This window comes from Rhinopithecus bieti, unplaced genomic scaffold (assembly GCF_001698545.2).
Source record: "Rhinopithecus bieti isolate Rb0 unplaced genomic scaffold, ASM169854v2 scaffold_1101, whole genome shotgun sequence".
Classification (NCBI taxonomy): Eukaryota; Metazoa; Chordata; class Mammalia; order Primates; family Cercopithecidae; genus Rhinopithecus; species Rhinopithecus bieti.
In genome coordinates this window covers 1,942,781-2,005,496 of record NW_016803441.1, presented here as the reverse complement: position 1 = coordinate 2,005,496, position 62,716 = coordinate 1,942,781, and the positions used below count along the sequence as shown (strand labels likewise).

The 62,716-nt window shown below is 35.0% G+C and overlaps 1 protein-coding gene across 1 annotated transcript; it reads right to left on the bottom strand.

The window, feature by feature from the left end:
- Positions 1-2,981: 2,981 nt before the first annotated feature.
- On the bottom strand, positions 2,982-43,758 carry LOC108536891 (desmocollin-2-like). The gene is made up of 5 exons (XM_017883979.1): positions 43,642-43,758; positions 35,071-35,176; positions 34,094-34,315; positions 33,484-33,629; positions 2,982-3,141 (listed from the first exon to the last, which is right to left on the bottom strand). Exons 1-5 carry the CDS (start codon positions 43,660-43,662, stop codon positions 3,130-3,132), a joined length of 507 nt encoding a protein of 168 aa, XP_017739468.1. The 5' UTR covers positions 43,663-43,758; the 3' UTR covers positions 2,982-3,129.
- Positions 43,759-62,716: the final 18,958 nt, after the last annotated feature.

Genomic DNA, 62,716 nt, shown 5'->3' with positions numbered 1-62,716 from the left:
ATATTTATTTATTTATTTATTTATTTTTGTCATGGGATTCCAGTAATCCTCAGACTGTGTCCTACCCACTATCAGCTCACATTCCCCACCTAGCAGCTTCCAAACAACTCCAGGAAATGACTTCCACTGGTAGTTTGACCTACAACCTCAGGCATGGTCTCAGAGCAGCATTGGTGGACTACTTTCCTGGCGATGCCAGCTGTGTCTTCAAGGTACTCTGTCTGTTTCTAAAGATCAGTTCGGGCCAGAACCTTCTGGCAGTTTTCTTTACCATGAAGAGGCTGCATGTTCTTGTAGTAGCTACACCCTCCTCCAGAGGTAATATTCTCAGCCTTAGAGAGGGAAGCCTTCTCCTAATCTTTTAGTGCTTTCACTGTCCTTTCTTCCTGAGCCTAGAGTTAGTAGCTATTCTTTTATACTTGCTATTTTTGAAACACTTAGTGTTTTCTTATAGCACCTTTGTAATTAACTACCATTTATTAGTTAAAACATTTTTATATTGAATTTTAAACTGTATATTATTTTATGGTCTGCATTTTTAAATTGGCAAGTTGCATTTATTTACATTCATTGTGGTTCTCGATATATTTGAATTGACTTGTATAATCTTACTTGTACTTTTTATGTAAAATTCTTTATATTAAATTTTGCCTGTTCAAATGAGTAAGGTTTTTATCTATTTAATGGATTCATTCTGACTGGTTCAAGAAAATTTTCAGGGTGGCCACTAACTGAAAAAAATATAATGTATTATTTTTAAACCAGTAGAGGGAAAAAAAAAACAGAAAAGAATTCAGTGTACCAAAAGGGGGAAAAAAATAAGAAAAGGAACAAAAGACGAAGATTTTAGAAAGTACAACTAAGATTGTAAAAGTCAAATTCGGATATATCAACAACTACAATAAATGTAAATGCACTCAGTTGCCAATGAAAAAAATACAGACCACAATATTGAGTTTAAAAATTATACTACAGGGGCCGGGCGCGGTGGCTCAAGCCTGTAATCCCAGCAACTTTGGGAGGCCGAGACGGGCGGATCACGAGGTCAGGAGATCAAGACCATTTCCTGGCTAACACAGTGGAAACCCGTCTCTACTAAAAAATACAAAAAACTAGCCGGCAAGGTGGCGGGTGTCCTGTAGTCCCCAGCTACTGGGAGGCTGATGTCAGAGAGAATGGCGTAAACCTGGGGAGCGGAGCTTGCAGTGAGCTGAGATCAGGCCACTGCACTCCGGCCTGGGCGACAGAACAAGACTCCGGTCTCAAAAGAAAAAAAAAAAAAAAAAAAAATTATACTACAGAGTAACACCAAAGACTACAGAGTTACACAAAGAGCTTTTACATAGCAAAATATGAGGACATAGAGAGGTTGAAAGTTAAATGAAGAAGGAAAAAATTATACTACAGAGTTACACAAAGAGCTTTTACATAGCAAAATATGAGGACATAGAGAGGTTGAAAGTTAAATGAAGAAGGACAGATAGGTTGATAAATACAAATGGCAGGTCAGTATTAGGTATAAACAGCATTCATATATTAAAGAATAAAAGAAATGTGGTCATTTAAGCAAATAAGCATAGTTTAAGCAAATAAGCATAGGAAGAGATGCTCAACATTTTATTAGTCACTAAGGAAATGCAAATTAAAACCATAATGAGATACCACTACACATTTATCAGAATGACTAAAATAAAAATAGTGACAACACCAAATGCAGGTGAGGATGTTATGGAACTGAATCACTCACACTTTGTTGATGGGTACGTAAAATGGTCACACTTTGTTGATGGGTACGTAAAATGGTCTAGCAGATGGACCAAGCTTGACAGTCTTCTTATTTTTAGTTTGTTTTTGGTTTTCTAGTTTTTTGACATAGTAATTTAGATCATTAATTTGAAACTTTACTCATTTTTAGCATTTACTGATATAAATTTAATTTTATGTACTGTTTTAGTTGTATTCCATACTCTGATACTTAATGTGTATTTATACATTGAAGTATATTGATGACAAATGTTTTAAAATCCTCCTCAGACAATTTCAAAATCTGATTCAACTCAGTGCTGAAGTCAATTGATTGCTTTTTCTCATTCCATTTGTGATTTTCTAACTTGTTTGTATTACAGGTGATTTTCTATTGTGTCTTGAATATTTTGTCTCTTATATAAAAAGATTCTGGGTCCTAGTTAAATTGTTTTGTAGCAACAGCTGTCATGTTTAGGTTTAACACACAGGGCATTGCTCACTTTCGTGAGCTGTGTTCCCAATGACTAGTTTAATTATCAGATGCTTTGCAATGTTATTTCAGTCTACTTTGTATATCTGGTGCCACTGGGACTTTTGCTGCTCACTTTTGGTTCTTTCTGAGGTAGTAAAAAGGATTTTCCCAATCCAGCCCACTGGGTATCGCTCCATCAAGAGGTGGATCTGAAGCCCACAGGGACAAAGTGTCTTCCAAGTCTGATGCCTCTGCCTGCATCTTCCTAGTTACTCCCACTTGCCCCAGTGTTTGCTGGTGGAAGAGAGGAGTCACAGGCATACATGAAGATGCTTCTTTGGCACTTTTTATGTTGAAAAGCATTGCTTTTGCCTTTAGGAGACATAGACCATTTTCTGGGCCAGGTTCTTGTTGTACTAAGAATTCCCCCTTGCAGTGTCTTCTGCTGTCCCAGTGTCCCTAGGTGGGGGAAGAGAGTCTCAGGCCTATGAGGTTGAAAGGTGTCCCAGGGCTTGCCACTTATAGTGGTTGGGTGTCTTTTGCTGGTTCAGTTTACCTACGTTGGTGTCTGTAAGAGATCTAGTCTCAAGAGAGCACTTCTAACAGCTGCTTGTTGTTGGTGAAAATCCTGATTAATCCTCGATTTTTTTTGGACATCCCTGGCATTGTCAGAAAGATTCCCATTCCCTCCTGAGGAGAAATGAGTTTAAGTAGGCTGTCTTCTACTCCTAGGTTTGAGCTCAGGAAATAAAGTCTGGTTTACCTTCTCCTGTTGGGTGGGAAGACGTGAGATGCTATGCCAATTATTTTGGAACAATTATTGTTCCTCAAATCCTGGGGTTCCAAAAAAGAATATATTCTTCCTGTCTTTCAAAGTTCTTCCTAGTTGCTTCCTGTGTTATTTCCAGGGTTCACAGTTTCGTCTGGCAGGGAAGCAGGGAGAAAATGGACTATGTGATCTTGACTGGAAGTTAACCTGCTTTTATTGAAAAGGTATTTAATAATTAGTCTATTCCTAAAAACTCCAAGACCAGGGAGAAGGCAGAGGTCACAGAACATTCTGGACCTTAGGGAGAGAATATTAATTTACAATTGGTTCCAGGGTTCTTTTTATCCATTTAACTATCTTACCTTTTACAGACATTCACCAAATATTAAATAATCTTTCCTTTCTCTGGAGAAAAGGGAATTAAAAAATCCTTGTTAATTATATTTTTCTTTAAAGTCACAATAAGATTTTCCTTCAAAAAGTTTAATTATCCATTATTGTGACAAATGGCGTATGCTGTGGTTACGAAATTTTTGTGAGACATCTTTATCTCAATATTGTCAGTTTATTTTTGTATGATACCATAAAATATCTGCTCTAACCAGTGTATCTGTCTCAAATGAAATAATGGAGCTATGAATTAATCTCATCATTATTGGTTATTTCTGTCATAGGGAACCTATAAAAGGGACATTAATGCCTCCCGAGCTTGAAGCAGACACTTTCGTGTGCAATCCCACAAATGGTATATACTCCTGAACTGCTTGGGGCTGCAAAGTAAAAAGAACTTCCACAGAGGGCTGAAAGCAGTGTGGTAATATTTAAATTTTATATAATGTTGCTTGAGTTGAAACTAAGGAGGTTACGAAACACTGCTCAAAGAAATCGGAGAGAACACAAACAAATGAAAAAAAAATTCCATGCTCATGGATAGGAAGAATAATACTATTAAAATGCAAAAGCAATTTAAAGATTCAGTGCTATTCCTATTAAACTACCAATGACATTCTTCACAAAACTAGAAAAAAACTATTTAAAAATGTATATGGGACCAAAATAGAGCCCAAATAGCCAAGAAAACTAAGTAACACATGTCATCACTTATGAGTGAAAGCTGAACAATGAGAACACAATAATACTGGGAGAAGAAGAACAGACACTGGGGCTTACTTGAGGATGGAGTGTAGGAAGAGGGAGATGATCAGGAAAAAAATAAGCCATCAGGTACTATGCTTATTACTTGGGTGACAAAATTGTATGTGTGCCAAACCCCCATGACACACAGTTTACCTATTATAACAAATTTGCTCATATACCCTTAACCTAAAATAAAAGGTTAAAAAAACAAAAGAGAAAAGAAAGAAGTTTGAAAATAGTGTATGCCTAATTATGAGGTTTGTCCTGCCCCCATTGTTTCATTCTTCTACCTGCCTTCAAGATATCATTATCATACCCTAAAATCCTTGACTTACATACACTGCATAAATTTGTACAAATTTAAAATACCATCATCAAATACAACCTTCATCCTGAAACTAGTATTCAATATTGTCTTGCTTTGTTTTAACTTTATAACTTTACAAAGTGTGTATAATGATGTTTGCAATCTTTTGGTGCTTGAATTATTAACCTAATCTTCCCCTTTAATTAAGTCATTAAAAAAAAAACGAATAGCATATTGCTAGGTTCCATGCATATTGCTGGGTGTTACTACTGATCATTTCACCATAATTTCTTCATTTTGACAACTGCATTGCTGTTTACCATTGTTTTTACACAACATCAAGGTCTTGGGTATTATTTTGTATGGCAAGTACTAATTTTTAATAAAAATGACTTATCTAATGAAAGAAGGCCATAGCATAACAATGATGACAGTGAGTCATGAATGTCCAATTTTGTGTACTTGAAGTCAATTTTATGAATTAAATGAAAATGTCCTTTCGGGCTTTCGTTTCCAAAAATCCGACAGAAGCCTCTTTACATTATTCAGAATTTTACAGAGAAACAGAACCAATAGGAGATGGGTGGGTGGATGAATGGATGGATGGATAGATAGATAGATAGATAGATAGATAGATAGATAGATAGGGAATTGGCTCACATAATTTTGAGAGGGTGAAAAGTCCTACCATCTGTTGCCTGTAAGCTAGAGAACTAGGAAAACCAGTGATACAAGTCAGCCCCCAACCAAAGGCATGAGAACCAGGGTTGAGGGGGTGGGGTGGAAATCTGCTGGTACAAGTCTCAGAGTCTGAACGTCTAAGAATCAGGAGATGTGATGTCCAAGGTCAAGAGAAGATGGATGTCCCAGCTCAAGAAAAGAACAAGATTTACCCTTTCTCTACCTTTTTTTCTGCTCAGGCCCTCAGTGAATTAGATGACATTCACCCACATCAACAAAGGCAGACCTTTACTCAATCTACAGATTCAAATGCTAATCTATCCCAGAAACACCTTCACAAACATACCCAGAAATAATATTTTACCAGCTATCTGGGCATCTCTTAGACCAGTTAAGTTGACAGATAAAATTAATTATCACAATCTTCTATTACAAAATACCTGAAATGATAAATCTGAGCATATGGAATTGAATTTATAGGTTAGAAGGGGAAGCTTATAGATGTCACCCATGGAGAAGAAACTAAAAGCCAGAGCAAACTCACTTTGCATGGACACTGGAGGCTCAATTTGGGCAGCTTTGCACATGGTCCAAATGGTAAAAAGGCTTGGCATTTATGGTTTGCTCAGGGATCATGGGACACTAGGCACTGAGACTATGTGAGACAAGAAGTTAAAACTGGAAAGTCTGTGCAGAGTCAAAACTCATGAAAGCTGGTACTCTCACTGGGACTAGAACTACATACCTTCCACAGCAAGAAAGATTTCTCAGCCCAGAGATCTACTAAGGAAAATCAAAAGTTCATTTAGATAAATTAAAGTCACAAACCTGTGTTTATTTTGGTACAGAGTTCAAATTTACCTTATTTTCATACTGTGGGAATCCTGATGAAAAGATTAATACAAAATCTGATTCAGAGTACGTGGTATTCACAGAGTACAAGACAGAAATAAAGGCAAATGTGTTCTAGAGGGATAATTTTATGAGCTAAAACAATGGGCTTTTATTTGTAAAATCCCTGCAAAAGGTAAGTGCACAAAATGGTAAAATGCAAATAATTTTCCAGGAAATAATAGGACTACCTAAAATAGACAATAAATATAAGTATATTTGAATTACACTTATTTTATATTAAGTAAAATTTAAATATTATAAACCATAAGCAAAGCGTAAGGCCATATGAAAAATATAAGATTTGATCAAATGTCATTATTCCTGCCTTATAATTTGGAAATTACAGTAAACACCATGTAACAAATATTTTATGTAAGGACAGACTTTATGCTAATTATAGTTTATGATCTCACCATTGAACTCTATTCTGCCTTAATAATTATAAACAAATGCAATAAGTAATTTCCCAAATACAGACAACATGGCCTCTCAAGTATCCCTACATAGTAGGAAGCTCTCTACAACTTAGGCAAGATAAATTTGCACCATTCAGCAGCTCTATTTGAAGGAAAACAAACACTAATCTGAACTACCATATAATACAGGAAACCAATGAAAGTAATGATCTTTCTCTCTGTTTTGAAAACGGATTTAGTTTGCAAGTAACAAGTCAGGGTAGCCATTTGTACAAAGGTTTGCTAAGAAAACCAGAAATGGTACTTGAATTATTACTCAAATCCTCCCTTTTAATTTGGTTGTACTTTTTGGAAATTAGGTTGAAAGACTGGAATATATCCCTTAACTGGCATAATGGGATTTAAAAATCATTCCTTTATTATGTTTTCTTCTTAGTTTATGGGATCAATTTTCCATATGGTATTTGTAGTACTTACAGGAAAGTTTGTATTTTGGCTTTCTCCCTTGTAAAACATATGTTCTTGAATTCTTGGAATCTGATTGAGCATCCTCTGTCTCAGAGGATGCCCAAAGGCTGTTTTTATGCTATCTCTGGGGTTTATACATACACAGCCTCCAGCTCGACTCTAATTACGTTAACTTAGGAGGGCTTTCCAGTTGAGGAACTGTGGGTGGGCATCGACATAATTTCCCTTTTGTCTCTTTTTGCCCCTCATACAGACTCTTTTAAAATAAAATAAAATAAAATAAAATAACAACAAAGTAATAATAATGCTTCCCACCCTTGCTTTCATCCTGGCTTCTAAGATTTGCTGCATTAGAAAAACACAAGTAAAGTAGTAAGGATTAAGCAACATCATTAAAATGGAAGCAAATTCATATTCAGGTTCAAACAAATCACAAAATAAATCTAACATCCCTCTGGCTTTATTTCTACATTTTCTTGTTTGGGCCAAAGAAGAAAAGAGAAAACTGAGAAAGAAAACTTTCATGTGTATGTGTATCCAATGTTGTTGTCATCCTAATGTTCAGAATCTCATGAGAAATCTGTTTCCCTTGCAAGTGCAATTTGATGTCTGACACACACCACTAATATATTAAGATGGTATGAATGTTGACAGAAAGCAAAATGGCACTGAAGCTAACACAAAAGTCTCTGCTAAATCATAATCTGGAATTTCCTTTGTTATAGTCTGGCAAATTTCCCATTATTAAACTGGAGTAAAAATATAATATTACTGGGGATTATCCAGTATTAATTTGTCCAAATCTTTTCCATGCCCCTTAAGTTTCCAATACAATTTATTTATATTCAGCACATGGCCTTGTATACTTTAATGAATTAATACAGGGCATTCCAGATTAAATCCCTTAATTTTTATCCCCTAAAATAAAATTTCAATGACCGTTTGTCCATTTTTAACGAAAATACACCACATGTCTATCATACTTTACCTTTTACAGGCACAGTTTCTCCAGTAAGCCTCATAATAGCTCGAGAAGTTAGATGGGAAACAAAACATTGCTCCTATTTGATGAGTAAGGGAACAGAGACTCTGAATAGTAAATGGCTTGGCTAAGTCACCAGCCTGGTGAATGAGCAAACAGCTGCCAGCCACAGGCTTCTGCCTACCAGCCTACACATTCTTGAGTCAGAATTTGGGGTTCAAACTTTGTCTCCATGGCAGTTCCTAGACAAGGAAATCCCAGTTACTTTCTTGTAAAATAGAAATGAAACCTTTTTATCTTTTATATTTTTGTAAGAATTAAAGGACATGTTCTATACAAAGTATTTAGAACAGCAACTAGATGGTGTGTTGTTAATAATTGTTTTATTTTTTCCTAAGAAATAATGTTTTTCATCCCTTTGTAACCTTAGTACCCCTACTTATATTCTTTTTCTCATTATAGTCTATAAATATCCTTCCTCCTTTAAATATTCTAACTTACTCTCTACCTCAGATCTTTTCCACCTACCAACATTTTCAGGATTCTTTCTTATACATGCAAAAATGAACATTATTACTCTAAGTATGATTTTTTTTTTTTTTTTTTTTAATCCTCTACTTACTCAATTTTTTTCTCTCAAAGAACCATGCATGAATCATGTAACTTTCCAGCTGGAAATGACCTTCCAATTCATCACCTTTGTTTCACTGATTAGGCACATAGATCACAGAGAAGTTACCTTTTTTCTCTGTGCAAGAAAAAAGGCACCACCTAAGAAGTAGAATGAAGCCTTGAAACCCAGGCAGGTCCCCTGATGGGAGGGAACAGTGCACTCTTTCACACTCCCACACTCGTTCCGNTACTCAATTTTTTTCTCTCAAAGAACCATGCATGAATCATGTAACTTTCCAGCTGGAAATGACCTTCCAATTCATCACCTTTGTTTCACTGATTAGGCACATAGATCACAGAGAAGTTACCTTTTTTCTCTGTGCAAGAAAAAAGGCACCACCTAAGAAGTAGAATGAAGCCTTGAAACCCAGGCAGGTCCCCTGATGGGAGGGAACAGTGCACTCTTTCACACTCCCACACTCGTTCTGCTTCCACTTATACACCAATTATCCATCAGTTTGTGCCTTTTGACTTTTAGCTTCACTACTCTTCTACAAAAAAAAAAAAAAAAAAAAAAAGTAACTTTTGGCTCACTCTCTTCAGAATACAAAACCCTTGACTCCCTTTTACACCTCCAGTTTGCAATAGAACACACAAAGTTGAATTTACCTTTTAGTTCTGGTATGCACAGGAGGCAAGAGGGTGGGGTCCCTGGTGAGGGCTCCACCCTCAAGCCTGGAAACCCATGGCCCTAAATAAGAATAGGCATTCCTGTTTTCACGTCCAAATGCTGCCTTTTCCAACACCACTCTGGCCCGCCACACCCCTATCCTGTACCCATATAAACGCCAAGTTCCACTGGCAGAGCAGCAGAGCGGCACAGCAGAGAAGGAGAGGAAAGGCAAACAACTGAAAGTGGAGAGAAGAGGCAAATGAGCGTCAGAGACTACGGATAGATGTGGCTTAACTTCAGACAGCATGATTTTGGACAGAAGCCCAGCCAGAGGCAACCAGGCTTCAGGAGAAGATTATCTTCCCACTCCATCCCCTTTCCTGCTCCCCATCCCACTGAGAACCACCTCCATCACTCAATAAAACCTCAGCATTCACTTTCCTTCAAGTCCGAGTGACCTGATTCATCCTGGATTGTGGACAAGGACCCAGGTACCAAGGGGGTAGGGTGAAAAAGGCTGTCACCTTGACTTTCCACTGAGCTGGTTAACACTTAGCTGTCCACGGACGGCAAATGCTAAAAGAGCACTGTATCACCCCTAGACACTGACATGGGGCTGGAGCCCAAAAGTGCTTGCCCTGGCTCCTGCACCTGCTGACCTGCGTGCTCTCCCTCCCATAAGGGGTTTGAATTAGAAGCAGCTGAGCAAATGAGCCACACGCCAGTCACAAGTCCCACGAGGTGGTTAGGGAACTCTTCCATTTCATTTCTTCTGTTAAAATATGCCAAATTTTTTATTCTTATCTTACCTACCAGAAATGCTCTACCAAACTCTCATTTCACCCTCTTTTCTCAAATGCACTTCCACCTTTGGTGACTAAGTTCTCTCATTTGGCTTCAATCATAACATCACTGTAAATCACTTTATAAAACTGATTAATCAATTTAACATACATTTCTGGACTCCAACTATGTGACAGGCCCTATGCCACAATAGAAACTTTAAAGGCTAGTGGGATTGATTCACTGGTGTGTTCGTACTTAACAACTGACTCAACCCCTCTCCAAAGAAAAGAAGTCTCTAATTCATAGAGTTTGCCAAATTTCATGATGTAAATATTTGAAAAATATTTAAGCTACCAATGTGTTACTAAATGAAACGTTGGGAAGAGACACTAGTAACAAACACAATCCAATATGAGCTCATTCCAACATGTCAGTGAACTTGTGAATATTCAATGGAAAAATTCAAATAAACATATATTTATAAACTTCATAAATGCTAAGTCTAACTTTGACTTTTCACAAGTATTTGCAAAGAACCTACGTTAATTTTCCATTACAGACCCCCAAATCCTCACAATATTCATCATACATTTGTTTTTTCCCTTTGCAGAAAAAAACGCACTAAAAGTGTTACAGCAGATATTACTGAAAAGAAGCCATTCTTTGATCTGTGTGCACCTTTAAAAAAATTATTAAACTTCATTCTTTAGAAAAGTTTTGGGTTCATTGAGCAGAAAGTAGAGAGTTACCATATACTTCCTCTTCCATACATGCACAACCTCCCCATTACAGATATACTGCACCACAATAGTACATTTGTTGTAATCAATGAACTACATTGACACATCATTACCAACTAAAGTCTATAATTTACATTAGGGTTTACTCTTGGTGTTGTATATTGTATGGTTTTGGGCAAAAATATGACATGTATCCACCACTGTAGTATCATACAAAATCCGCTGCCTAAAAAATCCCCTGTGTTCTCCCAAGCTAAATCATTCCTTCTTCTCTCAAACTCCAGAAACCACTGATATTTTTACTACATTTATAGTTTTGAATTTTTCAGAACATGATATAATTGGAATCATATAGTATGTGGCCTTTTCAGACAGGCTCTTTTCACTTAATAATATGCTTTTAGGTTTTATCCTTGTCTTTTCATGACTTGACAACTCATTTTCTTTCAGCACTGAATAAAATTCCAGTGTCTAGATGTACCACAGTATATTTATATGTTCACCTACTTAAGGCCATTTTGGCTGTTTCCTCCTGTTGGCAGTTATGAATAAAGTGGAGCAAACATTTGTATACAGATGTTGTATTGACATACATTTTAAATACCAAGGAACACGATTGCCAGATCATACAGTAAGAGCATGTAAGAAACTACTGCACTCTTCCAAAGTGGCTGCATTGGTTTGCATTTCCAGAGCAATGAATAAGGGTTCCTGCTGCTCCACATACTCACTAGCATTTGATGTTGTCAGTGTATTAGAATACTTTCCATCATTCTAATAGGTTTGTCATATTTTATTATTGCTTCAACTTGTAATTCCCTAAAGATACATGATATTGAACATCTTTGCATATGGTTACTTGCCATCTGTCTATCTTCTTTGGTGAATTATCTGTTCAGTCCTTTCCTCATTTTTTAATCTGGTTGCTTGTTTTCTTATTGTTGATTTTTAAAAGTTCTTTATTTATTTTGAATAACAGTCTTTTGTCAGGCATGTCTTTTAGAAATATTATCTCTCAGTGTGAGTTTTCTTCACATACTCTTGATGTTGTAATTCCTAATAAAGGGAGATTTGATTTTAATGAAGTCCAGATGATCAATTCTTTATTTTCATGTATCATGCCTTTCATGTTGTATAATATCTAAAATGTCATTCCCATCCCAAAGTCCTCTACTTCTATGTTATCTTCTAGGAGTTTTACAGTTTTGCATTATATATTTAGAGCTATGATCCATTCTTAGTTAATTCTTTGAGGAAAGGCATGAGGTCATCGTCTAGGTTCATTCCTTTGCATGTGAATTTCTGGTTGTTCCAGCATCATTTGTTAAAAAGGCTATCTTTGCATGACTTTTGTCAAACATCAGTTGACTATATTATGTGGGTCTATTTCTGGACTCTGTTCTGTTATTCTGTTTTATATTCTTTCACCAGTACCACACTGTCCTGATTACTGTAGATTTATAGTAAATTTTGAAGTCCCATAGTAGTATCAGTTTTTTTTCTCCTCCAATAGTGTGTTGACAATTCTGGGCCTTTTTCCTCTCCAAATAAACTGTAGAAACAGTTTGTCAATATCCACAAGATAAATTGCTGGGCTTTTAACTGAGATAACATTGAATCTATAGATCAAGTTGAGAAGAATTGGCATCTTAAAAAATTGAGCTTTCTATCAATGAACATGGAATAACTCTCCATTTATTTAGTTTTTCTTTGATTTTTTAGAGTCAGTTTTGTAGTTTTCCTCAAATATATCTTATACATATTTTGATAGATTTATACCTAAGTATTTCATTTTTAAGGGTGCCAATGTAAATGGTATTGTAGTTTTAATGTCAATTTCTACCTGTTTGCTGCTGATACATAAAATAAAGCAATTGACTGTAATATATTAAACTAGTATCCTGCAATCTTGCTATAACGGTTTATTAGTTCCAAAAGTTTTTTGTCTATTCTTTGGGTTTTTTTTACATAGAAAATCATGCTATCTGCAAACAAAGAGAGTTTTATTTCTTATTTCCCAATCAGTATACTTTTTAATTCTCTTTCTTGTCCTATTGCATTATCAATGATGTTGAAAGCAGTAGTATAAGAACAAATCCTTGCTTTGTTCCTGATCTTAGCAGGAAATCCTAGTTTTCCACCATTAAATATGATATTATTTGTAGTTTTTTGTAGATTTTAAAAATCAGTTCAAAGAAGCACTCCTCTATTCCTGGTTTGCTTAGAGATTTTATCATGAATTAGGGTGGATTTTATCAAATGCTTTTACTGCATCTATTGATACGCTCCTGGTATTTTTCTACTTCAGCCTGGGATATGATGGATTACATTCATTGATTTATATATTTTGAACTAGTGTTGTATACTTTGGATAAACACCAGGTCATGATGTATAATTATTTCTATAGATTTTTGGATTTGATTTGTGAATTTTTTTGAGGATATCTGCATCTACATTCATAAGAAATATTGGTCTGTAGTTTTCTGAATAGTGTCTTAGTCTAGTTTTGATATTAGACTAATTCTGGCCACATAACACCTTTTTAAAATAAATAGATAATTGTGCTTTTTCACAAATAGAACACAAAATTCTTACAAAGTACTTCTGATAACTTTGTCTAGAAATGGAACCAGCTTGTACTGTTTGTAGTTAAAAACAAGAGAGGTGACTGCATATTAACATGACTAAAAATAAGCAATACGTTTATGGTTCTATAGAATTACTGCCAATTATTTTTGCCACAGTGAGGTTTCAGCAAGGGTCAGAAAACTTCTGTTTACAAGGAGGCATATGGTTGTGAGTACAATACTTTGGGACTATATCTTCAAAGTTTGACAAAAATTAGTTCTTATCATAAAAGAAAAAAACTTTGTCATTTATTTTATCAGTAGATTCTGAATGTTTCATAATATTGTTTTGGGTAGAAAACAAAGAAATGCAAAGCAATCATTTGTTGTCTTTATTTTTTCCTCTTCTTTTTTGGTGGGGGGATAATTAAAATTTGGGGTGTTAAAAGTAAGACCACGTTCCTTACTTTAAAAGATCTTAATGTTAGTCCTGTATTAACAAGACATTCATCCTGATTTTGGTACCAAATTCATAAAGATCCAACCTATTTCTATTTCCTTTTATCTGTCTTCAAATGGGTTCCCTTTCAGTACTTGAAGCCTGAATCATAATTTCACCTAGGTCCTATTTGTACCTAGAATTTCAGTCTCTCTATGAAACCATTCAACGTCGAGTAAAACTCAACTAGTGATTGTAACAGCTAAAACAATAATAAATACTAAAATGTATTCACTATGTCTCTGGCACTGTGAGGGATTCACATTTTTATTTAATCATCTGCCAAACCCTTTGAGCAAGTATTGTTAGCAGATGTCACTTGTGAGTAAACTGAGGCCCACAGAGTTAAGTAACTTTCTTAAGATATCCAGTCCATAAGGAAAAAAATGGGAATGTCTGCCAGGTTTACCTAATGCCAGAATCCATGCTTCTAACCATTATTTTAAACTTGCTTTCCAAAATAGAAATTGACTAAGATGACATACGTGATTGCTATGATTTGAATTGCCCTTCAAAAATATATGTTCGAGTTTTATCCCTTGATACCTATGAATTTAATATTTTTTGGAAATACATTATTTGTGTATGTAATCAAGTTAAGATGAATCATATTAGAGTAGTGTGTACTCTTAACCCAATACAATATCCTTATAAGAAGGGGAGAATCAACATAGAAAGAGATACACAGGGAGGGCATCATATGACAACAAAGGCAGAGATGACAACAAAGACAGAGATGGTAGTAATGTGTCTGCAAGCTAAGGAATGCCAAGTCCTTCTAGCAACAGCAGATGCTAAGAGGGAGGCATGGAACAGATTACTCCCTAGAGTGTTCAGAGAGAACATGGCTCTGCTGACACCTTAATTTTAGACTTCTAGCTTGCAGAACTAGAAGGGAATACATTTCTGCTGTTGTAAGCCACTCCTAGTTTGTGTTACTTTGTTATAGCAGCCCTAGGAAACAAATAACAATAATCAAGTACACTCAGCATTTAAAGCTAATAGGATGCACATATTTCTCATATTTTCAGAAATGTTTATAGATCATTAGGAAAGTATTGTTATAGAATATAAATCCCATCCCCAAGATTATAATGCCACGTAAGTAATTAAAATTATTTTCAAGTTCACGCATCTAAAATAATAACAATAATACTATGTGAATTATTGTTTGGGAAATAAATATACATGTTTTTATTTAACAATGTGTTATATATGCTTACTTTTTACTAATTTTGCTAAAATTTAAATTAAATAAAAGATTCTGTATTTAGAATAAATAATATATTATGGAGAATAAGTCCTGTGATTTATTTTTTTCCCCACTTAATAATGGAATAACTTACAGAAGAATTTGAAATTGTCAAAACAGGAAATGCCATTTTATGCCCATTTTTGTGTCTTGGTTTTGTTTAATTTCAAATTCTCTCTCTGTATATACATATATGTATATTATATATATAAATATGCACACATGCAGATACAAACATATATCTATATGTGAGTATATATTTGTGTGTGTTTTCCAAGAAATACACCGGTTTCTTGTAATGATATATAATACCCTCATATAACATTAAGTCATTAGCCCCAGGACAGTTGTATTCCAGTAAAAATAAAAGATGAGGACAAATCAGAGACAATGTTCATCTCAAGTAGTTGATTTAATAAATCACTTAATACTGGAATAAAAATGCCAATACAGATAAATTTCAGATTGCACAGATATTTCAATACCATTTTCTGTGATTTTCAAAACACAGTATTATCTTTTATTATTGTCAAAGCTGAAATAAATATTTGTTAAAATAAGTAAGTATTAAACTTTACCAAGAAGCCTCTGGGTTTCCTTATATTTTATCATTTACCAATACTGTAAAAAATATCAAACAATTAGAAAAGCACATCGTTTCAAAGAATATTAGCTGGTAAAATTGAAACCTATAATTTTTCCCCAAACCAGTTGCTTATATAATTTTTTACAAACTCTTATAACCTAAATAAAACCATGAGAGCATAAAACAAGTGTCTTGATACTAGAAAAAGATTGCTGTTGCCAGGTGTGGTGGCTCATGCCTATGATGCCAGCACTTTGGGAGGACAAGGCGGGCAGATCACAAGGTCAGGAGTTAGAAACCAGCCTCACCAATATGAAATCCCGTCTCTACTAAAAAAAATTAGCCAGGCATGGTGGTTTGTGCCTGTAATCCCAGCTACTCGGGAGGTTGAGGCAGGACAATTTGTTGAACCCGGGAGATGGAGGTTGCAGATCATACCACTGCACTCTAACCTGGGCAACAGAGCAAGACTTTGTCTCAGAAAAAAAAAAAAAAAGATTGTTGTTCGCTATAAAAGCATGCAACATAAAGATGGGAAACTTGTGGAAATTCCAACTATTTGGGAAAATCTGACTATCCAGGAAATTCTGCATTAGGCAAAATAGATTATACCATGTTGCAGTAACAACTAAAACATGAAATCTGATTCACTTAACTTGGAACAAGGTTAATTCTTCCCTATCACAATAAGACATGTTAAGAAGCTCACCTTGGAAAATTTTTCTCAAGGAGTGACTTAGAGATCCAAGTTCCTTTCATCTCGTAATGTTTCTGTCTTTAAAAGATGACCTAAAATCACCTTGCAAAGGCAAAGTGGACTTTACACTTGGGTTTTTATTGCAGGCTTGGGAAAGAGCATCTGCTATATCTGAGTCACATGGCCCCAATCTCACTGAAAAGAAGTCAGAAAATGTAGTATCCCTCTGTCCCCATAAAATAAAGCAGGATCTGATGAGCACAAAATAATTTATCTGTCATTAATTCAACTACATGACTGCAAAGCTGCACGTTTGAGAAACCATCAGTAGTCACATTGCTTTTGAAAATCAGTAAGGCAAGTCTAAGTTTCTTGTGTGTAAAATGATAGAGAAATATACGTTTCTCTTAGGTTTTCTCCAGCTCTAGAATTCTCATACTCAGTGACAATAAGTACTTAGGCCATAATGCATTTTTTTCTGCTCAGAGTCCCTAGGAAATTTATAGATAGATAGACAGATGGATAGATTTACAGACAGTAATTATGTACTTAATTATTTACTGAATATATACATATATATATGAAAGAAAGTCTATGCTTATTTCATAGAGGTAAAAGATAATAAGAAAGAATCCTGCCTTCAAGGGCTGAACTACTTCATAAAATAATGTTTATTATTATATAAGCCAGAAAGATTTCTGTGACAAAATATAGATATAAAAAAATTGCTGGGACACTGAAAAAGAACAATTAATTTCCAATTTAAATATCTACTAGAACTGTGATGGGTTTTTCCTTCTTCTTTTGTTTCCTTCAGCTTGCATTTTTAAAAATTTTTTTCTCAAAGTGTGATCTCATATCTTATAAATAAAATCTGTAGAAGGTTAGTTCTTTACGCTATATTTTAAAATTTTAAGTTATGCCATATTTAGTGCATGCAAGAAATTGACTTACAGTTTCAGTTTTATATTAATATAAACAAGCTAAGAAACATTATGCTTTTAAAAAATATCCAAGCTTAGTGATTTTTTATGCTGAGCCTTTTATTCCATAATCTCAAAAAAAAATAGAACATTTTGAAGCGTTTATCAGTCACACTTAAGTGGTTTCTAGTTTTGTTTTGATGAGGCAATGACAAAATCCAATCTTAACTATGTACACACAAAATAACAATTTTCATCACTTTCTTCTCCAGTTATGGAAATGTTTCTAGTTTATTCATTTGTAGAACACTTGTATAGTGCTTATTACTAGGAGCCACTCAGTACTTTATAAATATTTGCTTTTAAAAACCTCATATCTACCTTCAGAGGTAGGCACTATTATTATCACCATTTTACAATGAGGAATCAAGTTAAGAAAGGTTCAATAACTTGCCTACCTTCACAAAAACCGTAAGTGGTGAACCTGGGATTCTTAACCAAGCATTCTGGCTGAAGAATCTGTGCTCTAAACATCATGCAATGGTACAAAAGAAATGTTGCAATGTCATTGTCACTAAATACATATGCATATAGTTAATAGCTCTTGTGGTTAGTAGGCATCCAGGTTAAAGATAAATAGATTCAGTATCCATTTATTTTATTTTTTTTGCCACAAAAGCTTTCCAAGAGAAAATAGCCACAGACAGACATTCAGCTCTTGGTAATGCCTTCAGGCTTCAGATGGTCATTTCTGAATTTTCTAACATCTCTCTGTTAGAAAGCAAAATTTTTAAAATTTCTTTTCCAAAGAGGCAATTTTCTTATAAAACTAGATAAATTTATTGTGGATGTTGCCATGTACTTTCAGACTAGTTCCTTAAAACAGTAGTCAGTTTTAAGACTTTGACTATTCATAAACACATTCAAAGAAAGACAAACAATAATTTATGTCATTGACTCTATTAGTATTTTTAGAGGTAAAGGAAATAGCTTATATTTGTACGTGTCCAGTTTAAAGCACTATACTCCAGTTCACAAATAAATAGCATGTGTTTGGTAACAATTTCTTTAAAAGAATCACTGAAGAGACAGTGAGTATTTAGAAAATACGTTCTAAGGAAATTTGTCATGCTCTTTGCAGGAGACAAAAGAACCTTCAAATTTTTTTATCCAAATTCTTGTCAGCAAGTACATGATGGGGTAATAGACAATATATGATCATGCTATTTTTTATATATCAGTAAAGATATTCTTAATTTTTCTTCAGATCTAGGCAGGAGCATTATTGGTGAATATTGATTTACTTACCTTGTGTGTTATAGATACAAAACTTTTGTCTCTGATCAGATAAATGTACATTTCCTTGTAGTTATCTGCTTTATTTCACAAGAAAGGCCTCCTTCTATGTGGTTTCCCTAATTTCCATAAGGTGCAACACTAATAGCCAAGAGAAGCCACCAAGGTCACACCCATTTAAAAGGACAAGTTTTCGTAACTTTGTAAAAACTTGTTTCAGATATCAGGACTCAACTCATAAATTATGATTGGATAAGAAAATCTGTTGAAACTTCTTCAGCTTATCTGGTCTCAGAACTATTTTTCAATTTTCCAGTAAATTGTTTTCTTCGCTTTTATGAATGACGTGAGGCTCCTTGTCTTGAAACAATGCAACTTGGCTGGATGCTTCTAGTACAACTTCTCAACCGACACAATACTAAATGACCTACAGCTTATTTTATTACAATAAATAGTGCCCTTCTAAACATTAGGACCACATCTGATTTTCACTAATGAGCACTTTGTTGAAATATTCAGAATGCCTTGATGATTTGAAATTAGGTACGATGTAAACATTGTAGTCATTAATTTCTAACCATTGTCATTGCAAAAATGATCTATTAAAAAATAGTTATTTTTCCATATTTCTTTTACAAAAGGTATACTGAAATATGCCAATACTACCTAGAGCTGCTGTGCAGATTTTTGTGAAGTAAACACTATAACATATGTTGATAATTAGCATCTCAATAACAATTAGCAGCTCACTAATATAAAATAAAGCCACAACACTGTCATATCATCATCTATGCTGAAGTCAGAAACAAATCCCACAACAGGAGGAAGTAAACAATTCCTTTTCATGAAGTCAGCTTACAAAAGTACACCAGCCTGTGCATTGCACTCAGGTTTAAAACCACTTATCCTCAGGCGTTTCGGGTTACAGCCAGTGAAATGGGCATGAAATAGCTGTGCACTGGTCTATAGGTTATGGCTGTTTTCTAAGAGTTTCGTAATTTTAGATTCTGAGCCCATATTCAGCCAAATATTTTTCTTTAGGAATTTTGTGCAGCTTAGGTGGATGTTAGGCCTCTCTAGGGAAGTTTTGCGTTTGTTTCTGCCAGGAATTCCTCAAAATAAAACACCAAGACCCCTTTTCTTCTAATGTCTTGTCTGGGTTTTCCAATACTTTGTAGTGTGCATAATTCAAACCCAATATATTTCCCTTACATTTTGGAGGATGCTTTTTCTGCTTAATTCAGAGCCTAGTCCTAGATGGGCAAACTTTCTTATTGTCTTCCCAGGCTAGCATGTGAAGGTGTCCTTTCCAGGTTTTCATCCTAAAGGACCTCTTTATGAGGTTCCAACTGCCTGCCCTTATTGCTCCCAAAGTTTTACTTCCTGTTTCCAAGTGGCTGTGAAAACCTAAGTCTCTTCTTTACAGAGAAGATGCTCTCAGGGCACATGGCAGCTTTGAGGAGGCTGTTTTTGGCCTCTGAAATGTGCCCTAATTATTTTTTAGGTCAAATTTCCACATTAAAGGATCGTTATATTCCATCATACATTTCTAAGTGTTTTCTGCCAGGAAATTCTTTGGAATATTTACCTTCTACGTGAAAATGGAAATAAATTGTAAATTTTAATACTGCTGATTACGGTGCTCCTGGTGAGGCAGGAAAATAGGGTCTGGAGGCAGGGAACATAAGACCAATTCACGCTTCAGCTATGACAGGAAATATCCTCTCCATATAGCGAAGGCCAAGTAAATGACTTTGTAACTTTACTTCATCCTCTTCATTTACATAGGGCATACCCCAAGTAGAGGGTACTTAAACTCTCCAAAATTCTGTAACAAGGCCTTTGAGCCCCTATGCTCAGGCCCTCTCCCACACTGTGGAGTGNAATGTGCCCTAATTATTTTTTAGGTCAAATTTCCACATTAAAGGATCGTTATATTCCATCATACATTTCTAAGTGTTTTCTGCCAGGAAATTCTTTGGAATATTTACCTTCTACGTGAAAATGGAAATAAATTGTAAATTTTAATACTGCTGATTACGGTGCTCCTGGTGAGGCAGGAAAATAGGGTCTGGAGGCAGGGAACATAAGACCAATTCACGCTTCAGCTATGACAGGAAATATCCTCTCCATATAGCGAAGGCCAAGTAAATGACTTTGTAACTTTACTTCATCCTCTTCATTTACATAGGGCATACCCCAAGTAGAGGGTACTTAAACTCTCCAAAATTCTGTAACAAGGCCTTTGAGCCCCTATGCTCAGGCCCTCTCCCACACTGTGGAGTGTACTTTTTTTTTTTTTTTTTTTTTTGAGAGGGAGTCTCACTTTGTCGCCAGGCTAGAGTGCTGTAGTGCAATCTCGGCTCACTGCAACCTCCAACTACCTGGTTCAAGGGATTCTCCTACCTCTGCCTCCCGAGTAGCTGGGATTACAGGCATGTGCCACCATGCCTGGCTAATTTTTGTATTTTTAGTAGAGATGGGATTTCACTATGTTGGCCAGGATGGTCTCGATCTCCTGACCTTATGATCGGCCCGTGCTGGGATTACAGGCTTGAGCCACCACGCCCGGCCTGGAGTATACTTTCATTGTCAATAAAACCTTTCATTCCTTCCTTGCTCTGTTTGTGCATTCTGTTCAATTCTTTGCTCAAGAAACCAGGAATCTGGACACCCTCCACTGTTAAGTTATTTTGGAGAGCCAGCCAGGAGGAAGAGGTTAGCCCAAAGTTTGGGATTTTTCTCCTTTCTCCTTTTCCTTTCTGTTCCATACAGGGGAATTTCTCCCTCTCTCTTTCTCTCTCTCTCTGCCTGTCTCTCTCTCTCTGTGTGTGCGTGTGTGTCTTTCTCTCTCTCTTTTCCTTTCCAACCTGGGACTCTTGGTGGGCAGCGCCTAAACATGGAAGCAACTGCAGGTTTCTGGCCATGGCCAGTGAAACTAAGGGGTTTCCATGCGGAGATGCCTAACTGCCAACACCAGGTTTGTAGTCTGGGTCTTTTTGATTTTTGTTTCCTTTCATTCTTTTTCAGTCTTTCAGTGGCTGTTTATAATTGCTCTGCTGCAAAAGGGGAAGGACTTTTAAAAAAATATTTTCTGCAGGTGTTCCTTGATCCCTGCGCGTGGTGCACCTCAGTGCAAACTCACACATGTTTCAGGGAACTTAAACCTTCTTTTCTTATGCTAAATTCTTCCCTTATCATGCTAAACTGGCTAAGGACAAAAAGGCCCACCTGGTATTCAGTTCTCATTATGAGAGGTGACAAGGTGCTAACAGCCCTCTCTCGCTCTCGGTGCCACCTTGGCCTTGGCATCCACTCTGCCCACGCTTGAGGAGCTCTTCAGCCCGTGGCTGCACTGTGGGACCCCCTCTCTGGGCTGGCCGAGGCTGGAGCCAACTCCCTCTGCTTGCAGGGAGGGGTGGAGAGAGAGGCGCCAGTGGGAACCCTGGCTGCACCCGACCCTCGCGGGCCAGCGTGAGTTCCGGGTGGGCGCGGGCTGGGCAGGCCCCGCACTTGGAGTGGCCTGCCAACACCGCCGGCCCTGGGCAGTGAGGGGCTTAGCACCCAGGCCAGCAGCTGCCAAGGGTGCAGCCAGATCCCCCAGCACTGACTGCCTGCCCGCACTGCACTGGAATTCTCTCCGGGCGTCAGCCTCCTCCCAGCGGGGCAGGGCTCAGGACCTGCAGCCCACCATGCCCGAGCAACTCCCCCCCCACCAGCTCCCACATGGCCCGAGCCTCCCTGATTGGGACCGCCCCCTGCTCCACGGTGCCCAGTCCCATCAACTGCCCAAGGGCTGAGTGCGGGCGCCTGGCGCTGACACAGGATCCACTAGGGGAAGCAAGCTGGGCTCCTGAGTCTGGTGGGGACTTGGACAACTTTTATGTCTAGCTAAAGGATTGTAAATGCACCAATCAGCACTCTGTGTCTAGCTTGGGATTCGTGGATGCACCAATCAGCACTCTGTGTCTAGCTCAAGGTTTGTAAAAGCACTGATGGATGCTCTATGTCTAGCTAATCCAGTGGGGACTTGGAGAACTTTTGTGTCTAAAGGATTGTAAAGGCATCAACCAGCACTCTGTGTGTAGCTCAAGGTTTGTAGATGCACCAATCAACACCCTGTCAAAATGGACCAATCAGCAGGATGGGGGTGGGGTCAGAAAAGGGAATAAAAGCAGGCTGCCCCAGCCAGCAGCGGCAACCTGCTTGGGTCCCTTTCCAGGTTGTGGAAGGTTTGTTGTTTTGCTCTTTGCAATAAATCTTGCTGCTTCTCACTCTTTGTGTCAGCGCTGCGTTTATGAGTTGTAACACTCACCATGAAGGTCTGCAGCTTTGCTCCTGAGGCCAGCGAGACCATGAACCCACCAGGAGGGATGAACAACTCCGGGCAGGAAGAACGAACAACTCCAGACGCGCCACCTTAAGAGCTCTAACGCTCACCATGAAGGTCTGCAGCTTCACTCCTGAAGCCAGTGAGACCACAAACCCACCAGAAGGAAGAAACTGAACACGTTCAAATATCAGAAGGAACAAACTCGGGACACACCATTTTTAAAAACTGTAACTCACTGTGAGGGTCCGTGTCTTCATTCTTGAAGTCAGTGAGACCAAGAACCCACCAATTCTGGACACAGTTACAGTTCATGGCTATTCTTAGGAAGCTCATAGTATGCTCTGGAGGGGAAAACCAGCATGTGCCACTGGTACCCACCTAAGGTCAGACTGGACCCCACACGAGGATGCTCCATGGTTCCTACAGACCTCAACCTGCCCCAAGGGGATGCTCTCTGTTCTCCGCAGAGTTTCTGAGGTCTTGTACTAAGCCCTCCTTAGAATTTTCTCTCACAGTTGCAATGCTGTTTGGCCCCAACATTGTTTGGAATCTGGAGTTTACTGTTGAATGGGGAAGCAGAATGGTATTGCATGTATCCAGGCTTTTGTTCTGAGGTTCTAAGCATGGGGACTGATTGTGTGACACCCTCCTTTGGTACTGTTTGGCACCAGGGCTCTTTGGAGTCTGGGGAAGTTTGGCCTTTAAAGATCAAACTGCCAGGCCGGGCGCAGTGGCTCACTCCTGTTATCCCAGCACTTTGGGAGGCCGAGGCGGGTGGATCATGAGGTCAGGAGTTCAAGACCAGCCTGGTCAACATGGTGAAATCCCATCTCTACTGCAAATTGAGGAGCCCTTCGGTCCGCTGCTGCACTGTGGGACCCCCTCTCTGGGTTGGCCGAGGCCGGAGCCGTCTCCCTCTGCTTGCGGGGAGGTGTGGAGGGAGGGGCGCAGGCGGGAACTGGGGCTGCGCATGGTGCTCGCGGGCCAGCGTGAGTTCTGGGTGTGCGCGGGCTCCGCAGGCCCTGCACTCGGAATTGTTTGAACCGGGACTGGGATGTGGAGGTTGCAGTGAGCCGAGATTGTGCCACTGCACTCCAGCCTGGGCTACTACAGTCCAGCCAGAGCAAGACTTCATCTCAAAAAAAAAAAAAGAAAGAAACAGAAAAATCAAACTGCCATGGAGAATGCTTTACCCGAAAGTTTGGTTCACAGCCTTTATTGGATTATCTACTGGGGCAAAGTAAAACCAGCAAGCTTGTATTGCTATCCCATGGTTAAGGTTCGAAGCTACTAGATCTTCATTTGTGTGCATATACATGTCAAGATGTGTTTGTTTGTATGTACACTTATTATATGTTTTACCAAAATTATCTTATAATAAGTGTAAGCAATTTTCAAGTTCACGTGATGCAAAGTGTAACTTTACTAAACAAGCTAGCTTTGAAATTATTGGTGAAATAAAAATAGAAATGCCGTCAGAATTGTCAGCATACATTTTTGTCTGAATTTTATGTTTGTCTCTGCTAGATATTTTAAAATGTCAGTGTTAATTCAAGCTGGGAGCTGCTTGGGGAAAGCCTGCCTCCCATTCTATTCAAACTCTCAGTGAGATAAATACATATCTGATTGTTTCCTCCAGAAAGGCTAATTAGAAACTCAGAAGAATGCAACCATTCCTCTCACACCCACCTGTGACCTGAAGCCCCAACTCCCCTCCCACTTTGAGTTGTCCTGCCTTTCAGGACCAAACCAAGGTTCATTTTACATATGTTGATTGATATCTCATGTCTCCCTTATTAAAAGTAAAAAATTAAGTACAGTGATTGGGATAAATGTTTGAGGTAAACTTTTTGCGTAAATTAAAATCTTTAAGTTATGCTTAATGCTCATTTAATATCTGGGTCATTTCCAATTAAGAAAGTGTTGTAATATGGGCAAGTATGCTACTAAAATTGTGGCGTTCTTATCTATAAATGCCCATATCTAATAGTTCAGGATTTCTTGCTTTTTAGGGTTTCACTAAAGTTTTAGTTTACTAAGGATAAAATTCTGGTTAACACGTAATTCTGTATACAAAATGTGCCAGAAAGAGTTTTGTTATCAGTAGAAAAAGAATAATTTTGTCTAATTCAAAAGTTATCTAAAAGTTAAATTACAGATTTAAAAAGGTTATTTATGAAACAATGTAGTAAGGAATCATTAAGGGAGAAAGATGTGGAAAAAGTTTATATAATAAAATATTCTTAAGAACCTGATAAAGAATTGGGGACATTTTGCTAACTAACATGTTCATAAAGCTCTTGGTCTTGATTAAAGTCAAATGAGAAGTATCATAAAAAATGCATCAGCAGTTTGGCAATTCTTTTTTTCATATAGTTAAGCATGAAGCTGGATTTAGCATAGAGCCAAATATCACATACATGCTTGCTTTGCTTCATGCTATGTTTACTGTTTTGCATGGATAGTGCTAGAGTACTTATTGGTCATGTGTCTAAAGTGGATTTCTTGATTGCACAGAATGTATAATGATATTGGTGAACTTAAGGATACTGAATTGTGTGTCAGGAATGAAATATTCATTATGTGGGTTTTGGGGGCCCTAGGTAACACTATAGCCTCCAGGGTAAATTAAGCAGGAAAATTTAGGGTTGGTTTCCTGTTTGTTTTTGCTTCTAGTTTTCATTTGTTTGCTGTTTATTCTCCTCTGGCTTTGCTTGTGTATCCTTATATATAAAAGCATGATGCTTTTTAGTTTCTAGTGGAAGGCTTGTATTTGGTTCTGTGAATAGTTAGTTTGTTTCCTATGCATTTCTAGTGAGTCATCATTCATTCCATTTATCTGGAATTCCTAAGGTACCTTGGTCAGGCCGCAGTAATTAATGGAGCACACCAACTTTTTATCCTTACAAACTAACTTTTTGGATTTTAGGCTTTCTAATAATTTAAGCGTGTTGAATATACTTTCATAAATAGAATTGGAGTCATACTTCTCTCTCTCTGCTTAATTTCTCCAAAATTTGTAAACCATTTGTGAATATTCTTGATTCATGGCAATATATTTGTTTGCATACAGTCAAGCAGGGTCACTAAGGCTGTTCAGGGAGAGAGAACTCAGAAACCTGGCATGCCAGCAAAAGGATAAAAGTTTCTTACCAATCTCTGGTCTCTTTCTTTCTGTGCAAACTGGTTAATCTCCTCTGTAAAGTTTTAAATTAATTGATTTAATAATAATAAGAGCTTAAATCAAATATTTTGCCAGAAAAGTAGAAAGCGTACTGCTTCTTAGTTTACATGACTTTAGCAGTCTTTGGGAAATAAAGACGGTTTTACAGATTATTGGTAAAATACAGTGTATTCAAAATATAAATATGTGGTCTAAACTATGTTCAAATATTAGGTTTTCTAAATGTTTTCAGGTCATAAACTGCTTCTTTGGCTTTTGAAAATTGTTTCACTTGCCTGCTTTTCAAGAGATAAGGCCAGGAGAAATGTGGAGTTGGCCACACCCCTAAACTATGCTGGAAATAGTCAAACCTTAGAACACAACTTACCAGGTTTTACACTAAAGTTAAAATTGCTAAGAGTTGCCACTGTAACTTGCAGTTAAGACAACTAGAAACAGTTTTACATGCAAGATGTGTAAAAACAGTAGAAAGTATTTTTTTGTAAAAGGTTATAAAAGATTTTTGCTTCTTTAAAATTTCCGCATCATCATTTTGACAAAATAAGTACTTTATGGTAATATGGAATTCCAAAATCAAACTTCAGTTTCAAATTTGTCTTTCTTAATGCCTGGTTTTCTGGATGGATCAGAGGGCCCCTGAAAAATCTAGAAATGAGGTAAGCAGGGGTATTTGTCATGTTTAGGTACATGGAATTGCCAAAATAATGTTCAGTCTTCTTTAGGTTATATTTTTGTGAATAATACTAATATATGTTCCGAAATAGTATGGGATTTCTAAAATAGTATATGCTATCAATTATAATTATGGTTATTATGCTAAGTTATTGTAAACCACAGATATAACCAAATTTCCTTGTATAAAGCTACTGACCCAAGGGGAACAAAAATTAACTAAACACCAAGAAAATACTTTGTCAGATTTTCATGTTAAACTAGCTGATACTGAAATTGTTTAAATAGTTTATAACCAGTGCTTGATCCCATATTCCTGGGCAGATAATTAAAGCTTCATGTACATTTGGTCACTTGGTGGGCCATTTAAACAGTTTGTAAAGGGATTTCATTCAATTGTCACTGTCAATGCATGTTTTCTGGTTGTATAAAAGTTTTCCCATGCAAGAGGGCTGATGTTATAACAGATTATTATGCTACACTGTATTTTCACCAGGTTAAAAAAACTTTTTATGGTTTGGATCCTCTAAGAACATCGGAGAAAGACTGTCCTTGCCATCCACACTACAACAAAACTTCAGGAACTTGGGCTTTGGGTTCATAGTTTCACAACTGAGATCCCACCACACTTTTGGAACTGTGTACCCATTGGATTGTATTTTACCAATAATCTGTAAAACCTTAACAAGGGTAAAGTTAACCAGGGACATTTCTCCCCAGAAGAACATGGCATCCTTGATGTGAACAGCCTTTCCCAAGTTCACAGGTTAAGACTTTTACTATTGTGAAACTCTTTTCTTTGAATTTTTTTTTTCTTGCTTATGCCTCTACAAAGAAAAAAAAAGCATTCTGTTATGTGCACTTATGGGATTATACTTTTATTTGTGAAGGAGTTGGTCACCAGCCTTATACATGGATAACCTTATCTTTGATAGATAAAGATGAAGGCCCAATGTAGGTAAGAAACTTTAATGGTACATACATTGCCTCATAATCAGTCAAAAACAAAACATTAGTTTTCTCTTAATCCACATCATGGGTTAAAGAGTACACTGACAGGACGCCTTCACTCTTCTAGAAGGGCATCATTTGTTAGGTCCTTTTTCCATGGTTTAAAGTAAAAGAAGCAATGATTAGAAATGTATACCTCATGATAGGCTCTATAGCTAATTCTACTTTAAAGGTTATCGTCACACAACAGACTTTCAATTCTCTTGTGAAAATTATGCTAAATAATAGAATTTAGTAAACAGAAAAGTACCTGTGCGGCTGCTGACACTTGTTGCCTATGGAGAAATACATCAAATGCAGATTATAAAAATTCAGTTGTAGAGGATTAATGAAAAGACCACGTAGTCAAGAGAGTAGACTCTTCATTTAGCTCATTCTTTAATCTATTTAATTTTAGGTGGTTTGGTTTATGGGGACCCTGGGTAAGGAGCATACGCTGAACTATTGGTATTATCCTCCCAATAGTCATAATAATAGTCTCCCTGGTGAGCTGTATTCTCTTAAAGGTTTTAAATGCTTGCAGCCATCTCTAGAATGTCATATGGTCTCTCTTCAACAGGAATGACAAGAGCTGAAAGAAATGTGCAACAATAAGGACACTGTAACCTATAAGTGACGTGCTGAGACCAGAAACCCAAAATGATGGTAACTAAGAGTGGTGCTAAGGCCTTAAGTTTTAGTCACACTCTCACCTAAGTGAGAACCTGACCAAAAAGGGGGAATTTTTAAAACAAAATTCTGGGAGGCCATTGTTTTGGACTCAGCTCATGCACCAGGCCCCAACAGACCAAACCAAACCAAAATGGAGTCTTTGTGCTAAGACTTTAAGGAAATACATGGATTCGAGAAAACACCAAGTTTTGTTTTTTCTTCTGCAAATCTTTATAACAAACATTGCTGACAGCATAGGTATCCACTCCCTGAAGTTCCCATTAAATATTTTAACCAAATTCATTTCCTCTCACCTAGAGACTATCCTCCTTCAGATGATCATGCAACAAAGGTTCCAGCCAGTTCCAGGTGAAGACACCAGCCCTGGCCATCAAGAAGCTACCCTGCCTCCACTAGATAGAGCAGGATGAGTTCTGTGATCCCCAACAGATAGGGACTATGCCTCAAGCCAGTATGAGCAGTTACAGAAAAAAGATCATTGGTCCCTCTGCCTCCCACAAAGATTTATGGGGATCGCATCTCTCAGGGGGAAGATGAGGCAGGAAAATAGGGTCTGGAGGCAGGGAACATAAGCCGATTTACACTTCAGATATGACAGGAAATATCCTCTCCATAGGTCGGTAGGCCAAGTAAATGTAACTTTACTTCATCCTCTTCATTTACATAGGGTGTACCTCAAGTAGTGGATGTTTAAATGCCCCAAAATTCTGTAACGGTGCCTTTGAGCCCCTCTGCTCAGGCCCACTCCCACACGGTGGAGTGTACTTTCGTTTTCAGTAAAAGCCATCATTTCTTCCTTGCTTTGTGTGTTTTGTCCAATGCTGTTTGCAAGAGGCACCCTCCACCGTTAACACTGGGATCAGCAACAGCAGGAGGCAGTAGCAATTTGTTCTTTCATAGCTTAATTTGAGTTATCTATAATTACATTTGAAACAAATTTGTAGATCTTACAATCCCAAATGGAGCATCTTAGTGGGTGACATGCAACCTGGATAAGAATAACTACACCAGGCTGCAAGCTTTTTGAAAGCAGGTAAGTTAGTTCTCAGAATGACCAGAGGCACTACCATACAGTTTGGCCCAACGTTTGTACTGTATTTAAAAAGTGAGGCTTCATGTAAAACGAATGCATTGGGCTTTAAAGGATAAGAAGAATACTAAGAGGTACAGGAGGGAGTAAAGGATGCATTAAACTGAATTCAAAATCCAGAGTTCTTAAAGCTGGTGGTATGATCCAAGGAGAAAGCAGATGTGTAGACGTCATTAGGTAATGACAGTAGCCAAGAGAGATTTCAAATATCCTTGAAAGTCACAGTAGTTAGGAATTGCCTTTATTATAAAACATGTGATATGGCCGGGCGGGGTGGCTCATGCCTGTTATCCCAGCACTTTGGGAGGCGGAGGCAGGCGTATCATGATGTCAAGAGATGGAGACCATCCTGACCAACATGGTGAAACCCCATCTCTACTAAAAATACAAAATTTAACTGGGTGTGGTGGTGCATGCCTCTAATCCCAGCTACTTGGGAGGCTGAGGAAGGAGAATCACTTGAACCTGGGAGGCGGAGGTTGCAGTGAGCCGAGATCATGCCACTGCATTCTAGCCTAGGTGACAGAGCGAGACTCCGTCTCAAAAACAAACAAACAACAACAACAAAAAACTGGTGATAATTATTTGTAGGATGAAAGTGGGATGTGTGCTGAACTTCCCTTCCTTTTAAAATGTTACTTGAAAATCTAGTGCCTGATTTTGTCAAAACAAAGATGTGTGCCACCCAATTCCTGCTTCTGTGAAATATGCATTTTCTAGCAACCAGTTTATCATAATGCAGTTTATTATCATGACCTGAGTTTTCTTAGAAACATGAGCTTCAGATCAATATATCAATTGGCAATAACAAATTTGAAGTTGGCAATAGCTAATGGCATCTGTAAAATTTATCTCATTAAGATGTGCTAACTAACATATATTTGGAAATTAGTTTATCTAGGAGGACATAGCAGAATCGTGTATATGTGTTTTTTTGGGTGCTATATTAGGAGTCTTTTGTTGTTATTTTAGAAACAAAAGGTAGATACTCTGTACCAGAATTGCTTCAATTAAAATTTTCAAGACATAGAGATCATGTGGAGAAAAATATTTAATCACATGGAAAATCATCTATGAAAGATTTCCAGATGTTTATAAAATAATGATTGCTATGATTTCAGATACTTTTTCACCACAGGAATCATGAGAGTAGTCTTTGTGGTTATGTTTTTGTCAAAAAACAGAAGAGTATTGTGACTAAAAGGCTGGGACTAAGGACTGGCTCTACTTTCAATAACCATGCTAGATTCATTATTTAACTCTGTAAACAAGAGCTTCTTCACACATAAAATGTGAATATTAATTTGCATGTGTTGCCAAAACCTTCAGAAAACCTAGTGCCAATTCAATTTGAATTCCCAGAGAAATGAGCTGTCAATTCCCCATACCATTTCCGACAAAAAATATCATCTGCTTTATTTTATAATTCAATACAAAATAGAAATTAGATTGTTTCATTTTCCTTTCTTTACTTGCTAGTAAAGTTGGTAATATTTTCATATATTTACTTTCAATTCCTGTTGAGATTTTTTCTTTCTGATTTATAAAAAGCTCTTTATTGACTAAAATATTAATATTTGAAATTATAAATGCTTCAAATATATTTGTGCTAATGTTTTGTTTCCTTTTTAGTTTCCTTTATGCTATTTTTGGACTGAAGACAGGTTAACTGTCTCTGTAGTTAGACCTACCAATCTTGTCCTACATGAGGTCCCAACTTGCTTAGATGCCACACAGGATAATTTGCATATAATAACAATTGATGCTTGCCTTGTGATGACTCTTCCTAAATTAACATTTCATAATTATTTTCATGTTTCTTCATATTAAAGATTATATTACATATTAATTTTTTATATTTTTAAAGTAGGAAATGGTGTTCATTGTTTTCCAAAATGGGTTCTTACTCTAATCACATTTATGTAATAATTTATCATTAACCTACTATTTTATCACTTGGATCCTAGACTTACTATTATTTTCCATTGATATATATATATGTATCTATCATTTACTAGAAATGTATATTTTAATACTATAACTTTCTAACATTTTTGCTAAACCCAAATTGGTATTTCTCTTAGGATACTTTGAACAGCCATTACAAAATACCATACACAGCGTGGCTTAAACAAAAGAAATTATTTTCTCACAGTTCTAGAGGTTGAGCAGTGTTCAGTTTCTGGTGAGGGTTCCCTTCCTGGTTTGTAGGTAGCCACCTTCTCATTGTGTCCTCACATGGCAGAGAGGGAGACCAAGCTCTCTGGTGTCTTTTCTTACAAGGACACGAATACCATCATGTTCTCACCTTCATTTCTTCATCTAAACCTAATTACCTCCAAATACAAGTACGAGTAGTTTCCAAATGCAGTCACACTGGAAGCTACGGCTTCAATGTGTCAACTGAGAGGAGAGGTATAATCATTCAGTCCAAAACAGTATTAAACTTCCATTTATAAATAACATAAAATTTTGTTATTTGTTTATTCTTATAGATAAAATTCATCCATCTGCCCTGGCTTTATGTAATAATATTCTATTGTGTGTACCTTCATATGTCAGCTTCAGTCTTTTTTGAACAAAGTGTAGTATAATAAACTTTATTGTACTAGAGAATTTTGGCTTCAACTTATTTTTTCTAAATGATGCATTTTGATAACTTCTACCTAAAGTTTGGTTGAAAGTATTTTTAGAGAAAAGGTATTTAAATTTAGTAACAATATCTTCAGCAATGTTAAGCTAACCCATCTGCTGGTGGGCAATGTATAGCCTTTTGCCTACCCTCAAGAAATCAAGTATTCTTTCCTGAACCAATCCTTCTAGTCCCATAAGAGAACAAATTTGAATGATTTTACAGATGAAGAACAGAGATCGTTTATTCTCATACTTATTGGAATGTAGGAATTCACACATGAAATGAAAGTGACACTAGTAAGTTTGCAGAAGTGCAACTATGAAGGGCATCTACTGAGAAACTGTACCTTAGAGTGTATTGGGATTATTATTGAAAGCTGGCATAAGGAGAGTAGGTTTATTAGCTTATGACATCCTCTGAGTCATTGTTGAAGCCATGCAAGTCACTTTATTAAATTTCTCCCTACAAAGATTTTTGGCCGGTTTATTGTGTTTTCCAGACATAATAAGCCTAAAGTGGGGATTGTAACACTGAGTCATGACTGCTAACTATTTTAGCTAAGAACACATATGAAAGTGTTCACCATGCAAGAGTACGCACAGGCTCTAAACAATGTTTGTGGTTTTAAATATTTTTTATGAGAAGTTATTGTCTTTTCCATAGGATCCAGTGTTAGAATTCTTACTGTTCTCAAGTACCAAAAAGAGTGTAAACAAAATCATAAGATAAAAAAATTGGCACTACCTATAAAGCAAATTTTTCTTTCTATATGCTTCTGCCAATTAAAGTAATGTACAGAATTTTATTGATGTAAGCCTTGAACAAGCCAAGTAAAATATATTCTTGCATTAATTTAAAAAAAAAACTTAGAATTTTTTTCCTCTATACTTCATGTTTGTGAGACTCTGAGGCTGATCTCTCAGAATCTTTATTAGTAAAAAATATTAAGATATTTCTTCGTTGAAAACCAGAGAGGGTGAGAAGAGGTAGACAAACCACCGAAATGGATTAAAATGTATCAAAGTAACTTCTTAAAGCTCTAGGACATATGTTTGCTTGCTTATGGAAATATGGTTAACCACAAAATAATCCCTCCAACAACTTCTGAAATACAACCAGAGGTATCAGCACCCTTCATCCAAGTTCAGATTTGTAAGACAATCAAATTAGTTTAGAAGTCACACAGGTTAATTTGCATATAATGACAATTGTATCAATGTATGTTACAATTAGAATATTTTTGGACCAATATGCTACTCTCTCAATTTAGATCCATACCAAGGACTCTGAAATATAACCATTTACAACTTCCCCTCATTTTTCTTTCTCCAGAATGTGCTTTCAAAGGGATAACAATGTCACAAGCAGTGACTCATTCTTACCAGAACATTGATGGTCACCTGAGCAGTACCACTTCTCTGTCTGAGGGGATCAGGGATGGCATCGTTGTCCAAGTCTGTTACTTTCACAGCTATCTTGTACTGTGATTCAGTTTCTCTGTCTAGTGAATCTAATAGCTTTATCACTCCTGATGCAAAAATAAAGGGAGACCTGTTATCCCAGGATTAGTAAATATTTGCAATATATTCTAAAATGTTAATTCTATAAATGAAATTATTACAATAATGAATAGAAATTAACTAATACAAATAAATTCATTATATATTCATACCCCTAAAGTGTAATTATAACAGGTATTAAACTATGCACTATTTTACTCACCTGTTAAGTCACATTCTTGGATACATGGAAAAGCACAAGTGCATAGGCTTTCTGAAGATCAATATAGCAAAGATCAAAGCTTTAGTGCTTTGCCTTAGGTAAGTAAGAATTTATGGATACAGCTAACAAATCCAGGCGAACATTAAATAGTTCAAGAGAAAGTTTTTAAGATGTTCTCATGATCACAGTTTCTAAATAAAATACATTTCCAATGAGTGTATATGAGATCTTTACTTTTATGATTAATTGATATCAGCGTTTTTACAATACCTGTATCTGGTTCAATGTAAAATTTGGGAGGTGTTCCCAAATTGCCTCCAACAATGGTATGTTTCATATTATTAAATGGCCAGTCTGCATCAGTAAATGTAACTTTTCCAACTAGCGTATCAATTGGACTATGTTCAAATACACTGAAGGTAAATGCTGATGCAGTTCCAATTGGATTCAGTTCATTTATGCGACTCACCCTTACAATGACTGTAATAATTGCTATGGAAAAGAAAGCACATAAAAATGCAGCTGAGGCAATAATGTGTCTTTTTCAATAATCCTTTTATCTTTTCTTTTTAATTAACACCCTCTATTATATTACATTTATTATATTTTATACTAAAATCTCAGGGTGTAAGTTATACATTTATACTGATAAGTTTTATTAAATTATTACCTTTCCAATCATAGAGCATTCGGAAATAAGTTTAGGAGTAAAACATTCCATTGATTCTTTTCGAACACCTGTCAAAGCAATTGTCTTTTATAGTGTGTTTATATATAAATGCTACTATTCTGAATTAAAGACCATAGTTTCCAAAATCTGACAAACTATTCACTAATTGAAATATAATCAAAATGCTTCAGTATAATAATGAAAGAAATGCAATTTACTATGATAATCTGAATATTAGTATTTTCTCTAAAGTAAAATAAACAAATAATTCCTTGAGAAATATTTTAAATACACAAGTATTCTAAAAATGTTTATTTTTTGACATTGTATTTTAATAACTGTAATATGCTGTATTAAACATTTGGGTTTCATTCTCTAGTTTGTTTTATGTAGACTCAGTTTTAAATAGCTGTGCATGAGCACTAAATAAGTTAATATAATAATGGATTGCATACTTTTTTATAACAGATTATTTGAATACTTATAAATACGACAAACTTCTGAGACCCAATTTTTAAATGCACTGGGTGTTTTCTATGTCAAACTATTTTAATATTTCAAATTAGTAATTTCTTACTTGATAGTACAGGACTTCCTTCATCAGACACTTTCACAAACAATGTATGTTTGAAATGCATTCCTGCAAAAATAGCATTATCAAAATCCAGATGTCTAGGTCCAATCTGTAGATGAAAAACAGTGTATCAATGGTTCACTTTGTTTTCTTTGGTTAAACATCTCTTTTGTTATTTATATGAATCCAAAATGAAGACATACGAAACTGATATTGGTAACGAATTAGTAAAAATGATATTCTAGAACAGCATTGTCCAATAGGAATATAACATGAGTCATAAATGTGTGCCACATATGAAATTTAAACCTTTCTAGTAGCCATATTTTAAAATAATACAAATAAACAGGTAATATTAATTTTAATAAAGTATTTTAGTCAAACATATCCCAAATGCTAGCATTTTAAATTACAATCAATATCAAAAATATTGATGAGATGTTTACATATTTGTTCATTCTAATTCTATGCAATTCTTTGCTTAATTGAAAACTGTAGCATATCTTAATTTGGACAAAACACATTTCATGAGCTCCAAGGTATACGTAGCTAGTGGATTCTGTACTGCAAAGTTTTATATAATATACAACTATAAATTTATTGCAAAACTAAGATGATATTACTTTATATTCTGGCACTTTGTAATTATTACCATACATTGTAAAAGTATGCTAAGAGCAAAAGTAGGGTATCATATTTATGTGCATTTGTTCACACTGATTCATTTGTCATAGACTGCCATTTTCTTATGCATTATCTTCATAGTTACTATGATGTGTAAAAAGTAGTCGTCGTGAATTTGTGTTCTTTCAGAATGAGTTAGATCTGGGTTAGTATTAGTGGAAATAATCTGTAGGCAGCAAGCTTTGAATTGCAAGCTTCAAAATTACACAAAGACAGAACTTGAGATCCATTCTGCTGGGAGAGGTCAAAGCATCTCATATTTTTGCTCTTTCACTTTACTCTCCTGGGAAGAATGTGCATGGCAGGCATGATGCTTTCAGGATCTTTAATAACGTTAAATACAAAGGGAAGTGGCAAGAGTCTTCCTTCTCACAATCCTCAGGGTGGTTGTAGCCTAGAGTACGTCTGGGGCCATCCAAGGGGAGGAGTGGAAAGAATGTGATCGCGTGCTGTGTCTTCAGTTCTTCTGAAGGCCTTTTTGTGCCTCAGCCACATTCGCATTAACTATTTTTTCTCAACAAACAGCCAATACCTATTAAGGAGGGAAGTTATGTGTAGCAACTGGATACTGAGTTTGTGCAAAAAGGATAGGTGAATAAAACTGTTTTCTCAAAATTCTACAGTGTTCCCAGAATTATAGAAATCAGAGTCCGTAAATGAAATAGTCGAATGGGGCAAAATAGTTTTTTGTGAACGAAGTAGCATATTAAGTAATCTCTAAGGTGCTTTTCAATATTAGAATTCTGTAGTCTATATTCTAAATAGATAAAGTAACAAAGAGAACAATGGCACTGAATCATATATCAGTCAGGAAGTTAACAATTTACACCAGTAATTATTTTGTAAATTTATTGTATGCCTTTTCTATCAATATTAAGAGAATATGAAAACACAGACATAAATTTAACAATGAAAAGAACTACAACTACAATAAGGAAATAGCCAGAGGCAGACACAGCATCTATGGAAATTCTATATGTGTCAGAGATAGCATTAGAAGTCTCCGTAGAAATATCACTGTGAGAGTAGGTGCTCCAAATAGTGAAAAATAATTAATTGCTTTCCTACTTTACTGCAGACCACAAAATAAGTTCTTTTACATTTAGAAAAACTTAAATATGAAATGCCACTTGTAAAAATATTTACAAGAAAATATAGGATATTTTCCAAAATATCAGAGTATATCACACCAATAATAACAAAACAGAATGGATAAAGACATGATTATGCTTTTCACACAAAGGAAACACAAATATTTAATGTCTATTCACATATTTGGTGAATATATGGAATGATGTGCAATCTGATTATCAATTAGGCAAAAACATGTTAAACGATGTGACAGTAGCAGTTATTATAAGAATATTGCTCAAAAGCAATGCATATCCATTTCAGGTGACAGTATAAGCTGGTACAACCTCTTTGGAAGGCAACTTGGCACTAACTCATACAGCTGAACGTTTAAATACATTATAACATGGCAGTTCTGATCTGGGGGCACTAAGAGAAACACACAAGAATGCTCATTACAATGATATACATAACATACAAAAACCAGGAGGAAATTCAAATCTCTACCAATGGGAGAATGGTTATAGTCATACAATGGAATATTAAGATATATAATGGAACATTACAGCAACTAAGTGACTGATAGACAGATAGATGATAGACAGATGGATGATAGATATGATAAACAAGTACTCCCTAAACAATAATGACTCAAACACATAATGAATCAAATATCAAGTTACAGAAGACTGCATAGGTATACCACTTTTTTAAAGGTCAAGAACTAAGCAAACATAACAAGGCTATCTAGTAATATGTACATTGATGACAAAACTATAAAATCCCCAAGTCAATGACAAACACAAAATTCAGAATACTGGTTGTGTCTAGAAGACAAGCAAAGGGATGGCAAAGGGTAGCAGCACAGCTGTTAGTAATGTTCAATTTCTGAAGTGAGATGATGGGCTCAGGGGTTCATTTTATTGCTATGCTTTATTACTTGCAAATATGTTACTTATGTTATCTAATATCAAATATTACATCATAAAATAATAATTTTAAAATGAATTGACTAGTAAAATATATTGGGGTGATTTTCAGGTCAATGCTCATTAAAGAGAAATAACCTCATAAAATACATGATTAGTAATACTGACTTAAAGAAATATTCCTTTTTATTAATAAGTTCAATATATTGCATATGAAATCATTTGGATTCATTAAATAGTAATTCATTGTTAAACATTACAATTATATGGCTATCACTGGCACCCTGGTGAATATCATTCCTCCATGAGTAAAGGTAAATTTAAAGTTAATAGCTACTAGTTTACTAGAGCTGTAATCATTATTTTAACAAAAAATTTTTGGTGCTTATTATAAATCATAGTTTTGAGTGATTGCTAATCTTTTTATCTCATTAATATAATACATATGCCAATGTATGGCATCTAAGAACAAATGTTTTATTTTTAATTTTAAAAAATTGTATTTTAATTATGCCCTTTTATGAGTTTAAAACTCAAACATCATTGGAGAGCCAAACACATGTTCTTTCTATGTTCTTCTAGTAAATGTTTTATTCCCTAAACATTAAAATTGTGTCAGTTTCTTTTTTTACACACTAGCTTCTTTTCTCTAGCTTCTTTAAGATAAGGATGTTGCTACTTTATGACTTTTTCTGAACTTAATCACCCTTTGAGAAAAATGCTATTGTTCTCCTTCCAATAATAGTTGGAAAAAAGAAAAAGAGGTTATACCATATGCCAGGGAATTTAATAAAGATTAATTTTTCATAATTTTCAGGCAAAGGTAGAAAGCCATCATAAAATACTCTGTATCAATGGTTTCGCTTCTAGGAAATTTATGTGGCTGGTTTTACGGTTTTAGTCAAATTAGAACAGGCCCACTACAAAAATTTTGTTGTTGTTTACTCACGTATTTTGTATGCTTGTTTTATTTGTTTTATTCTTGTTAGAGTTGCATGAATAAGGGAGATTCAAAGAAATGTTTTGCATGCCATGATCTTCATATTCCTAATTGAGGATATTTTTGATATTGTATTATTTTCCATCATTATCAGGATACAAATGTAACATATGTAGTTTACAAGTATCTGTTCTGATATTCTAGTCATATCAACAATATATTCTAATTGCAAGGAATTATGAAAACGTGGCATTGATGCATCTGGCAATAATGTTACTAAATCCTGTCAATGTCTTACAAAAATGACTTTTACAGTATAATTGTGTTCATTTTATTTACTCATTCAGCATTTTTAGCTTTTTATTGATACATAATGTACATATTTGGGGGTACATGCAACAATATATTTGTATAATTTGTAAAGATCAAATCAGTGTAATTGGGATATCCATCACCTTAAATATTTGTCTTTTCTTTACACTAGAAATATCTATATTATTTTCTTCTATTTTGAATTATACAATGGATTATTGTAAACTACAGTCACCCTACTGATCAAACACTAGGTCTTATTTCTTCTACCAAATGGTAGATTTATATCCATTCATTGTTCATTAATCTATATATATATATATCTAAAAACTTTGAATATATGTCAGAAACTAGTTTAATAACAGATTTTTTTCTTTTACCATCTGATGGGAGAAACAGATGGAATGTGTGATTAGTGCTATGGTGGGAGAGATACAAAATGCTGCAAGAACCCAATGAGATGTGCCTGTGCCTAATCCAGACAAGAGGGAGAAGAAATATCAGGGATGGCTCTTAAAAGAAACAATCTCTAAACAAAGCCATGAGGGCTGTGCAGAAGTGTGTGAGTACTGGGGACACAACATAACTGAGGAGGAATTTCTAGCAGTATGAATATCATGAACAGCAGGACTAAAAGCAAGGTGAAGGACATCCATTGTTTTAAGATTGTGAAAGTGGTTCTGTGCATGTCAGCTACAAAGTATAAGACAGAGAATGATAATGTTAGGGGTTTGTATGGAATGCAACTTGGATAAAGGTCCATTTGCAATGAATTCAGTATCAAAATAAGGTAAAAAAGAAGTGCTTGTTTCCTGTGTCTACTCATCCAAACCGTGTTTGGTTTCTTATCTGTTAATGAAAACAAACTCAACATGGGTTTGAACAACTTTTATCATAGCAATGTTCAGACATTACCCAGGAATCTTTGTTGAACACAATGTCTAATCAAACCCCACCTATTCTTTTAAAAATATGTGAGTATAACAACATATAGCCTAACTTAGGTCTCAAAATTTATTGGAAATAAAGTTCTAGATTTCTTTAATTGGTAAAATATTTGAGCTATGGCACATCCCAGAATATAGTAATAAAGTATGCATATTATCTTCATACACCATTTTTGATAGTTATTGATTATATTTATTAAAAGTAACTATGGTAGTGATGTGGACAGGAGACAGGGAAATACTGGGTAGAAGAGGGTGGTACCCAGCTAAGGCCACACCCCCAAGCCTGGGTCTATGGCCCAAAGTGAGAACATGTATTCCTGTTTTCCCATCCAAATGTTGCCTTTTCCAAAACCATCCCCACCCCACATCCTGTACCCATAATCTCAGGCTCCACTGGCAGAGGGACAGCAGAGCAGCAGAGTGGCTGAGCAGCAGAGAAGGAGAGAAGAAAAGCAGTAGCTGGATATCAGAGAGAGCAGCTTGACAGTGGGACTTCAGAGAAGAGTTTGGTTGGGGCCAAATTTCAGAGGAAGACCACCTTCCCACTCCATCCCCTGTCCAGCTCCCCATCCCACTGAGAGTCACTTCCACCACTCAATAAAATATTCTACGTTCACCACTCTTCAGTTCATTTGTGCGGCCTGATTCTTCCTGGATGCTGGACAAGAACTTAGGTACCAAGAGGATGGGTGTGAAAGGCTGTCACCCTGACCCTCCACTGAGCTGTTAAACACTTAAGCTGTACATGGACAGCAAAGCTAAAAGAGCACACTGTAACACATGCCCTCTGGGGCTCCAGGGTCACAGGTACCCCCTTAGACGCCATGGTTAAGCACAGAGCTGTACTCCTGCCAGCGCCCAGAGGCATGAGTCCCAGCCCCCACACCCGCTCACCTGTGTGCTCCCCATCCTGTGAGGGGTTTAGAGCTGAGGGCTGAGTAAATGAGCCACCCCCTTCACAAGTCCTGCATAGGGGTCAAGGGAATGAACCCGTTTCAGTAGTTTTGACACATTCCAAAGAAATAGACAGTATTTTATTATACAGCCATCCATTTGTTTTAGGAAATGTATAACCTTCCTAGTTCAGTTCCAAAGATCAAAACTGCATTCCAGCATTCATCTCAAACTAAGATATGTTGTTGGTAATTTAAGGTTCAATTAAAAATCCAGGAACAAATTCTGCCATCAGCTATTTGAATTACTGTAGTTCATTAAGAATTTTATAATCATGAAAATATTTTTCTATCTAAGGTTAATCACAGGGACACAACCAGAGAGCAACTTAAAAATACTTACTCTCAGTTCATTGTTTGTGAGGGTAAATGTTACATTTGAAAAGGCATCCATAATCAAATGATATGTTATATTGTTATTGGGAGCATTTCCATCCTCTGTACACGTTAGAGAGACTAAAAGAGTTTCAACTGGGATGTTTTCAGGACATTCAATTCTGAAATGAGTAGAATATGAGAAAAATGTGGTATAACATGTTAATCTAGATTTATGCAGATGATAATATTCAATAGATGTTTAAAAATGTGATCTTTTAAATAATCACTTCTGCCAATAAGAAAAGTACATTGATGAAAAAGTGTGTAAGATAAGAAATTATTTGGCATCCTTGCTGAGGCTAAGGGAATTGAATTGCTATTATACTAGATGAATAAGCAGCAACTTTAGTATTATGCACACATATTATCACTGAACAAAATGGAAATTCGTATCTCAGATTAATAATTTTATATTTATAAATCCTAGATCTACTAATAATTTTATATTTATAAATCCTAGATCTCTATGTGATCTCTTGAAATTAAATGTTCCATGCTTTTTCTTTACTCAGATAATATATACTTGTCTCCCACTTAAAAATAAGAAAACAGAACCATTGACTATTAAATTTGATAGTTAGCAGGGACTGTTTATTCTTATCAATATTCCTATGTCCCTCTATATATCCCAATTTCCCTATAGCTACTGCAGTAGGCTATGTGGGATATGCTAGCAAATGAAATGCAAGTGGAAATGCATTATATCAGTTCTCAGTATGATGATTAAAATTTGGGGGTACCTTCCACATGCTGTCTTTCTCACTTCTCTTCATGTGGTTGGGAGCACAAGGCAACACACTGCAAAGCCAAACAACTGAGTAGTCTAGGATTCCTGAGTCACAGCATAGAGTGCCACACAGTAGAGCCCACCAACCTGCACCACTCTTTGCATAAGGGGCAAAGAAATGCTTATTGGGTTTAGCCAGTGATATATACGTACGTTATTTTTTAAAACAGCAATCACTAGTATCTTGACTAGTACACAAAATTATAACGATATTTTTCTTTTTTAAAAGAAAATATCTAACATTAAGCATTTAAAATACATTACAATTAAAATAATAGAGGAATAAAAGGTGAGTTGTCTAATTTGTTAATATGAAAATGTTTTAGAACAAAATGCTAACACCCTCCAATATGAATCTGTAGACTACTAGCTGGAATAGAAAGTAAAAGCAAACTACTATTGGAGAGGCTACAGAATTCTTGTTATTTGGCCTTTTCGTTTTCAGCAGAACATCTCTGACAAAAAGTTTACAAACAAACAAAAGTTGATTTTGAGTATAATGGAGCAATGGCACCATTTTAGTATGTGTATTTTGGGCATTTTTATTATAAAGTGATCAAATATATCCCTGCATTTGTATTCATAAAATACTGTTTTCAGTGGGAGAAAGTAATTCAAGTGCAGACCACCAAAATCTTTTATAATGTATTATAAAATATAATTTTTGCTATGAAAGTGAACGTTTTAAGTAAGCAGGAGCTTTTATTGTTGAACTTGCAGGACTATCAAAATTCTACTGCATATAATTTATTTTAGGTCCATCTAGATAGTCTTTTGTTGCTGGAAGCACAGATTACTATGGTTTTCCTCAAATTTTCTATATGATATATAATAGTATAATATCAATATTACTTAAGTGATCATTATTATTGGTGATCATTAATTATTAACAGATTATCATGTGATCTATCATTAATTCTGTAACCGCATACTGTTGGAATGAGATATGTTACTAGAATATCAAAGAAGAATATGTTGCCAGATTACTCCTAGACTAAGTTAAGTCTTTCTAAGTTAAAGACCTCTTGTATTCTGTAGAGAGCAATACACTAAGGATCAGAAAATCGAGGTTTCAGGATCCAGCCCAGTATGTATTAACTGTGTAATCTTTGTGAGTAAATTAACTCCATTTTAATAATAGAAATAATCATACTTGCATTTTAAATTTCTATGTAGTTTAAAAGCTAGAACAAAGAAAGTAAGTTTGTATGTGGCTTTAGAGCTATCATTAAGTTAATGTCAGTAAAATATAAAATGAACTATAACCTTGTATTTATACAAATACATGATTTCTCATATAATAGCTCTTTTAACTCCCTGAAAGCATGAAACTAAATAAAATAATCCTTTGGCTTTCTAGCTTTAATTTTATACTTTTAAATAATTAATAAAGCAGATCCACTTGTACCAGGGAGGAAATGGAAAGAGAAGCTTCATAGTGTCTGAAAATAAAGGAAAGAATGAAAGGCTTCGGCTTCATTCCAGGGATGGTACGATGCTTATCCATTTGTTTTTCTCCTGCTTTCTCTGTGCCAAAATCTGAAGACCAAAAATTGCTATCATAACTTACATGTAAATATCCTGTGAGCATTGAGGTGGATTGTCATTTACATCTTGTAGAAACACTGTGATTGTCCCAGTTGTTGAATGTATTCGTTCATTGTCATAAGCTCTAAAATATAATACCCAAGACTTTGGGGTGACTATGTCTTCATAATCCAAAGAATAGGCAAGTGTGACCTCTCCTGAATCTAAAAGGCAGGCAGATGCAATTTTTTTCATTACTCATAAAATGAGTAAGTTATGAATTAAAAATAGTGGCATGGTTAGTTCTAAGGATAAAATAAAGGTCAGTCATTGATCTGATGAAACTCACACGCTAGTCACAACTGTGGATCTGTAAGGAATGGTGGTTGGATAAGTGACAGGGAAAGAGAGTAGCCTTCTTAACTACATATTTCCGAACATATTTCATGGGAGGGTCATGGTGGGTGGGGTAGGAAGCGCAGAGTGCAGGCTAGGCTGAGTGTTGAAAAATGAGTACAGCAAATCCAGGCAGAGACAACTGAGGTGGAGTAGGGGTGGTGAAGAGGGTGTAGGTGGAGTGGGGGACAGTAGGCAATGAGAAAAACAACAGAAATCAACAAAAAGAAAAGCTGATAATGTTTTCATTGAGAATTGCTTTCTAAATAATTTTATCTCATCTATATTTGCAGAGCATGTAACCCTTATGTGAAATGTGCTCTCTCCTTTATAACCTTGATTTTTAATCTAGAGGTAAAAATATAATTGATGCTCATTCTCATTTCTTACATTCTTACCTTTCTAGGTATTTTGGTTGTCTAGAATGCATTCTCCAGTGGATGCATCAGGAAGAACTAATAGGAGATATTGTTTCCCATGTTCTCAAATATTTATATGCTGTCTTTTATATATGAGGTCATTTTGCTGAATGTAAACTTGTTAAATCACATTTTGTGTCCTTGGGTTTCCTAAATATGTTACTCTGTTAACTTATAGAAAAGTCTTCTAACAATTTATTAATATTACTCCCTTGTAACTGACCTACTCTTTTTGCCTAAAGGCCCAAATACTTTTCTAAAAAATTAACATCTAATAGTTTATTAAAATCTGGCTCAGATTCAGCCATTATGGATTAGTTTTTCCAATAACCTAGTTTGCCTTTTCAAATCTTTTATTTTAGGAATTTTTTTTGGATGATACCTCTGAGTATTTGTCAGAGGTTTGCTTCTTCAGGAATTTTTAGAACATGATTTAAAGTATTGGCTCTTCTCTGTCTATCTTCTATAGCTATCATTCTTTTCTCTTTCATTTCTGTTTTACTATAATTATTAAATTTTAAAAATAATTACAAGTTCATGTAAGAGTTTTGTTTGTTTTTTCAGAACAATTTGAGAATAAGTAGCTGACCTGATGCCTCAATTTACATTTCCTAAAAGCAAGGGTATTCTTCAAACAGCCATGGTACATCAAAATTGGAAAGTTAACGTCAATACATCTAACACCAAGACCTCCACTTAAATTTCAGTATATGTCTCAACATATTTTATAGCAAAAGATCCAATTCAGAATTGCATGTTGTCATGTGTCTTTAGTCTCCTTCAGTACGGAAAAGGTCTTCAGTCTTCTCTTGAGTTTCATGACTTTGAACTTTTTGAAGATTACAGACTAGTAATTTTGGAGAACGTCTCTCAAGTTGGGTTTGCCTAATGTGAGCTCATGATTAGATTCAGGTTATGTAACTTTTGATTAAATATCATAGAAATTACACTGCATTCTTATTAAATGTTATCAGTTTGTCTCATTACTGATGAAGTCCATTTTAATTACTTGACTCAGTGAGTATCTGCCAGTTTTCTCTACTCCAAAGTTGCTATTTTGCCCTTTGTAAATGGTAAGTTTTTGTGGGCTGTGTGCAGTGACTCAGGCCTGTAATCCCAGCACTGTGGGAGGCCAGTGAGGGTGTATCACAAGGTCAGGAGTTCAAGACTAGCCTGGCTAGCATGGTGAAATCCTGTCTCAACTAAAAATACAAAAAAAAAAAAAAAAAAAAAAAAAAAAATTAGCTGGGCATGGTGGTGGGTGCCTTTAGTCCCAGCTACTTGGGAGGCTGCGGTAGGAGAATCACTAGAACCTGGGAGCCAGAGGTTGCAGCGCTGAGATCATGCCACTGAACTCCAGCCTGGGTGACACAGTGAGACTCTGTCTCAAATAATAACAATAATAATCATAATTTGAAGAGATATTTTGAAACTATGTAAGCATCTTGTTTTTCATCAAACTGTCCATTTATCTTTGTATTTATATCCAATGGACTCATGGAGTCTTATTTTATGATTTATAAACTGTATTATTTATTTTGATGTTTAGATTGCTCTAGAATTGGGAAGGGGGAACAATTCAAGCTGATTTCTGGCATTTTTGTTTGTTTTTGACATACCTTCATCATTCTTTGAGCATGTTCTTGCTTTCTTGCTCATTTTATACTTTAACTACTGTGGCCTCAAAAGAGTCATTCCTCTAAAAGCTTCTATGGGGAAAAATGGTATTTAAAACGCATTATCTGAGTAATAGCTGTACTCATGGCCATTCTGATATTATGCTCCTAAGTTCTTTCATTGCTTAAGTAGGGACACAAAAATGTATGCATTTATGTTTGCGTGTCTCTGCATATATGTACACATATAGTTACATCAATGTTAACCACACACAGGCATATACACATATACATGTACAAATATATATATAATATGGAAAAATATAAGTTCATTCTGATACCTTCAATTTTAATTTATCCCCACATGGTTCATTACAGTTTGCTCATTTTCCACAATTGTTACATCTCTGAGCGGAGAAACCATCCCTCATTTATCTTTAGTTTTTTATCAATTCCCCGGTATGTAATTAATCACCCATCTCTGCTACCATCCCCTTTTCACTGCCAGGTCTGGCACCCTTTCTTTATATATGTATGTGTGTGTGTGTGTATGTGTGTGTGTGTGTATGTGTGTGTGTGATATATATATATATATATATCTCCCCCCTTAACTTGTGACTCACTGAACCTTCTCTCCACAAGTCATCTTCCCTGTCCCTCTCAGATTCTGGCTCTCTACCAGGAGCTCTTTTGGCTGATATGATAGATGGTTTGTGTTTAACTCAGCTCTTTTCATGTGTGAAAATGTACATCACCTCTTAAAAAGAGAAGACATCTTTCTTTTCTTCCTCTTCTTGTTTTATATTTATGTCGTTAGGGCTAGAAACTCCAAACTTTTGACCATGTGGAAGGTAGTTAAGAGTTACAAATATCAAAATCCAGCAGATTGAATGTAAGTGCAGATTCTACCACAGAAATCGGCTGCATGAGCTTGGATAAATTAAAATATTTTCCAGGCATCATGTTATGTGAGAATTAGGATAGTAAAAACCCAAAGGGGTTATTATGTATGCAAAGTTATTATATGTGATATAATAAATATTCAATTTATGTTTACGACTGCTCTGGTTTCCATAGGAAAACTTACTCCTCAAAGAAAAAAAATAATCATACAATAAAATCCCAGGAAATGCTATTGTGAGTTTGAATTGTTTGGGAGCCTCCTGTAGCAGCCAGATTATACCAACCATTTCCATACTTCTGAGAAGGAAGAAGTAATCATCTCTACCTCATGAAAATATGCTAAAGATGCTGCTAAATATTTTAAAGATTGTTTCATCTTGATAGAATAATAATCAGGTTTATTTTTCACTAGTTAAAAAACACTTTAATATATTTTATAAAATCATGCTCCATAAAATTTTTACCTTCATTTATAGAAAATTCTTTTTGTGTCCCTATAAGCTCATAATGTACTGAGTCCCCTATGTTTCGATGAGTCACTGTCAACGTGACCAGCTTTGTTCCAACAGAGAGATTTTCATAAATATTTATAGGTGCATGTGGTATAGATCTGTGGGACCAAATGATGTTTTTTATCAATCACTATAAACAAATGTCTCTTCATCTATGTTACACAGCAAATATTTTAAATTTCATATAATATGTATCATGTAACAGTTTCAGGTCTGGCCTTCTTAATGTTTTTTCATTGTACATTATTAAATCTATTAGAAAATGTTTACATTTTATAAAAAGAACCTAAAAGTTTCTTTTACCTGTATCACTTTTCAAGTCCTTCTACTGATTGGTAAATTGTACTTTATTCCAGATTACAAAATACTACAAATGTTTTTGCAATGATTTTCATTATCTTTGTGTTTGGGCATATGTCCATATCAGCAAGTGCTTATTGCTCAAATTCTCTTAAATACCTACATTGACTTTGCAATATGAACATATCAATGTACATTTTCTATAATATTTTATTATTAAAATACCAGAAAATATGAAGCTTTGGATTATTCCACCAAAAAAATATTGATTCTCTTTTGTAGTTTCAAGGGCAAAATATCAATGAGTTGGCTTCCAGTGCATGTAAAAAGAACAATAAAATACAACTCATCGAGGTTTACTTTCTAGATCATTTAAAACATTTTTTAAAAATTAACAGTGGGAACAATAGCCAAAACTGGTCTTTATCCTGCTATGAGAAAAATTTCTGTGGCTTAATCTTATCAATTAAATATTTAGATTACTCATTGCTTACGTAAGAACAGGACTCTCATCATTGACATTCTGGACGTTGATACTGATGGTGCCAATGCATAACTCCCAAAGACCGGTTTTCCCTATTTCTCACAGCAATCATTAAATGGAAATGCTAAAATAAATAAGAGAAGATAGAATGTGGGTTTTTATAAAGTGGTTAAAATGTGCAGTTTTGGCTGGGTGCGGTGGCTCATGCCTGTAATCCCAGCACTTTGGGAAGCTGAGGCCGGCAGATCACCGGGGGTCAGGAGTTCAAGACCAGACTGGCCAACACGGTGAAACTCCGTCTCTACTAAAAATACAAAAATTAGCCAGGTGTGGTGGCAGGTGACTGTAGTCTCAGCTCCTCGGGAGGCTGAGACAGGAGAATCACTTGAATCTGGGAGGCAGAAGTTGCAGTGAGCCAAGATCATGCCACTGCAGTCCAGCCTGGACAATAAAGAGTGAAACTATCTCAAAAAAAAAAAAAAAAAAAAAAGCAGCAATTAATTTCCCTTTACATAAAAAATACTTTAAAATAAAATTGAAAACACTTTAGAAAATTGGAAGCATAAGAATGTAGACCCACTCCCCAAACACTATAAGGCCATTTGTCAAAAAGAGTATCTTTGTACCTTTGTACAGATTTCTGCAATTATGCTTCTAATTTTCATGTAACTTAGATATTTTCCAATGTTCGTTTTGGGCATACATATCAGATTTAAATTTGTAGAAGTACCAAAATAAAAGAGTAAGTTTTATTGTTTAGGAAAAACTAATCTGTGCAACTAAAGAACTATCTTACTTTTGGAAAAATTAGAAAGAACACAAATCCTTTAGAACCCTTAAAAAATCTAACGCTTCATTTGAAGAGATGATATTACAATGCCTTAAATAATGAAGAAATGTGGTCTAACAAGGTAATCACGAATAAGTGTGATGAAGTCAAACAATGATTTTAATTTTGTTTTATTAAATGTAATTCTATGGCCAATAAGCAGATTATATTTATAAAGAAAAATAACTCAAAATTATATTTAATCCTATGAGATTATACGTTATTGGAACTTCTATTTTGGGTATATTTTAAATAGCTGAAAAAATGTCTGAAGATCACAAGGAATATTTAACTAAAATCTGACACAACCAACAACATATTACCATTTAATTAGTGTTGTCCAGAAAAAAAAAATTACTATTTGTTCAGTAAAATAGTAGGAGAAAAATGTATAAATTGCTTGTTTTGAAAAAATATGGGAGAAAAATGAAATGTGTGGTGGCGTAGAAGTTGGGATAAGAGTATAAACACAGCATTTTGCATACAGAAGGTATTAAATACAATGTTTTTGAACCAATGAATTTATTGTTTCTTGGTGTTTTACATTTTATAAAGCACTTAAAATTGGTAGCTAGAGTTCATGCTTTTATTCAAGAAATATTTCTTGGCCACTTTTGATGCACTGTGCAGAATAGTAGAGAAAAGATCTGAATTATAAATAATCTTACCATGGGTGAAGTCACATTTTAGTGGGGAAGACTGACATGTAAACCAAAAAAACGGTGAAATTTTACCAGTGAACGTTTGCTTTTGTTTGCTTTTAGAAGAGGTTGTTGGAAATGTAAAACAGTTTGCCACAATCCTTCTAGGATACTACTGAAAAAAAATTATATGAGGGACACACACACACACGTGGGTTCAGAAAGAAATTCGTAATCAAGATTATACTTATTATACTATCAATACATACATATTTGGTGCGAGAATCGTCAAGGCATGAAATTAACATGTAAGCTTGCTGAGGCCAGTGATGCCCTATTGAGGCCCAGCAGACAATTTCTCAACTGTCCAAATAGATTTTGTATACCTTCTAAAGGTGACTTCATGGATGGGGAGTAAAGAAATAAATAAGTTTTAAAAAAGCACCATAAACTTCAGTCAGAGAAGAGGTAAAAAATCAGGACTCAAATATCAAAATTAAATGATTGGTAAATTGAATTCAGCACTATATATTGAAGACGATCTCATATGGGATTGGTTACAGGTCAGAACACAAGGATGCTATAAAAATTAAAAAATGTATTAAAGTAACTCAAAACTGATAAATTAAGGGAAAATGAGCAATATAATCATCTGAGTAGACGAAGAAAAATTATGAAATTCAACATCGAATTTCTGATAAAACCTCTAAACAAACTAGGAATAAAAAAAAAAAAATTTCTTTACTTAAGGAAGATTACCCACCAAAATTCTACTGTAAAAAGCATTGTTGTTTGAAACAATTAAACAATGTCTTTTAAAATCATGACAAGACAAGGATGCCTGCTATTACCATTTCTAAGAAACGTTGTTTTGGAAGTCCTCATTAGAAAAATAAGATGGATAATATAAATAAAATTTTATAAAGATTAGAGAGAAAGAAACAACTGCAAATTTCCACAGCTATTTTATGAATGTTAACACAGAAAATAAAAGATCACTTCAAAATTATTAGAATCAATGTAAAGTTTTAGCAAGTTTGCTGTTTTTAAGAGTAAGATACAAGATCAATAGTTTTCTATAAAACAATTGTAATTGTTATTACAATTAGAAAACAAGTATTTGCAATAAAACTCAAGGAATATTAAACATATGATGTGTAAGAACTTTATAGAGAAAATACAAAATGTTATTGAAAGATTCAAATAAAATTATTAAATAAATACATGAATTTGCTAGGTTTATGATGATAAAAATGTCAATTCTCTCTAGTATAATTTATGAATTAAGTACAATTAAAATCAAAATGTTGGCTGGGCATGGTGGCTCACACCTGTAATCACAGCACTTTGGGAGGCTGAGGTGGGTGGATCACCTGTGGTCAGGAGTTCAAGACCAGCCTGACCAACATGGCGAAACCCTGTCTCTACAAAATTAGCCATGCCTGATGGCAGGTGCCTATAATCCCACTAACTCGGGAGGCTGAGGCAGGAGAATCACTTGAACCTGGGGGGCGGAAGTTGCAGTAAGCAGAGATTGCCCCATTGCACTCCAGCCTGGGCAATAAGAGTGAAATTCCATCTCAAAATAAATACATAAAAATAAATAAATAAAATCAAAATGTCAATATGCACTTTCTAAATAAAGTTAATCCTGAACTTTGTGTGAGAGAACAAAGAAACAAAAAGAAAAAAACAAAAAGAAAAAAGGCAATTTGCTTAGGAGTGAATGGAAAACAGCAAAATTGACTGTACAAGAAACGATCCTATAATACCAGGGTGAAAAGTATTCTTATAAGCAACTAGCCAAATGTCCTGGAAAAATAGCTGTTGCTTTTTTTTCCTTTAACTCTCACATAGTGAGATAAGTTCTGGTAAAAATATTTGCAGTTTAGAAAGTCATGTTTTAGTTAAGATGATGTTAAACAAACAAACAAATAACACAACAACAACAACAGCCTGATAACAACTACTGGAAATGTCCAGAATTGCTTAAAGAAACTGGAAAACATTTGAAATTTAAATGGTCTCATTTTCCAGGATGATTTGGTAGGAAAAAATGATATGTTACGTGTTTTCTTCTCCTTATACCTCACTCTTCTTTCCAATTATTCGCAAATTTCAAATTTGATCAGGACATTGCAGGGAAAAAAGGCCACACCAGGTCTCCACAATCACACAAAGCCAAAGAGAGAGGCACTTTTTCAGATAATTCAAGACTAAAGAAGTGTACTTTTAGTTAATTACCCAGAACATTGCCTCTGTTCCATGCTGTTGAATATGGAGACAATCCCTTCTCCAACTTTTATATACACCCACAGAAACACACACAACGATTGAAATGATATTTAACTAAGGTCTAATGAAAAAGTACACATAATGAATCACATAAGCGTCTAAATTTATTTTCTTTTAAAATCAATTTCTGCTTGATCTGGGTGACTATGAAAACGCAATTATATAAATTTGATAACTTTGTATTTCAACTTAGGTAAGCTTTTAAAAATTATTTTATTGAAGGGTATTTAAAGGTATTCATTGTTTTATATTTAGTCTCACCTTAGGATTTGTTTCATAGTCCAAAAGAGGTTCAGTGGTTTTAGAAATGACACCATTACGTGAATCCAAAGCAAAGTAGGCAGTGGCATTAACTGAAGAATTTAATATTAAAAACTACAACACACACATACAAACACAAACATGGTTAATACATTAAGCATGAATCCTGAACTGACAGCTTTGATGCAATGATTTGGCAAGGTGTAAACCAAAATAAATTTTGTGAAGACAGTGCCTATAAATTAAAAATCTGAACTTACTTTCAGTTCCAGACTTCAAAAATAATCTACATATTCTTTCACATTTTAGTTGTATTTTTTCCAATGCATTTTATACTAAAATACTAGAGCATTTTTGGTGAATAGCTTTCAATAATTTCATAATTAGTTTACTTTCAAGTGTTGCATTTACAGATTTTCCAATATATATATAAAAAAGCTGTTCCCTCTTGAATATATCTAAAAGAGGATATCTAAAGGAGGAAGTATATCTAAAGGAGGCACTGAATTATTTGGAAAAGCCATTTGATTTCATCTCTGAATTGATTTTCTGTATGGCAAAAATAAAATATTGCCTTGCACAAAGCTATTACTTTTATGGGCATCGGCATGTTTCTCTCCATTATTATCAAAACAAATATTAAAGATTTTGAAAAGGATTTCACAAAGAAATTATACTATAAACACTTACATCCCGATTCTGGCTTATAAAAAACCCCCAATAAAACCTGAGGGATCTGATACCCAATGCCATTTCCAAAAAATGCATAATAGCCATTTTGATGGTCATATTAACCATCTTTCATTTGCCTGTAAGTGAACAACCAAAGTTGGCTTATATTAGACTAAAATCCTCTTAAATATCCTTATGAAAATAATCTCTTTGTTTTTCCCATTATGGTTAATCATCATTTTCCAATTTTTTGTTTTCTCTTTCCTAATGACTTTTACAATAAAATCCAGATATTACATTAATTTTTGGTAATGGAAACTATGCACGTAGACACATAAATATAGCTGATACTATTGTAGACACCCATCCACCACACATATGGACATATTTTAGTTTAAATGCACACATCCACATACCCCAATATCCTGACTCTATCCTCCCAACACACCCACTAACACATTCACACAAATAGATGAGCTGAGCCTGGTATACCAGGAATTACATTGTTCCTGTGTTGTCATCTGTCCTCAGTCTGAAACTCACATGAGCAAAAAATGTAATCAAGTGTATTAATCAATATCTCATTATAATCAGGTAACCAGAAAAATTATATATAGACTAAATTATCCGCAGAGCTTTCTCCCAAACTTTTTAGTTTTAACCATAGTCCCAAGTGATATTTGTAAGTGGATCACTATAGCAAGCATGAACAAACAGAAAAAAACTTAGTCTCTTCTGTGGAGAATTTGACTCACTAAATTTAGGGCAGAGTATTGCAGTGTATTAATCAGATTTATGATATATTGCATCATCAATAAACAATTTTTTTCTTACAAATATAATTAGATTATAGGTCATATGTATGCCAGAAAAATTTCTGAGAAAGTATACAGTGATGAGTAATCTTAAATTTCTTCTTTACCCCCACTTAAGCTGTAACCATCTTGTCATTTAAAATTTATTCTCTCCTCTTTATAAATTATTGCTAAAACCAGAATTAATATGAAGACCTAAAATATCCTTTACTCACATTGTACGTATAGTAAAGAAAATATGCCTGATTGGGATGAATAAAAGGCAGTGAACAATGAAAGAACATTCTATTCATGCTCGTAAATGTCATGAGATAAATGCCAATCGATGTAAGCTCTAGTTTTTCACAATGCTTTCAGACCATTTGAAATCTGTTGCTTTCATTTTGAAGCCAGAGCATTTTAATTCTATGTTACTACATCGAAAGGTTTAAGTCTCCTCTCTCACTTCAGTGACTACCATACATATGAAGAACACTTTAATTAACAGCCTGGCAAGATAATATTTTGTGCATTAAAAATTGAGCACTCTTTTGGGTTTTTTTTTTTTTCATCCAAATTGGGCAAAAATAAATAGATGAAAATTAAAAAAAAACTTACTTCAACTTCCTGTCCTAGATCTGGATCTCTTGAAAGAATCATATATATAAAAGTAGATGCAGGAATATTTTCAGGAACAGACACTGAAACACCTATTCAATTACACAATCACAAACAATAATTTAAATTTAAATGTCTTTCTTTCACTTCTTGCTTCATGATGGTACCATAAATTACCATGCTGTATTTGCTGTATTTTCCTTAAAATGGTCTTCTTCATATTTGTTTCAGAGAAACAAAAAACCCATACAAATACTTACTCCCATTAACATCAACATTTAAAAGAGCCATCATAATTCAGGTTCATATTTCTGCATTTAAACTTTGGGCTACTATATGGAATGGGATATAATTGCTCAAAGTCAATGGTCACTAAGTTACGATTTCTACTTTTATTATTTTATATTAGGATATTGAAGCTTTTTGTCTCCTTTCACAATCACGTACAAAAAAATAGAGCACAGCCTGTGAAGACAGGAAGAAATGCACTTGAATTCCTGCTCCATCACTATTCTCACCTGTACAATGGGGATAAAGTACATCTCCAATCTTAGAGTAGTTCTGGAGATTAAAATACTATACATAACACATCTCGCAAATGCTCAACAAATGCTACTTGCCTTTTTCCAACCACAGCTCCTCATCCTTCTTCCAATGCTACCAACCATGATTCTGTGTAATCCCAAAATCAAATAACATAAATGCACATTTAGACTACTGATAGTTTCTTTACCTGTTACGTGATTCTACAAATACTTCTTTTAAAAGAAAAAAGGCTTACTGTTTACTGTGCAGCTGAATCTTGGATATCAAATCCAGTGAATATTGTATCACAATCTAGTCTGGGTAGTCCTGTAAAGGTCTCATATTATTTGACTTTCTAAGGATATTATAGAACAATATGAATAAAAGGCAATGAACAATGAAATTTCTTATAGAACAATATCCTTAGAAAGGATTGGTGTGACTAGGACTTGCTTATTTTGAACCTTTGTTTCAAACTGAACATGTGTAGGCAGATTCTCTAATTTAGTGATTTGTTCTGGTTAATTATAGCAACTGGATAATTAAACCCAGTAAATGATTTGAATATGTGTGTGCCAAATCACAGCTTGAAAATCATGTCAATGTCTTTTCTTTGGTAATTGTTGGTCACAGAGACCCACAGAGTTGCCCTACTTTAAACAGAAAGTGACTTCTTGTCCTCTCTTCTCTTATGTCCCAAGACCCACAGCCCAGATGATGGAAGAGAAAGACATCCCGATCTTGATGCTTCCCTAGCAATTTATGCTGGTTTAGCCAAACTTGTGGTAGAAATTGGGTCAAAATGACCTTCTTGAGATCCATGTGTATCTTTTTAAAGTTTACTATAATTTTGGAAGACTGAAAGGGAATTACAAAGAACATCAACTAAATTGTTTCAAAGTGGTCCAAAAGATCATATCTTCACAAACACCAAACCCATTCATTGGTACATTGCCAAGGCTCACCTAGGAGATTTTTCTTGGTTAAATTTAGTTTCTGTGAACAAATTTCTTTAATATAAACTTCTATTTTTAGATAAGTTTATTATTATGTATATCAGAAGATTATGTTCTGATTCAAAGTGAGAAATCTGTGTGTTGTGCATTTTGGAACTTTTGGGTTTCCAAAAAGATGATGTTTCTGAAGATTGAGAAGAGATAATTCTGGTGGTAAGACATAGATAGAGCAGCAATGAATGGGCATCCAGGAAAAACAAAACAAAAAAGAGACTATTTTAATACGGTTTGCCTTGTTCCACTTGCCCTCAACTTCTTTTTTGTCTTATTGCCTCCCAGTTAGTTGGGTAATTTATTTTAATAGAAATAGAGAAGGAAAAGCAGGAAAACAAAGAAGGTAGAAGGAGTAAAGTCTTTATGGTAGATGAGCAAATAAAGTTAGAAATAAATGGAGAGAAAAAAATGAAAAGACTAACTAATAGAGCAGATATAATTGTTGAGATCCAGTGGAACCAGCCAAAATTAAATCAAGCCAATCTATGTTTTCTGAGATCCAATCATGTGCAAGGTCTCAAGTATATTCAAATGTTTTAAAGATTGCGTTTTAGGTCCTCATGAAAACACAAATACACATAAGAGTGAGGTTAGGGAACAGAATATGAGGTTGTGATTGGTTTGACACAAAGTATAATAGCATATTTTATCATTTTATACACAAAGACACACTGATTCCAATAGATGATGCATGCTTTCTTTTATGAGGTAAGTAAAAGAATAAAATTTGATTTACAAAACTTAATTTATCAAACTTTTCAGGGCTATGTCTATTGTAATCATACTGAAAGCTACCTCTATATATTACTTTAAATCTATTATAGTTTGTTCAACTGAAAACTTATTTTAAGCAAGTATTTTTGGAGGCAAGTATAGCAGATGAAATAACTACATACTGCTGGGAGTAATGATGACACTTAAGAGGCTGAAATTTTATAAATCAGGTAGAATTTTAATTTAAGAAACATTAAAATTAATAGTGGAGCATGTTTACTAAAATCTTGGAAAAGAATAATTTATTATAATCATACAAAAATAAATAATGATTATATACAAATGGTATATATGTTTATGATTATCTATTTATATGTGGTATATATATTATCGTATACACCAAATTAAAGGAAATGTGTTTATAGTTTCTTATGTATCATTTCATGCTTATTATTTTTTGAAGATAATCTTTAATGGTTCGATAGCAATTCACCAAATAGACATAGTGTCTTTTAATCAATTTCTTATTCTTAGACATTTTGGTTATTTCAAACCTTATACTATTACAAACTTTGAACATAAATCTTGATTATATCTCCAATATTTCTGTAAAGAAGAATTCAGGGAGAAATACTCAGGTACAGATTATAACCATTTTTAAAATAACTGTTTATGAAATAGTATTCTAGGTGGTTATTCTAAAATCCCACTTTATGAAAGTGATAATTTCTGTATACCCTAGCCAATGCTGAATTGTTTCCTATTATTTTCATATTTTGGCCAATTTAGTAAGTGAAAATTGTATTTTACTGTTTATATTTTTATGTATTTGATAACTTGTGAGGCTACATATCAATCCATATGCTACAGATACACTCAGAATAATTTTGTCATTACTCCTATCTGCTATCTACCACACACAGAAAAAACGATAATTTGAACTCAAATTTGAATTATAGTAACTTTATTTTTTTTTCTTTTTAGAAACATGCTATGTCTCACTTTATTTGCTTTTGTTTACTTCCCATTTATAAAACTAGAAAGCTTAAACTATAATTCCAAGTTATATTTTTAAATTTTATTATTGTCTCATGAATGTTATCAATAAAATTGACTTGTATTATACCTGCTCCCGTAGAAAAACTTGGATCACAGGAAATAGGATCATCTACATTCTCCACAAAAACTGTAAACATATAGCTGCTGGTATTATTCCCATTATCTGTTGCTTCAATTTCCAAAGAGTAGATTTTGGAGTTACTTGGGTTGTCAAGATTCAAAGGCTGAAGAAGAGTGATTGTTCCTGTGACTAATAAAATAAACCAAATGAAGAAAATGACCAAACTAAGATAATTAAGTCTATGTTAACTTATTTATATTAATGATGTTTTAATTCACTTAACGTATACTTTTTTCATACACAAGAAAAGCAATATTTAGCAATTCTACGTCCATTGGAAATACTTTCTTAAAAGCTTCTGTTGAGTGAGATGGCTCACGCCTGTAATCCCAGCACTTTGGGAGGCCAAGGCGGGCGGATCATGAGGTCAGGAGTTCAAGACCACCTGACCAGCATGGTGAAACCCCATCTCTACTAAAAATACAAAAATTAGCTGGGCATGGTGGCTCATGGTGGCACATGCCTGTAGTCCCAGTTGCTTGGGAGACTGAGGCAAGAGAATTGCTTGAACCGGGAGGCGGAGGTTGCAGTGAGCCAAGATTGCACCACTGCACTCCAGCCTGAGTGACAGAGCGAGACTGTCTCAAAAAATAAAATGAAATAAAATAAAAAAGCTTCTGTTTATGTTTACATTGTAAATATAATTAAATATTAAAATGGTTGCATCATATTTTCTTCAAGTTTCTAAATTATCATTCATTTACTAAGCATAGATAGCATCCCTACTTAAAACAATATCAAACACAAACCAGAATACTTTAATTACAATAAATGCTGTTTTTGAGCATGAAAATTAGTCAAACCATATTAAAATCTTAATCATTCATTGTTTCTGCCTTCTATCTTAACTCAATCTTATTGTGTAGAAAATGAAAATGATCTCAAACGTCAAACTTACAAAAAAAAAAACGGCAGCAACAGAAGTGGCTCTTTATTTCTGGTACCATCACCTATCTTCCCTCCCAGAATTTCTTCTTTCTTGTTCAAAAATCCTCTACCTTGACCCTATCCTGAATGTCTCCATAATTTCCACAAGGCCTTATGGAATCTCTTCTAAATTTTCTCTAGCTAGTACATCATTATATTTCATAATGGACTTCTTATCCCACTGGTTTTTGGATCTTGAAGTTAAATGCATAAGTTGCCAACAACTTTCAGGATTCAAATAAATTTTTCAAATATTGAATGATTAGTATGATGGCTTTGTAGTGTGCCACATTTGCTAAGCCAAACTGTATTCCTCAGAATTCTATTTTGTGTGTTTGTCAGTTTGGTGAGACACAGGGAAATTCTTGGCCAACTTGGAGGGTAGAAGGGTAGCAGCAGCCATTTTGTTTGTTACGCATGTTTTTGTTGATCTGCTGTGTTATTGTTGGTGTGAACTAGCCTCAGCTAAATCTGAAACTGCTTGACCTACTGCTGGATCTTCTTTCAGCTTCTCTGACTCCTAGAACAGGTCTGTATACTCAGCCCTGTGATGAAAGGCTCAGCTTCTGCAGAACACCCACACAAGCAAGGTCAGAAGCACAAAGAACTAACATGGGTTTCAATTCATTCTTATGGGGCCCAGCACATGCTTGTGTGTTCCAGACTGCCCTTAACCTCCCCAACTTTGTATGCATCTTCTCTTCCTTACTTCCTGCCTGAGGGGTGAAAGCTTCAGCATCAGACACAAAGTCTTACAGAGACTACTTAACTCACTGCTATAGTGTAATTTTTTTTTTTTTTCTTTTTTCTATGAGATGAAGTCTCATTCTGTCACCCAGGCTGGAGTGCAGTGGTGCAATCTCGGCTCACTGCAACCTCCACCTTCCAGGTTCAGTGATTCTCCTGTCTCAGCCTCCCAAGTAGCTGGGACTACAGGTGCCCAAAACCATGCCCAGCTAATTTTTGTATTTTTAGTAGAGACGGGGTTTCATCATGTTGGCCAGGATGGTCTCAATTTCTTGACCTCGTGATCCACCCGCTCGGCCTACCAAAATGCTGGGATGACAGGCATGAGCCACTGCGCCCAGCCTACAGTGTACTCTCAGTGGTTAATTTTCTCTGGCTGTACCCTGATTGATAAAACCAGCTAGTGTGACAACCCATAAGAGATAAATAGTTCAGAACAGCAATCCTGTGCACACAGGCAGAAATCTGTTCATAACAAATACCCAAAACCTAGTCATTCTGGAAAAGTCCCAATTTTCTCAAATCAAATTGAAAAGATAGACATGACATTTCATCCTATAACTTATAAGGATGCACAGAGCATTTGTATTGAGTGCCTCTGAAAAATGATAGCCAGTTATAAAAGCAAGGTATTACATCACCTATTATTTCACAAAAACGTCATTTTCAGAAACAGGAAAACAGCAACTGTCAAATACCACGTTTGGGGAATGTTTTATTCTTCATATTTAATTTAATTTTGAAAGGGCAGTTTTACCAGCCGAAGATCTAATGGAAGTGTAGAGATTAGATAGTGAATGTTTGGCCAAAGTAGGCTAAAAGTATTTATTTAAAACTTACAGGGGTCCAAACCAAACATTTTCTGCTGAGTCTTAAAGGAATAAATGATACTGCTATCTTCATCTCGATCTGTTGCTTTTACTCTTGCTATAATTTCTCCAACAGATTTCTTCTCAGTCACATTAATAGAATCCAAAGGAAATGGCCTTAAGAAAAAATGGCAATAAAAAATTTTGAGGATGCAAATTTGAGAATTCTTACACACATAATTGCCAAGTTACGATAACCTGGAAATAATCTTTTGGATTTATCGTATCACCTTTCTCTTGTCAAGAATTTAAGAAGTCTCAAAGCTATTCAAATATTGAACAAACCCATTTGTGGCACAAAGTTATTTAACTTTTTGCAAAAGCATTATTTTTTAATCATATAGTCTCTAGCACTATGCACGTCAAAGACATGGCATAAAAGAGATGGAAAATGAAAAACAAAATGGAACAGTGCACCTCCATTATTCCAGATATTCAATGCATGGAATAATTGGCAAGTGAACATAAAGGACTAAATATATTCATTTGCATCTTGTTATCTGATATGATGAAATTCTGTCCAAAGTCACCACTTATTAGGGCAAGTTTCCCGACAGTTCTTGTAAATATATTGCTTAATCTCTTCAAGTTGTATGTAAAAGTCCTTGATCAATTTCCAAAACACTTCTGAAAGTTACATTTAGTTCTTATTCAGCCTTTCATTCAGGCATCAGACATTTATTGATAACCTACCATGTGTCACTCCAGTTAATGCACGTATGACTAAGTGTTAGCCCTTGTTCAGATCTCACTGCTAACAGGAAACACAAGGATAAACAGCTATAATACTAGGTAATAGATGCTGTCAATTTGCTGCAAATTTTAAAAAGAGAGAAAACTAATTCTGGGGATAGAAGAGAGGTTCAAGGAAGTCCTCAAAGGAATGTAAATTCAAAGGAAAAGTGAGTGATGCCATCCCTTGAGCAGCCTTCTTGATCGCAGTAATCTAATATGGTTTCTTCTCTACAGAGTGTTTTCTCATTTGTGCCATAATATAATGTAAATTATAATATTTATATTCTGGACCACATTAAATATTTCTCTTCATTAATTGTTACTTAACATGCAGTATCACTTGAGAGATGGAAAAAGGTAGTTGAGGGCAGTATTTTGATAATTTTTGTATTGTTTATAATATCTAGCATTAAATTCTACTAAAAAGTAAAATCAATAAGTTCATGCTTATTGAAGACATGAAGGCAGTAGAAAATTTTGCCTAAAAGTTGATGGTGACTCTACTACAAACAGTTAGGAAAGTGATTCATACAAATAAAGGATAAACTAAGCTCCAAATTACCTTAAGTTGTTCAGATAATATAACTTAAAATGAATTTGGGGAATCAAACAATGAATTATTCTCCTTAGTCATCTGTAGAGATATAACTTAGTGATATAAGGAAAGTAACTTGAAAATTATTTTCTTTTCCCTTTCATAATCTAAGAAGTATTTGATTCCTCTTAGATTGCAGTAATACATTTCATTACTACATTTTGAAGTATAGAAAAACATCTAACATTCATTGCGTTCATTATCTGCAAATAGTTTTGAATGCCACAACTATGCCTCCAGAGTATGAAAGTAAAATATTTTAAATTAAATACTTTAAGCTTAAGGTCTACCTTTCTTTTTATTTAAAATTAATGTAATTATTAAAAAGCAACATAGCAACTATGAATAATCATCAGGAAAGCAAAAGAAGATACATCAAGATCTTTTACCATATTACAATGTTGGTAACTTCTAAATTTGCATTCCAGTATTTTCTAATGCATATTTTACTTATTATCAGTGTATACCTTAATCATTGATACATAGTCATATATTTTAACATCAAAAAAATTTCTGTGTAGTTACATAATCTTTATTATCATTATTTATAACACGGTCGTCCTTGGTATCCATGGGTTTTATATTCATAGATTTAACCAACCATGGGAACAAAAATATTCCCTAAATATGGTATAACAACTACTTACACAGCATTTATACTATATTAGGTATTATAAGTAATATAGAGATGATTTAAAGTATACAAGAGGATGTGCATAGGTTATATGAAAATAAAACTACTGGCATGGTGGCTCACACCTATAATCCCAGCACTTTGGGAGGCCAAGGGGGGTGGATTGGATCATTTGAGGTCAGGAGTTCAAGACCAGCCTGGCCAACATGGTGAAACCCCATCTCTACTGAAAATACAAAAATTAGCTGGGTGTGGTGGCGCACACCTGTAGTCCCAGCTACTCCACTCAGGAGGCTGAGGCAATCGCGTGAACCCAGGAGGTGGAGGTTGCAGTAAGCCAAGATTGTGTCACTGCACTCCAGCTTGGGCAACAGAGTGAGACAAAAGAAAAGAGAAGAGAAGAGAAGAGAAGAGAAGAGAAGAGAAGAGAAGAGAAGAGAAG

Bases quoted from the DNA above. Each gene is read 5' to 3' on its own strand.
- LOC108536891 (XM_017883979.1), bottom strand. From the start codon at position 43,662: ATGCTCACAGGATATTTACAT. The intron at 35,177-43,641 runs GTAAGTTATGAT...TTTCATCTACAG, and splicing joins TGCTCACAGGATATTTACAT to ATTGGACCTAGACATCTGGA. The intron at 33,630-34,093 runs GTATTGTAAAAA...TTTTTGCATCAG, and splicing joins TTACATTGAACCAGATACAG to GAGTGATAAAGCTATTAGAT.